The sequence below is a fragment of the Pristiophorus japonicus genome, chromosome 22 (assembly GCF_044704955.1).
Source record: "Pristiophorus japonicus isolate sPriJap1 chromosome 22, sPriJap1.hap1, whole genome shotgun sequence".
Lineage (NCBI taxonomy): Eukaryota > Metazoa > Chordata > Chondrichthyes > Pristiophoridae > Pristiophorus > Pristiophorus japonicus.
The window spans coordinates 47,971,277-48,043,365 of NC_091998.1; the positions used below are offsets into that span (position 1 = coordinate 47,971,277).

The 72,089-nt window shown below is 45.4% G+C and overlaps 1 protein-coding gene across 2 annotated transcripts; it reads left to right on the forward strand.

Moving 5' to 3' along the window:
* The first annotated feature begins 4,544 nt into the window (after positions 1-4,544).
* Positions 4,545-53,062, forward strand: LOC139235016 (receptor expression-enhancing protein 1-like). 2 transcript variants are annotated; one of them, XM_070866094.1, is made up of 9 exons: positions 4,545-5,127; positions 26,465-26,537; positions 28,410-28,544; positions 33,820-33,896; positions 34,727-34,847; positions 39,281-39,394; positions 45,509-45,662; positions 47,316-47,506; positions 49,852-53,062. In XM_070866094.1, exons 1-9 carry the CDS (start codon positions 5,096-5,098, stop codon positions 49,918-49,920), a joined length of 966 nt encoding a protein of 321 aa, XP_070722195.1. In that variant the 5' UTR covers positions 4,545-5,095; the 3' UTR covers positions 49,921-53,062. The 2 variants fall into 2 exon arrangements, with proteins under 2 accessions (XP_070722195.1, XP_070722196.1); XM_070866095.1 differs by lacking the exon at positions 28,410-28,544 and having other exon boundaries at positions 4,551-5,127.
* The last annotated feature ends 19,027 nt before the right edge of the window (positions 53,063-72,089 follow it).

A 72,089-nucleotide genomic window follows, 5' to 3' on the forward strand; every position in this document is an offset into this window, starting at 1 on the left:
GCCTTTCACAACCTCAAAGCGCTTTACAGCCAATGAAGTACTTTTTGAGTGTAGTCACTGTTGTAATGCGGGAAACGCGGCAGCCAATTTGCGCACAAGCAAGCTCCTACAAACAGCAATGTGATAAAGAGCAGATAATCTGTTTTTGTTATGTTGATGGAGGGATAAATATTGGCCCCAGGACACCGGGGATAACTCCCCTGCTCTTCTCTAAAATAGTGCTTTGGGATCTTATACATGCACTTGAGTGGACAGGGCCTCGGTTTAATGTCTCAGCTGAAAGTCGACACCTGTGACAGTGTAGTGCTCCCTCAGCACTGCACTGGAGTGTCAGCCTAGATTTATTTTTGTGGTTAAGTGCCTGCATTGGGACTTGAACCCACAACCTTCTGACTCAAAGGCAAGAGTACTGCCCACTGAGCCACAGCTGGCACTAAAGGACGTTTTGGCGCCTGGGATGTTTTACTATGGTTAAAAGCGCTATATAAATGCAAGTTGTTGTTATTAGTCAATCAGTTGTGTCTTTATGCCAATCGGGTAGATTTCATGGACATTTTCCAGGGCCCCATCCACAATTGACTACATATATTGAGTTCAGTTTCACAATATGCCATGCTGCAAGTTGAATTCATGACCTCCGGTTCAGGAGCTTAAATTCTAGAGAGAGATCAATAGATGTTTTTATATTAAGGGAATCAAGGGATATGGGGACAGTGCAGGAAAGTGGAGTTGAGGTAGAAAATCAGCCATGATCTCATTGAATGGTGGAGCAGACTCGATGGCCTACTCCTGCTCCTATTTCTTCTGTACTTATGTTCTAGGCTAATGGAGTACTGTGCACAGTTTTGGTCTCCTTAACTAAGGAAGGATATACTTGCCTTAGAAGGAGTGCAACGAAGGTTCACCAGACTGATTCCTGGGATGGGGGGATTGTCCTATGAGTAGATTAGGCCTATATTCTCTGGAGTTTAGAAGAATGGGAGGTGATCTCATTGAAACATACACAATTCTTACAGGGCCTGACATGGTAGATGTAGAGAGGATGTTTCCCCTGGCTGGGGAATCTAGAACCGGGGGTCACAGTCTCAGAATAAGGGGTCGGCCATTTAGAACTGAGATGAGGAGAAGCTTCTTCACTCAGAGGGTGGTGAATCTTTGGAATTCTCTACCCCAGAGGGCTGTGGAGGCCGAGTCTTTGAGTGATCGATAACGGTGTGCCGAGCTACAGGACGAGGCGAGGGCCGCCGCCATTGTCGGGCCTACAGAAAAATATGGCGGCTCATGGCGCAAACGGCCTCCCCTTTAAGGGGTGCTCCGGCGGCCGATGTCCGCCAGCTACACGACCGGCGAAGCTGGAAGTATCATCGGCCGGTGCCATCATCGCTGTCCCCCGTGGGGCGGTGAGGGGTCGGCGCGCTAACCACGGCGCTAAAGACACAACGCCCCCCAAATCTCTGGGGAAATTTCCCCGAGGCGCTATCAATCCCTTCTCCCGGGCGATAATAACCTCATTGCGCAAAACGATGCAGAAGGCAAGATCAGAGTGAGATGGCAGAAGCGGGAAAGTCATATCTCGAGTTCTGAGCTGTTCCTTTGCTTCTGTGAAAAGTTCACTGAAACTTTCAACATCTTTTAATAATGAATGTCCCAGGAGACATAAATATGCACAGAAAAGAAATGGGATATTTTATTTTAAGGCCCAATCTTTTTGGTTTACATTCCAGAAATTTCAGAAGAGCACAGTCATAAACGGGACTGTCATGGTCCATAATCGGATGGGTCTTTAGCTGCAGGTCACGTCGGGCCAATGTTTTGACAGCAATCATCTGCAGAGCCAATTTTGCAATGACACCTGGGTTTAGGAATGGCTGATTGCCCACTCCCTATCTCTGCAACCTACTCCAGCCCTACAACACTCAGAGATCTCTGCGCTCCTCCAATTCTGGCCTCTTGTGCAATCCCCCAGTTTTGATCGCCGGGCCTTCAGCTGCCTGGACCCTAAACTCTGGGATTCCCTCGCTAAACCTCTCCGCCTCCCTCTTTCCTCCTTTAAGACGCTCCTTAAAACCTACCTCTTTGACCAAACATTTGGTCACTTGTCCTATGTGGCTCAGTGTCAAATTTTGTTTGATAATCGCTTCTGTGAAGCGCCTTGGATCGTTTTACTACATTAAAGGTGCTATATAAATGCAAGCCATTGTTGCCATCTTAGATTTTGGAGGCTCAGAGACATGGACCATGTACAGTAGGCACCTCAAGTCGCCGGAGAAATATCACCAACGATGTCTCTGCAAGATCCTACAAATCACCAACATCAGCGTCCTCGTCCAGGCTAACATCCCCAGCATTGAAGCACTGACCACACTCGATCAGCTCGGCTGGATAGGCTACATAGTTTGTATGCCAGACACGAGACTCCCAAAGCAAGTGCTCTATGCGGAGCTCCTTCACGGCAAATGATCCAAAGGTGGGCAGCGGAAACGCTACAAGGACACCCTCAAAGCCTCCCTGATAAAGTGCAACATCCCCATTGACACCTGGCAGTCCCTGGCCAAAGACCGCCCTAAGTGGAGAAAGTGCATCCGGGAGGGCGCTGAGCACCTCGAGTCTCAACGTCGAGAGCATACAGAAATCAAGCGCAGGCAGCGGAAAAAAGCGTGCGACAAACCAGTCCCACCCACCCTTTCCCTCAATGACGATCTGCCCCATCTATGACAGAGTCTGTGGCTCTCGTGTTGGACTGTTCAGTCACCAAAGAACTCACTTCAGGAGTGGAAGCAAGTCTTCCTCGACTCCGAGGGACTGCCTCTGATGAGACTTTGGAGGGGTGGCAGATAGATGGTCGTTGGTTATGTTACTTTACTAGTAATACAAAAACATGGAGTGTTAATCCAGAGAACGCGAGTTCAAATTCCACCCTGGCAGTTTGCGAATTTGAATGCAGCTATTATTTGGAATTAAATAGCTGGTATCAGGTGCGACCATGACACTGTTGGATTGTCGTGAAAGCCCAACTGGGTGACTAATATCCTTTAGGGAAGGAAACCTGCTGTCCGTACCCGGTCTGGGCCCACATGTGACTCCTGATCCACACCAATGTCCTCTGCCCGTTGAAGTAGCCCAACGAGTGACTCTGTCACCACCACCTTCTCTCAGGGTGACTAGGGATGGGGCGATAAATGCCAGTCTTGCCAGCGACACCCATATCCCGAGAATCCATTCGAAAAACACATGGGGACAGATAATATAATGGTAGAGGCCAGATTTGGTTCGATGCAACGGGCATCTGCTGCCTATATTAACAGCATTAAAGCACCAAGACACTCAAGTGTGCCCCAATGCAGGCAGTGAGAAAAGACAAGACAGACATGTATTTATATAGTGCCTTTGACGACCACCGGATGTGTCAAAGCGCTTTACAGCAAAATGAAATACTTTTGGAGTGTAGTCACTGTGCATTGTGGGAAACGTGGCAGCCAATTTGCGCACAGCAAGCTCCCACAAACAGCACTGTGATACTGACCAGATAATCTGTCTTAGTGATGTTGATTGAGGGATAAATATTGGCCAGGGCACCCATCAGGGATAACTCTCCTGTTCTTCTTCGAAATAATGTGCATGGGATCTTTTACGCCCACCTGAGGGGGCAGACAGGGCCTCGGTTTAACGTCTCATCTGAATATAAACAGAAAATGCTGAAACACTGAGCAGGTCAGGCAGCATCTGTGGAAAGTGAAACTGAGTCAACATTTCAGGTTGCTGACCTTTTGTCGGAACAGGTTTTAAGCAAGTACAGAGGCAGGCAAAGGGGGAGGGGAGGAAAGAACAAAAGGGACGGTCTGTGATAGGGTGGAAGGCAAGAGATTAAATGACGGAAGGGATGATGGTGCGAGGCGAAAGGAGACAGTAATGGGGCAAGTAAAGAAGCAAAAAAGATGTCTAGATGGGGTGTAAATGGGAATGTCCCTCGGAATCGAGGAAGACTTGCTTATGATGATGAAATGGGAATGGCAGAATCAACAGCTGCTGTCTGAACAAATGGTGGCAGAGGTTATGATCTGAAATTGTTGAACTCGATGTTGAGTCCAGAAGGCTGTAAAGTGTAAACTAATAATAAATGGTTCTATTTGAAGAGCCCATGGGGTAAGTTGTTTTAGGAAAGAGGGCACTTGCTAATTCCACTTTCCAGCTTAAAAACTCAACTCTCACCTCAAATTATTTGGCTAGTGCCAAAATCAGGTGCAGGTTAAAAGAAAAAAAAACTTGATATATATAAATATTTTTAAAAAGTCAACTTCTGCCACACGTCACTGTGGGTCGTCTGTCAGACAGAACAAGGCTCCTGGTTACGTGCTGGCCAGCGCGCAGGCGCAGGACGTCCCCGCGAGAGCGCGCGCGTCACTTACTTGCCCTTCCTTCTTCCCGCCCCAGGGAAAGCGGACCGTTGAGCAACAACCCGGAGGACTCCTCCTCCTTCGCTGAAAGAACGCGGACCGAGTAGCGGCTATCAATTAGGAAAGCCTACTAGGGGCTGCCTTCCGGTTCCTAGAAGGCGGCGCACAAATACATACATAACACACACACACCCCAGCTCCACACAACCGGTTGGTTAGGGAAAGCAGGGACTCGAGAGAGAGAGAAAACGGCCTGAGAAAAGCAGCAACAACAGTAGAGGAGGGAGAAAGGAAAGCTTTGCAGTCAAGCGGACCGAGTAGAGCCAATCTTTCTAGCGAAGCGGACCGAGTAGAACCAACCCCCTCCCCACCCTTCATTGTAAAAGAGGACCGAGTAGAGCCAATCAACTGATTCTTCCACTGTGGTAAAGAGGACCGTGTAGAAAGAATCAACTGCCCTTTCAGTAAAGCGGACCGAGTAGAAGCCAGCCGAGAGGGAGGGCGGGGACTCTCTCTCGATTGGTCCGCCGTTGTGAAGGGGGGTAAAGCGGACGGGGTGGAAGCAGCTCCCCGCCCCCTTCGCGGTGGACGCGGACCGGCGAGAGGCAGCGCCGACAGTGTTGAGTCTGCGCGCCGCGCTCGCATCCTCCAACGGCTGGGGCTGCCTGCAGCGGTTCAAATCCCAACGGCCGCCCGTCGCCATGGTGTCCTGGCTCCTGTCCCGCCTGGTGCTGTGAGTATGGAGCCGCTTCTCTCGTTACTGCCATCGTCTTTCTCGGTCTCGGGCAAACCAATGCAGCCACGCCATTACTATCCATTCATTTTTTTTTTGTAAAAGTTGTTGCATCTTTCTGTAAAACTCTCAGAAGTTCCCCCCCCCCCTCTCCTCACAGAGTTGCAATAGTTCAGAGAAGTTTTTTCTTTTTAAGTTTAATTTTAAAAACAAGCGGTAATTTTATTTGCTGCTTCCTCACCCCTTCAAAAATTGCTTGCCTCTTTTTGTATATTTTTAGAAACTCAAGTTTGAATTATTACCACACCCCCTCCTTTTAAAAAAAAAAAAAATTGTTGAATCCAATTTTGAGGATAAACCTGGTTTCAGTAACATTTTTCCAGCCACTTTTTCTGTCATTTAATTTTTTTGCAGCAGCCATATGTTGGTCTCCAGCTTTTGCAATAAAATGGTTGTTGGTCTTGGAGATTAAAAAAACAAACACATGCACCACATGCAGGAACTTAAATACAACAACTTGTATTTATATAGCACCTTTAATGTGAAACGTGCCAATCTGCAGAGGGTAGGATCAAAATGGGGAGCTGGCACTGGGCTCAGTGCCTTCTGAGGGGCAGAGTCTCTAATGTACACTTGTCTTTCAAGGGTTTCCATCAATGCAGATTCCCCCCACCCCTTGTCAGAACTAATTATGGTTAAATTGCCCCTTTTCACATTCACATTCTCAAATGTGTCTGTGCCCTTTCCAACCTGGTGGTTTCTTTTGAAAAGGGCACATCCAATGTTTTTTAATCCTGCCCAATATCTGTCCCTCAAACTACATCACTTTAAAAATAAAAACCAGATTATCAGGTCATTATCTCATTGCTGCCCGTGGGAACTTGCTGTGCGCAAATTAGCTGCTGCGCTTCCTATTACAATAGTGACTACACTTTGATTTTGAGGGGAGACCTAATTGCGATGCATAAAATTATGAGGGGCCTAGATAGAGTGGATAGGAAGGACCTATTTCCCTTAACAGTGGGGTCAACAATCAGGGGGCATAGATTTAAAGTAATTGGGGGGAGGTATAGAGAAGATATGAGGAGAATTTTGTTCACCCTGGGGGTCTGAAACTCTCTGTCTGAAAGGGTGGTAGAGGCACAAGCCCTCAACACATTTTTTTTTAAAGTACTTGGATGTGCACTTGAAGTGCCATAACCTACCGTGACCCTTTTTGTTTGCAAGGCTGAGGTCTAGCAGGCAACCTTCTGTCATCGGCACGCAGCGTGTCATCAATCGCATCATCATGATTGTTGAAAACATGGCCGGCCCACGTTAATCGCGTCACGGCTATTGACAACACGGTCAGCTAACCTGATCGATCGCCACAGCGATCTGGAGGTCCCTGTAGGCTGCTTGCCAGCTTTATAATTGAAAATCCACACATGTGGGAAATTTGAATGAGCCGTACAGCCCGTTAAAGAGGCCGTGCCCCCCCCCCCTCCCCAAATTAGAGGGCACATTGATCACTACGAAGCCAGACGTGTGTCATCCATCACATCGCAAATACTGTTGAGGGGGTGGGGGGCACTGGGTTAGGATTAGAAACTGCAGGTATGCACTAGACGCAACCCTTTGAAATATAATAAAGGCACCAACGCCCATAGTGCTGGTCACCTTCAATATCCGACAGGACGGGAACAGGAGTAGGCCATTCAACTCCTCGAGCCTATTCCACCATTCAGTGAGATCATGGCTGATCTGTATCTTAATGTTATCCGCCTTCCTTGGTTCCATATCCTTTTATACTCTTGGCTGTCAAAAATCTATGAATCTCAGATTTGAAATTACTGATTGAGCTTGCATGTACTGCCTTTTGTGGGAGAGTGTTCCACACTTCTACCATAAATAATGGGGGTATCTGATTGTAAAAAGGTGATATCGATTTGTGCCAGGTTCATGCTGCTTGCCTAATTCATGAAATTATGTAATTCATGAAATACCAACCAGTAAGTTTTTTTGTGTTTTGTGAAACCTCCATTATCGAAACTCCTGTTATTTGTCATTCTGATGAGATCTAGTTGAATTTTTTGCTGGACAACCCCTTTTTGTGAAACACTGCCTCATTGTACAGCTTTGGTTATATTTGTTTTCATTCCAGTCCTTAGGCTATTGATGTACCATATTTAGGTGCCCTTGATCAACCACCAATTTACATGATCCAACCCTTTTCATGACTTCTGATTGTCCCAGTGCTTTACGGCCAATTAAGTGCTTTAGGGCATAGGGCTCGAGGAGATCAGACATAGGGAGAGGCGAGTTCATAAAGCAGCTTAAACACGAGGATGAGAATTTAAAATATGAGGGACTGGGAGCCAATGTAGTTCCGACAGGGGTGGTAGGTGAGGAGAGGAGGCAGTCAAACAGATGGTTTTTGTCTTGGTGTGCCAAATCCACAAAGTCCTAACACATGTTGGAGGTGAGGGTGGAACCGGCAGCGGAAAGGGTTTTGTGGGGGGAGAAACTGGAGCGATCAAGCCTGTTGTTTTCGCTCTCCAGAATGAAAGAAAGACTTGCATTTCTATAGTGCCTTTCACAACCACCAGATGTCTCAAAGTGCTTTATAGCCAACAAAGTACTTTTGGAGTTAGTCACTGTTGTAATAGAAACATAGAAAATAGGTGCAAGAGCAGGCCATTCGGCCCTTCGAGCTTGCACCATCATTCAATATGATCATGCAACTTCAGTACCCCACTCCTGCCTTCTCTCCATACCCCCCTGATCCCTTTAGCTGTAAGGGCCACATCTAACTCCCTTTTGAATATATCCAACGAACTGGACTCAACAGCTTTGTGATAGAGAATTCCACGGGTTCACAATTCACTGGGTGAAAAAGTTTCTCCTCATCACGGTCCTAGATGGCTTACCCCTTATCCTTAGACTGTGACCCCTGGTTCTGGACTTCCCCAACATCGGGAACATTCTTCCTGCATCTAACCTGTCTAATCCCGTCAGAATTTTATATGCTTCCTTGAGATTCCCCCTCATTCTTCTAATTTCCAGGGAATATGAGCCTAGTCGATCCAGTCTTTCTTTATATGTCAGTCCTGCCATCCCGGGAATCAGTCTGGTGAACCTTTGCTGCACTCCCTCAATAACAAGAATGTCCTTCCTTAGATTAGGAGACCAAAACTGCACACAATACTCAAGGTGTGATCTCACCAAGGCCCTGTACAACTGCAGTAAGACCTCCCTGCGCCTATACTCAAATCCTCTCACTATGAAGGCCAACATGCCATTTGCTTTCTTTACTGCCTGCTGTACCTGCACGCCTACTTTCAATGGCTGATGTACCATGACACCCAGGTCCTGTTGCACCTCCCCTTTTACTAATCTGTCACCATTTGGATAATCTGCCTTCCTGTTTTTTGGCCACCAAAGTGGATAACCTCATTTATCCACATTATACTGCATCCGCCATGCATTTGCCCAATCACCTAACCTGTCCAAGTCACCCTGCAGCCTCTTAGCATCCTCCTCACAGCTCACACTGCCACCCAGCTTAGTGTTATCTGCAAACTTGGGGATATTACATTCAATTCCTTCGTCTAAATCATTAATATATATTGTAAGTAGCTGGGGTCCCAGCACTGAACCTTGCGGTACCCCACTAGTCACTGCCTGCCATTCTGAAAAGGACCACTCTTTGCTTCCTGTCTGCCAACCAGTTCTCTATCCACGTCAATACATTACCCCCAATACCACGTGCCTTAATTTTGCACACTAATCTCTTTTGTGTGGGACCTTGTCAAAAACTTTTGAAAGTCCAAATACACCACATCCATTGGTTCTCCCTTATCCACTCTGCTAGTTTCAGCCTCAAAAAAATTCTAGAAGATTTGTCACGCATGATTTCCTGTTCATAAATCCATGCTGACTTGGACCGATCCTGTCACTGCTTTCCAAATGTGTTACTACTACATCTTTAATAATTGATTCCAGCATCTTCCCCACTACCGATGTCAGGCTAACCGGTCTATAATTCCCTGTTTTCTCTCTACCTCCTTTTTTTAAAAGTGGGGTTATATTAGCTAACCTCCAATCCATAGGAACTGGTCCAGATTCCATGAAATGTTGGAAAATGACCACCAATGCATCTACTATTTCTAGGGCCATTTCCTGAGTCTGCATCCCACAGTACTTATCAGGCCCTGTAATGTCGGAAACACGGCAGCCACCTTAAGCACAGCAAGCTCCTACAAACAGAAATGTGATTATTACCAGATAATCTGTTTTTGTTGTGTTGATTTGAGGGATAAATATTGGCCAAGAGAACTCCCCCTGCTCTTAATCGAAATAGGTGGATGTAAAAGATCCACGGCACTGAGGGGGAAGACGGGGCCTCTGTTTAACGTCTCATCCGAAAGATGGCATCTCCGACTGCAGCACTCCCTCAGCACCGCACTGGGAGAATCAGCCGAGGTTTATGCGCCCAAGTCTCTGGAGTGGGACTTGAATCCATAACCTCTGACTCGATGATTCTAGAATAGTATGTGGTTTTTCAGAGGTCGTGTAGAGTTTGATTTTACCAGATCGAGCAATGGCTGGCTAAGTCAGTAATGCGGCAGATGCATTCAAGTCTGCACCTCTTGGACTTGGAGCAAAATGGAGGCTATACCGTCGGAATCAACAACGATGGGATCCAGTGAGGGTTTTGCTGAGAATGGGTGCATCAAAGGTGGAAGTAAGGGTGGTTGAGGAACAAAATGGCTACAGAGGTGTCGTACTGAATGGAGGGCTGGACAGTTGGGAGTTTGACCGAGCAGTTGTAAATGATTTGGATGGAGAGGTTTTATCCCCCCTAGGTGGTTGCAGAAGGAAGAGGGGTTGGAGGGGCTGAGAGAGAGCGGGATGCTTGGTGAGGGATACAAGGAGGAAAAAAAACACACAACCTTTTTTTTTTTAAAATAGTAAGATAGATACCCCTGTACATGCACCATTTAATTAAATGTTTGCTAGCCAGTTTTCTTGGTTGCAAACAAACAAATTGCAAGTTCAATGCTAATTACTTGCAATAAAATGTGGCTGTGTGTGTGTGTGTGTGTGTGGTGTGTGTGTGTGTGTGTGTGTGGGGCGGGGAGGGAGAGAAAGTCAGCCAGGATTCAAAATGTATAGTTGCTGCATTTATTTTGACAACCTGTAGTGACCAGACTTGGATGTTTGCTTTTGTTGTCAGCTGTGTGGTTGAGATAATGCTGTTTGATGTCATGTGCCTTGAAGGAGTGAGAAAGGTGACCCAGTTTCTGGCTCACATGACAATGCCTTGAAACCAATCCTTGAAATGTTGTGTGGTTTAGGGAAGAGGAACAGTGAATATTGGTGTCATCCACAAACCCCTATTCGTGGATCTCTGTTATATCTGAACTTGAAGGTCATTCAGCCTTTTTAGTTGCCCTACAGTCTTCAGTCCCATTTCTCACCATTAGAAAGGAGAATTTTAAAAACAAAATCTGAGTTTGCAATATAATAAAGTTGTTGGACACGATAAAGAAAGACTTGCATTTATATAGCGCCATTCACGACCACCGGACGTCTCAGAGCGCTTTACAGCCAATTAAGTACTTTGAGTGTAGTCACTGTTGTAATGTAGGAAATGCAGCAGCCAATTAGTGCACAGCAAGCTGCCACAAACAGCAGTGTGATGACCAGATAATCTGTTTTTGTTATGTTGATTGAGTATCCAAAAATGCTGACAGAAATAGTAAAAGGAATGGAGTGGATCTTCCAGGTGAGTTTGCTTCCATTTGAATTTTCTCCAACACTATATTCTAAATTCTAGGACCGAGATGAGGAGAAACTTCTTCACTCAGAGTTGTTAACCTCTGGAATTCTCTACCGCAGAGAGTTGTTGATGCCACTTCGTTAGATATATTCAAGAGGGAGTTAGATATGGCCCTTACGGCTAAAGGAATCAAGGAGTATGGAGAGAAAGCAGGAAAGGGATACTGAAGTGAATGATCAGCCATGATCATATTGAATGGTGGTGCAGGCACGAAGGGCCGCATGGCCTACTCCTCCACCTATTTTCTATGTTTCTAAAACTGCTGACCTTTGCTGGGATTTGGCTCTAAAGGTAGTGTCTATTCTGGCACCTCACCCAGTTGGGAATATTTCATGTTTTGGCCGGCTATTTTGCTGGGAGAGCATCACAACGGAGCCTGATTCTCCGCCTTCTCTTTCCAGCCGAAGCACAGTGATTTTTTTTTCACTATATATGGGAGTTTCAGTTGCACATCTTTGTGGTAAGAGAGTCGTGTGGAAAGACCAGAGTATTCATTGAAGTGTACAGCACAGGATGAGGCCATTTCTGCCCATCGTGTCCATTCCGGCCGATAAAGAGCTATTCAGCCTAATCCCACTTTCCAACTCTTGGTCGTAGCACTTCAACTGCACGTCCAAGTACTTTTTAAATGTGTCGAGGGTTTCTGCCTCTACCACCCTTTCAGGCAGTGAGTTCCAGACCGCCACCACCTTCTGGGTGAAAACATTTTTCTTCAAATCCCCTCTAAACCTAACCCAATTTCTTTAAATCTAAGCCCCCTGGTTGTTGACCCCTCTACTACGGGAAATAGGTCCTTCCTATCCACTTTATTTAAGCCTCATAATTTTATACACAATTAATGGCTGTATTGAATGTAAAGTAAATGTTTTCACCTTGTCATATTTCACTGAACACAAGCCAAGGCCTGTAACATATGCGGTATAGATTACAACGTTATCGGATTGATATGGTTATACATTAACCTTGCCACTGTCTTTAACTAGCCAATGGAAAATCTGTTTAGTTTCAAAGTGTCCAATTGAGCAGCCAGGATTGTTTAGAGGATATCCAAATCTAAACTAAATTGTCCTGTCAGGCCATTAAATTTCACCTCCTGTTTGATTTAATTGTTAACAATTGATCGCTTTCAAAACGCCTGGCAGCGTTGCTTTCAGAGGTAGCCGAGTTGATTGTATTCAAAGCGCTTACTCTGCATTTAAGACACTTGCGCAGTTCAGCCCCCATATTCAGATGACATTTGATTTTTTTTTGTGTATTCTGCACTTGAAATTTAAAACTGTTTTAAATCCAGGAGATTTCTGCAACTGCATTTTGCATTTTCTTTTGGAATAATGCTTTTACAGTTTCTGTCACAAACTCCGTTCCCTAGACACCGACCCCACTCTCCTCCTTGGCCACTGTCTCCGGTTGAACCAGGCTCCTCGCAACCTCGACATCCTATTTGACCCTGAGGCTGGGTCATTGAATATATTTAAGGTGGAGATAGACAGATTTTTGAATGTTCTGGGAAGCGGGCAGGGAAGTGGAGGCCAAGATCAGAACAGCCATGATCTTATTAAATGGCGGAGCAGGCTCGAGGGGCCGAATGGCCTACTTCTGCTCTTATTTCCTATGTTCTTGTATAACATCGCCCATCTCCGCCCCTGCCTCAGCTCACCCGCTGCTGAAACATTCATCCATGCCTTTGTTACCTCTAGACTTAATTATTCCAATGCTCTTTTAGCCAGCCTCTCTCCTTGCACCATCCGTAAGCGTGAGCTCAGACAAAACTCTGCTGCCTGTATCCTGACTCACACCAAAGCCTGTGCTTGCTATGCACACAATCCACGTTTAAGGTATAATTATACCACTGAGTGTTCTTCCACAGTTGAAATGAGCAAAGTATGAAAACTCCACCTCCCACCATTACAAATAATTGAAGACCTCATGGCAGTGCTGTGTAAATGTACCACTTGGCCTAGTATAGCTTCTGGTATAGGCTTCGAGCTGTAGTGTGCAACTTTGTCCAGTCCTGCCGCCATACTTTATGTTTGTCATCTACATGCAGCCAGCCCCTTGGTGACATCAGAAAACACAGCGTCCGTTTCCACATGTGCGCTGACGACACCCAGTTCTACCTCTCCACCACTTCTCTAGATCCCTCCACAGTCTCTAAATTGTCAGACTGCTTATCCGACACCCAGTTCTGGATGAACAGATACGTTCTCCAATTAAATATTGGGAAGACCAAAGCTGTTGTTTTCGGTCCCCGCCACAAACTCAGTTCCCTAGCCACTGACTCCATCCCTCTCCCCAACAACTGCCTGAGGCTGAACCATACTGTTTGTAACCTCGGTTGTCAAATTTGACCCTGAAATGAGCTTCCGACCTCGTATCCGCAGCATAACTAAAACCGCCTATTTCCATCTCCGTAACATCGCCCGTCTCCGCCCCTGCCTCAGCTCATCCATGCCTTTGTTACCTCTAGACTTGACAATTCCAACGCACTCCTGGCTGACCTACGTAAACTTGAGGTGATCCAAAACTCGGCTGCCCGTGTCCTAACTCGCACCAAGTCCCACTCATCCATCACCCCTGTGCTCGCTGACCTACATTGGCTCCCGGTTAAGCAACACCTCGATTTCAAAATTCTCATCCCTGTTTACAAATCACTCCATGGCCTAAATAAAACTGTTGAGGATAGTTCAACAATAGATCATTAGATTAGAATTCTGCAATAGATGGGGAGTTTGAACACTGCACCTATCAGAGCAGGGGACAGGATGGAACAGGATTACAGTAGTGACCAAGTCATCCTCGACTCTGAGGGACTGCCTAAGAAGACAGAAATGACTAATTCAATTGAGCCTTTCTAATCTAATGATCTAAATTACATTTTTCAGTATTTATTTTTTCCTTTTAATAAAATCTTCAACAAAACTGGGCCTCAACGCAATTTTATCTAGGTCAATTAAAGAGACGGCTTACCACAGCATACTTATCGGGCCTATCCCTTGCCTGCAGGGAACATGGGGTTGGCCAGACAGCAAGCAGATGGAAACTTGTAGCTGCTGCACTCGTCAGCCCATCTGCAGTGATATCTCAGTACTGTACAGGCAACCGCAATACCTTAAACAGGAGAATCACTACATTCGCTGTGCTGCAGCCAACAATCAGAGCTCAGCACAGCCAGTCATAAACCACACATTAACAGCATTGCCACAACAACAATAACTTGTAATTATCTAGCAACTTTAACGCAGTGAAACATCCCAAGGTGCTTCTCAGGAGTATGACCGGACAAAAAATTTGATACCAAGGCCCATAAGGAGAAATTAGGGCAGGTCAAAGAGGTAGGTTTTAAGGAGCGTCTTAAAGGAGGGAAGAGAAGTTTAGGGAGGGAATTCCAGAGTTTAGGGCCCAGGCAGCTGAAGGCACGGCCGCCAATGGTTGAGTAATTATAATCAGGGATGCTCAAGAGGGTTGTAATGTGGGAAACGTGGCAGCCAATTTGCGCACAAGCAAACTCCTACAAATAGCAATGTGATAATGACCAGATAATCTGTTTTTGTTATGTTGATTGAGGAATAAATATTGGCCAGGACACCAGGGATAACTTCCCTGCTCCTCTTCGGAATAGTGTCATGGGATCTTTTACGTCCACCTGAGAGGGCAGACGGGGCCTCGGTTTAACGTCTCATCCGAAAGACGACACCTCCGACAATGCAGCACTCCTTCAGCACTGCACTGGACTGTCAGCCTAGAGTTTTGTGCTCAAGTTTCTGGAGTGGGACTTGAACCCGCAATCTTCTGACTCGGAGGCGAGGGTGCTGCCCACCAAACCACAGCTGACAGTAGGAGTTGGAGAGCAGTCAGTATCCATGGAACCGTACCCTCCGTTTGAGTTGATGTCAAAAGAAATAGAAAAATTGGAAGAAATCTGGTTTCAAGGGTAAAACAAGTGGATTGTGTCGTGCACACTGCTCAATCTATAAGCCTATGGGGCGTTATCTCTTTTATGATATAGTTGTTCCACCTAGAGAGCCGCCTTCTGGAAAGGGAAACCCAGAGGAAGAACGCCGCCTCCACAGAGTCGGCTTCGCCATCAAAAACGAGCTGGTCGACCATCTCAAAGACTCTCCCTGCGGGGCTAACGAACGCCTCATGACTCTTCGACTCGCCCTATCCCGGAACTAGTGCGCCACAGTCATCAGTGCCCCAATATTCAATGCAACTGATGAGGCCAAAGAGAGTTTTTGCACCAACCTCAAACTCCCTGTCCTACGTCCCCGCGGGCGATAAACTGATCCTCCTCAGTGACTTCAACGCCAGGGTTGGCAAGGACACAGATCTCTGGGGGGTGGGGGCGTGGGCGTGATTGGCAGTGAGGGGGTAGGGAAAGCCAACTCCAGAGGTACCCTACTGACAAAATGTCTAGAGCACGAACTTGTCATCATCAACACCTTGTGCCGCCAGAGGGACAAATACAAGGCATCGTGGCAACACCCTCGATCCAAGCACTGGCATCTGCTCGACTATGTCATCGTCCAAGCCAGGGATCGCAAGGATGTGCGCATCATCTGCAGCATGACAGGAGACGACGACGACTGCTGGGCGGACCACCACCTAATCCGATCCATCATCGACATCAGCATAGACCCAAAGCGGAGGGGGCAGCAGAAGCAGTGCTGTAAAAAAAAGTCAATGCCGGAGCACTTAAGGACCCAGCTAAGAAAACCCTAATCAACCAGCGCCTCACAGCTAACCTGGAGTGCCTTTACGACCCCGAGACGCAGAATGCCCACAGCGCATGGTCTGCCCTCCAGGCCTCCATAACCAGTGCCTGCAAAGAGATGCTCGATTACTCAACCAGGAAACACCAAGACCTGTTTGATGAGAGTGATCAGGAGATTCAAGAGCTAATAGATTGCAAACGCAGGGCATTTCTGAGCCTTAAACAACAACCCAGCGCGGGAGCAGCAAAGCAGCATTGCAGACGGCTCGAGGCTGAGGTCCAACAAAAAACCCGGGACCTAAAGAACAGGTGGTGAATGGAGAAAGTACAGGAGATACAACAGCTGGCCGACAGCCATGATGTGCGAGGATTCTTCATCGCAGTCAAGACCACCTACGGGCCAAACGCCCAAGGCCCCACCCCACTGCTGGCCAAGAACGGGGAAACCTCAAGGACACTGAGGCAGTCAGGGCCTGCTGGGAGGAGCACTTCGAAGGTCTCCTTAATCGAGTTTGACTCGAGTATTCTCGACTCCATCCCGCATCATGCTACCCGCCACCACCGCAGCGAGTCCCAACACTGCACGAGGTAGAACAAGCCATAAGACAACTTTAAAAACAACAAGGCCACAGGTGCGGATGGAATCCCTGCTGCGGTATTGCAGTATGGTGGAGAGTAACTGCTGGTGCGAATACACAACCTCTCTCATCTGGAGGGAGGATGACATGCCGGGGGATCTCTGAGATGGAGTAATCGTGACCATCTTTCTTTTTAAAAAAAAAAAAGGTAACAAGTCTGGGACAGCAGCAACTAAAGAGGAATCTCCCTGCTATCAGCCACTGGGAAAATCATCGCTAGAGTCCTCCTCAACCGTCTTCTTCCCGTGGCCGAGGAGCTCCTCCCGGAGTCACAGTGGTGATTTCGTCCCCCTACGGGGCACAGCGGACGTGATTTTTGCAGTGCGAAAATGCAGGGAACAGCGCCAGCCCTTTTAGATGGCCGCCTTCGGCCTTACAAAGGTCTTTGACAATGTCAACCGTGAGGGTCTATGGAGCGTCGTCCTCCGTTTCGGGTGCCCCCAAAAGTTCATCACCATCCTCCGCCTGCTCCACAACAACATGCAGTCCGTGATCCTTGCCTACGGATCCATCACAGACCCAATCCACGCCAGACCGGGGTCAAACAGGGCTGCATCATCGCCATAACCCTCTTCTCAGTCTTTCTCGCCGCCACGCTCCATCTCGCAGTCGGCAAGCTCCCCGCTGGAGTGGAACGAAACTACAGAACCAGTGGGAACCTTTTCAACCTGCGCCATCTCCAGGCCAGGTCCAAGACGACCCCAACCTCTGTCATCGAGCTACAGTACGCGGACGACGCCTGCGTCTGCAAACACATAGCGGCTGAACTCCAGGACATAGTCGACGTATTTACTGAGGCGTACGAAAGCATGGGCCTTATGCTAAACATCCGTAAGACAAAGGTCCTCCACCAGCCTGTCCTCACCGCACAGCACTGCTTTCTCCCCTCCCTCCCACCCCCAAGTCATCAAGATCCACAGTGCAGCCCTGAACACAGTGGACCACTTCCCATATCTCGGGAGCTTCCTATCAACAAGAGCAGGCGTTGACGACGAGATCCAACACCGCCGCCAGTGCAGCCTTCGGCCGCCTGAGGGAAAGAGTGTTTGAAGACCAGGCCCTCAAAACTGCCACCAAGCTCATGGTCTACATGCCCTCCTGTATGGCTCAGAGACATGGACCATGTACAGCAGACGCCTCAAGCTGCTGGAGAAATATTACCAACGATGTCTCCGCAAGATCCTACAAATCCCCTGGGAGGACAGGCACATCAGCATCCTCGTCCAATTTAACATCCCCAGCATTGAAGCACTGACCACACTCTATCAGCTCCACACTCGATCAATTCGCATGCTAGACACGGGACTCCCAAAGCAAGTGCTCTACTCTGAGCTCCTTCACGGCAAACGAGCCAAAGGTGGGCAGCAGAAACGCTGCAAAGACACCCTCAAAGCCTTCCCTGATAAAGTGCAACATCCCCACTGACACCTGGGAGTCTCTGGCCCAAGACTGCCCTAAGTGGAGGAAGTGCATCCGGGAGGGCACTGAGCACCTCGAATCTCAACGGCGAGAGCATGCAGAAATCAAGCGCAGGCAGTGGAAAGAGCGTGCGGCAAACCAGTCCCATCCACCTCTTCCCTCAACAACTGTCAGTCCCACCTGTGATGGAGTCTGTGGCTCTCGTGATGTACTGTTCAGCCACCAAAGAACTCCCTTCAGGAGTGGAAGCAAGTCTACCTTGATTCCGAAGGACTGCCTATGATGATGATGATATAGTTGTATGGTTGCCACGGACATTGTTTTGCTCATTTTGTTACAAAATCTTGTGGAAGATGCGTCATTGGTTATTTACTCTTAACAGTTGCGTTGGCTTGGGTTAATTTTTTGTTGGTGACCTCCTTTCAAAGTACAATGTTGAAACAGTTTGCTATTTCTATATGCTTGATGTTTTTTTTCCAGAACCATTGCTAACAAAATCTGATGAATGCATAATACAAGAGTCATAGGGCTCAATTTTCCCTAATGATTTGCGCCGTTTTTTTGGCGCGCGTCACTTTTTTTGGCATAAGTTTTTTAAAAATCTAAGTTTCCCCAAGGAATCTGCGCTAGCGTAACTGAGTTAGTTACGATTTTTTTTAGGTAAGGGTTTTTTTTTGTGTCATAGGGGATGTAACCCGATGTCTGCGCCAGTTTTTGTCAATTATGGAAGTTTGCCCCCCAAAAACTTCTCCAAGGTTGGCGTATATGGCCACTCCCGAAAAACCTTCTGGTGAGTTAAGAAAAAGCAGCGCACATTGAAAAATCGGCACAGAAAGACGCCACTGTTTTTCAGCGACGTTTTGGAGGGAGTTGAGAAGAATTAAATATACATAAAAATTAATTTTGTTTACCGTATAACACAGTAAATGGAAGTTTGATAGAATATGAAAAGTTACAGAATTCCTTCAACTGACACGCCACCACCGAACGTCTGCAAACAAGGCTGGAGGGTCGGAGTGTTGGCCAGCAGTTTCGGTCCTGCGCACGGGCTCGGGGCTCGGGGCTCGGCTGCAAAAGAAGCCCGGGGGGGGTTCCTGATCACTGCAATTGCTCAGACCTGGGTGTGGTCCATACAGACCTGTGAGGAGAGAAAACAAAGAACCTTGTCCTAACTGCCTGCCACTTTGAGCTTCTTGCAAAGATAAAATGTAAGCATGGGGGCAATACTGACAATGCCATACCTTGTGCAAGCCTTTTGCATCATAGTGCTGCGGAGGAGACAATTGATTCGACGTCATTGCACGAGGAACCTTGGAGCCCGTAGGGTGATGGGCAGGAGGCCTTACCCACGTCGGTATATTGAGACAGGCGTTCTTACCTGCACCCGAGTGATGCAGACTGTCAGAAGGCTGCGTTTCTACAAAGAAGTTGTTACTGAGATCTGAGAGTTGGTGAAAGCAGACCCGTAACCTAGAAGCGTCAGGAGGACTGCTTTGTCAGTTGAAGTTAAGGTTGCAGCTGCACTTTCATTCTATGCATCTGGATCATTCCAGGCCACAACTGGGGATGTATGCGCCATTTCTCAACATGCAACACATGTCTTCATTCGTCTGGTGTACTATATGCTCCGAGGAATGACTACATAAAGTTCCCCATGGCAATGCCTGACACGGCTGTGGGCTTCTCCAGGATTGCTGGCTTCCCCAAGGTACAGGGCTGCATTGATTGTACCTACATCGCCTTGCAAGCACCTTTTGGAGGATTCCAAGATGTACAGGAACAGAAAAGGCTTCCACTCCATTAAAGTGCAGCTCGTGTGTGATGACATGCATCGCATCATGTCAGTTGATCCAAGATATCCTGGGAGCACCCATATGATGCGTTCATCCTACGCTAGAGCGTTATAGCTGCCATGTTTCAGCAGCAGCCAGAAGGGCAGAGCTGGCTTCTGGGAGACAAAGGGTATCGTCTCGCCACCTGGCTCATGACGTCCCTACGCGTAACCCGGACGGAAGCTGACTGGGAGTACAACATGTCGCACATTGCGACTTGCAGCATAATAGGGAGGACCATTGGCATCTTGAAACAGCATTTCCGGTGCCTGGACCATTCCGGAGGCTACTTGCTATACTCCCCTGAGATTGTTAATCAGTTCACTGTTGTATGCTGCATAACTTAGCGATCATGAGGCAGCAGCAGATGGTAGTAGAAGACCCACCTGAGGTGAGAGTGACTGATAATGATGAGGAAGATGCAGATGACGAGGAGGAGAACGAGGATGCTTTAGTACCAAATTTTTTTTTTTTTAAAACAACAAAAAAACCTGAACCTGGAGCACGACGGCGGAGGAGGGCGGGCTGTCATGCCCCTTGAACGATTGCTCGAGCCTTGTGCCAGCAGCTCACTCGTGGACACTTTGCTGCCTGAAGGCTCAGTGGCAACGATTCCACGTGGACCATCTTTGCTGTTTGGACCTGTTTCGTAATGTTGTGTTGTGGTAATGGAACAAATAATGGAAACGATTCAGTTATAATTTAACATTTTCAAAAGTTTTAACAAATTTGTTTGTACTTAACTTTAACAAACATATTCGTGTATCAAACATTAAAGTTTTCACTTGATCACTTGCTAACTTTTACATTTGTAAATTTACATAACTTACTGTTGTACACAAATTAAGTTTTTTGTAACAGCAACAATAATAACAGCAGCAAAGAAAGGCTGCACCCATCTCTCCTTCACCTTATTCTAAGGCCGGTGGCAGTTGATTCTGTCAATGGGCGCAGGGTCTGGGCGTGTTCCCTTGCAGCAGCTAACTCCAAAATTCCCTCCCTCGTGCCCTGACAGTGTCTCGCCTACTTGCAACATTCCCTCCCTCATGTTTACTGACGGCGCATCAGCTACCTGTGACATTCCCTCATGTGCACCAACATGGTTTCCATTTCTCGTGAGTGTTGTTACTTCTCCCGATAGTCCCGATATCTCATCACCCACCCCACTGATAGTGTCCAGGAGTGATCGTGTAAGGTCAATGCTCTCCGCACTCATTGCCATCATGTGAACCACATCTGTTAGATCCTGCACCTCAGGAGAGCGCGCTCCTTCTCCTCCTCACCCTGGATGTGCCTCGCTACACCTCACTGGAATCCCCAGCCTCAGATGGTGAGAAACCATGGAATGTCCCACCAACACTCAAACCACTAGTCAGGGAAGGGGCTTACACCTCAATGGGTGGCACCTGCACCTCCTCCAAAGTCAGTAAAATAGTGGGGGCTTCATCCATCCCCTCACCCTCACCCCCATGCTCTTGGTCTGGAAGGTGGAATTGGAAGATGTTCTCCTTCAGGCTCGTCACATCTGAATCTTATGCATTGTCCGGGTTGGCCTCAAGTTCTACAAAATATAACAGAACAGACATGGTTAGCAGCAGAGGAGGGGGCAGGGTGGCATGAGTAGGCTCACACAGCGCAGGCGGCAGGCTGATTGGAAGGACCACGATGAGTCAACCGAAGTGTAGCTGAGGGAGACATCCCCATGAACCGAAGTATGGCTAGCCCGTGCAGTACTTAACATTTAGCAAAGCCAGACTGGAATTTGCAGGACTCCCCCTATCCCTCAAGTGTGAGCCCAGCTTGTGCAATGGTTGCTTTTCTCCAGGCAGGACCCATCAAAGCAGCGACCCTGTCTTCCAAGGGTGTCAGTGGGCGCAGATTTGCCGGGCATCCTCCTGTTCGAGTTCTTTCTCTTTTGTTGTATGCCACTTTCCTCTGAAAAGATGAAAATGTAACTTTTTAGAGAGGTTGTCTTTCTGCTGGGTGGGACATATACAGATGGGCACATTTACAATTGCAATTCCATTTAAAAATGAAAATATTACAATAACTACTTGACCAAGGTCCTATCACTTTTTGCACTGGCTTCCAGACCTCTGGGTGGTCACCATTACACAGTAATCTTCTGCAAGTTGGTTCCAGCGTTTCTTCATTTCTTTTGGTGAAACTTTTATGTGACCTCTGCTGGTGTCCAGCTCCTGCCATCTGTTCTCAATCACAGTAACTAGTGCCTCCACTTCATCCTGTAAGAAATTATTGGTCCTGGCGTCGCGTTACGTCTTGTATTGCAGCTCTGATTTTTCGAATGAGAATTGCAGTTCTCCCTGCACTTCACGTTCTCTCACACACAACTGGCTCTTTAAAAATGGCCGATTGCAGACTGGGAGCTGTACTACGCATGCGCGCCTATGGGAATCTCGTCAAAAACTTCTTTTTTTTTGCCCATTCGCAGCAGGGGTGGCATTGTTTTTTCGGAGCAGACAGACTCCACCCTCCTGAGGCTACTGGGCAGGCTGTGCGCCGCCAATTTTGAAAAATACAGCGGGGAAACTAGGTACATTTATTTTTGGAGTAGTTCGGACCTAGAAAAACGGGCGTAGCTCGGGCAATATGCCAAAAAATGGCTTTGGGCAAGATTGGGCACATTGAGTCATTACGGCACAGAAGGAGACCATTTGGCCCATCGAGTCCACGCCAGCTCTCTAGAGGAATCCAAACAGTCTCATTCCCCTGCTCTATCCTTGTAGCCCTGCAAGTTTATTTCCCTGAAGTGCCTATCCAATTTCCTTTTGAAATCATTGATCGTCTCCTCTTCTACCAAGAGTAAGGTCTCCAATATGTCATCGCTGACCACAATGGTGATCAATATGTCTTGTAAACAGCTAATTAATGTTAAATATAATTGTTTTTTAGTGGTGAACTATTAGCTGTTCTATATGTCTACAACACCCTCCATTTTTTTCTGTACGACAGACTGAATTTTATTCCGATGAATCTTAAATCTCATTGTATGCAGAAGTTGCTGCCATCTGCCTGCACTTACTGACAGTATTCGACCTGTGCCTTGGATTGATGTCTTTAGGTTGTGAGCTGTTAATTCTTGAGTGGTGTATACTTTAAGAAAGGAAGAGGTTTTGCTTCAAATAATTGGTAAGTTGCAGTAAGAGTATTTGGGCAGGTGGAATTGAGTTCATCATTGTAGAAAATGGTTAGAGTGTATAGTAAAGTTCTGGAGGAAAGTTAGATTCTGTGCTGCAAACAAGAGACGTGCGAGCTTGATTGTTGACACGTGATTCAAGCCCATATGTTGAGCTGTGATTCATGATGTAGTAGTAAACATTTAATTTGAAATCTCAGATCGATAGATTTTTGCTAGCCAAGGGTAATGAGGGATATGGAACCAAGGCAGGTGAATGGAGTTGTCATACAGATCAGTCATGATCTCATTGAATGGCAGAACAGACTCGGGACTGAACGGCCTCCTCCTGTACTTAATGCACCGTTCTACTTCCAGTTCTGTTAAAAACAGCATCCAACAACATGGGTAGCTTGTGTATTTCAAATGTTAGGAATTTTAATTGGTGAAGCCAAGGGACGAAACCTGATTGGAGGGGTTCAAACATGGAACTGTGGGAGGGGATGGGCATGGATTTGGGAGGCAACACATTCAAGGACTTTGGAGATGGGGTGTTCGTTTGCAAGAACTGAGGTTCAAAAGTTTTTTTTTAAGGAGTGGGGTAATGACAGATTTGAAAGAGAACTGGGCAGTACTGGAGGAGATGGAAACATTAACAATGCGTGGGACCAGGAAAGGAAGTTGGGTAGTCAGCAGTTTAGTAGGAATAAATTTGAGACAGCAGAAGGCGGGTCTCGTGGACAAGCTACGCTCTGAGGGCATGAAGCGTGATAGGAGAGAAACTGGAGAAAATTGAGAATTCAGGGCTCGGGTAAGAGGTTTGGTTTGTTGGGCTAGGGGAAGGGAGAGATGCAGCAAAATGGGTCGTCTCAATGTGGAGCAACGGTCCATTTTTAAAAGGGCCCTTTTAATATCAAACAGTTGATGAAGGGTCACAGACCTGAAACGCTAACTCTCCACAAATACTGCTTGAACCTGAGATTTCCAGCATTTTCTGTTTTTAATTATAGTTTAATACAATTATTGCTCTTGTAGTTTTTAATTCCCTTCCTGTAGGAAATGTCTGGCCTCCACTTGGCAACAGCTCTCAGTAGCATGTTTGAAATCAGGACGCCAAGTGAGGAAATGGCAGACCTGCATGCTTCACTCCATATTGTAGCATTCCTAAGAATGGGTTTTGATGGGGACTATGGCCAGCGGATATCGGCCACTCTTAACATAAACTGAAGCTAGCTGACTTGATTTTATGCCATTTATACCGATCCCTAAACTCTCCTACCAGCACATTTAGTTGGTGCATCGTTAGTTCACTGGGCCTCCTTTCAACAGCTGTCAAAGTAAAAATGAACATGCCCAACTGTTGCATGCTTGTGGGTTTTGTGAATGCAAAAGGAAACTTGAGAGATTCTGAAAATGAGGAGAATGCTGCTGCTCTGATGTGCAACATGTTGCTTACAGTGTAATAGTGTGGCAGTTGTCAGAATTGCTAAGCTTAATGTAATGTTTGAACTTGTATGAAGTAGAGATTGAGTGTTGGAGCTAACATTCTTGACATTACCATCACCGAAACCCCCACCATCAATATTCTGGGGGTCACCTTTGACCAGAAACTTAACTGAACCAGCCACATAAATACTGTGAATACAAGAGCAGGTCAGAGACTGGGTATTCTGTGACGAGTGTCTCACCACCTCCTGACTCCCCAAAGCCTTTCCGCCATCGACAAGACACAAGTCAGGAGTGTGATGGAACACTGTCCACTTGCCTGGATGAGTGCAGCTTCAACAATACTAAAGAAGCTCGACACCATCCGGGACACAGCAGCCTGCTTGACTGGCACCCCATCCACCACCTTCAACATTCACTCCCTCCACCACCGGCGCACCGTGGCTGCAGTGTATACCATCTACAAGATGCACTGCAGCAACTCGCCAAGGCTTCTTCGACAACACCTCCCAAACCCGCGATCTCTACCACCAAGAAGGACAAAGGCAGCAGGTGCATGGGAGCACCACCACCTCCACGTTCTCATCCAAGTTACACACCATCCTGACTTGAAAATATATCAGCAGTTCTTTAATCGTCAATGGGTCAATATCGTGGAACCCTCCCTAACAGCACTGTGGGAGCACCTTCACCACACGGACTGCAGCAGTTCAAGAAGGCGGCTCACCACACCTTCTCGAGGGCAATTAGTGATTGGCAATAAATGCTGGTCTTGCCAGTAATCCCCACATCCCAGGAATGAATTTTTTTTTTTTAATGAAAGTTGGTCCCACTTGCTGGCCTTGTAAAGTCCTTCCCATGCAAATTATGGGAGAGCTTGTTTGTATGTGATGAGTAAATAATTGTAAATCTTTCCCAAAATGGAACTGCACAACTAACCACTGAGAAAGCAGAGGACAGTAACTGAAAACTGGCAGCAGCTGCTATTCAGCCAGTTGTGGTTTTCAAATGCTGCCTGTTTTGAGCACAGTATCCTATTATTTGCATCCGTGTACTGCAGTAAAGACCTGTTCCCTCACTTCCCATCTCGCCCCTGTTAGAAATTAATTTGGGATTCTTAAGTATGGACTACTAAAGCTTCAACAGAAACTCTTTACTTGAATAGCCTTTAAAGAGTCATACTAGCATAGGGTTCGCCATTTAAGACCGATGAAGATAAATTTCTTCATTAGGTGAGTCTTTGGAATTCTCTGCCCCAGAGCGCTGTGGATGCTCAGTTGTTGAGTATATTTAAGACCAAGATCAATAGATTTTTGGATATTAAGGGATATGGGAACAGGGCAGGAAAGTGGAGTTGAGATAGATCAGCCATGATATTGAATGGCAGAGCAGGCTCAAGGGGCCGAATGGCTTTACTCCTGCTCCTATTATGTTCTTATACCTGTTCAATAATTGCTTATGGTGACACAAGGCAAGAACCTAATTAATGAACCTTGCACTGAACTCCCTCACCAGCAACTATTTTTAACATTGAATAGCCTTTGCCCAGTTGCCTTTCTAGTAGTTATGTTACTGGACTAGTAATCCAGAGACCTGGACTAATAATCCAGAGACAGGGGTTCAAATTCCACCATGGCAACTAGAGAAATTTAAATTCAGTTAATTAAATAATTCTGAATTTTTTTTTTTTTAAAGCTAGTATCCATAATGGTGACCGTGAACTACCGGGTCGTCATCAAAAAACTCATCTGGTTCACGAATGTCTTTCAGGGAAGAAAATCTGCCATTCTTACCTGGCCAGGCCGATATGTGACTCCAGACCCACAGCAATGTGGTTGACTCTTAACTGCCACTCAGTTGTACCAAACCACTACGACAAAGTCAGCACTGTGAGTGCCTTCACCATATGGACTGCAGCGGTTCAAGGTGGCTCACCATCACCTTCTGAGGGCAGTTGGAGATGGGCAATAAATGCTGGCCTTGCCAGCGACGCCCACATCCCGTGAACAAATAAATAAAATTATTTTGAAACCAAACACTTGGTTATTACACTGGAGTGTTCATCGGTGTAAGTGCAAATGACATGAGTCTGTACATGTTCTAGGGCCCAGTACACCACCTGTCTATGTACTGTACACAGCGGGTAAAAGGGAATGATTCACTCCCATCTGCTAATATACAGCTTATGTGCACCTTGAGCAATTGTCTTGCCAAGCTTTGATTTAATTCTAATGTTGTCGGAACTATCCTGTTAATTGCTATGCTGTTAATTTGGTAATTCTTTATGTGCCACTGTTTAAACTTTCCCTCTTTTTTAAAAAAAAACAGACTTGCATTTGGCACTTTGTATCCTGCCTACACATCCTATAAAGCTGTCAAGACAAAGAACGTGAAGGAATATGTGAGTACAGTATGTTACTGTTCTACAACCGTACTGTTTTAATCACTCCAACAAGGTGCAGTTGGCAGAGAGTGGTGTATAGCCACCTTGCATGCCTTGACTAAAGTAATGCCAGCTGAGTCATAAAAGAGCAGGGGTGGGCCTAGGTTCTCTAACTGATCCCGGCTGACTTGGCACGCCTCATTTGATGCACCTTCATGCCCGTAGATCAGGGAAAGGCAAAACATAAGCCAGGTTTCTTGCTCCTAATGGTTATCCAGCAACTGTTGCTGAAGCTGTAGCAATGTGGAAATTAGGTCAGGAATAGTTCGCATTTGCCCACTTGGGTGAGGTGCCCCATCGATTTATCCCAGCAAGGGGCAGCACATTCAGGATAGGAAGGGAGAAAATTTACATAGAATTGCATAGTGTACAGCATAGGAATGGGCTATTCGGCCCAACTGTTTTATGCTCCACACGAGCCTATGAAAGGAAGTGAAGGTGAAGTAAAGGTTCAACATTTTGGCTTCTTTCTATTTTTTACATCATGATTGCAGTCACTTTTGGGGATTGTTTGCTGTTCCCAGTCTAGTGAAAATGCACTATTTGAAACACAAGAATAAATAGCCTTCTTGTGAAAGCAGTCATTTTGCACTGTTGATTTGAAGTAGTATTTGAATAAATGAGACTGAACCAAGACTGGGTAGTTTATAAGATGTGAGCTGCAAAAATGTTTAAAAATGGCAGGAGGCCCTTTGGCCCAATTAATCCATTCTTATTTCTTTACACCCTTCAACTTGTTACCGTAATCCCTAAATGCCCTTTGTCTGGAAAGATACCAGTTCTTTCGTGAAGCCATTTGTATTATCAGCGGCAATAGCCTTCACTGATAGCTTCCCCTTTGGGTAAATAATTTCCAGTTGATTACACTCTTTACGCAAAACATGTCCCCTGCTATTTGAACCCTTCATAAATGACCAGTTGTCTATGCCCTTTTTACCCCAAAGAATAAAAGTAACTTCTTTAACCTTACCTCATAGCTTTGACAATGCCTAGAAAAACAATTGCTGCTATAACACAAAATTGGAACCAAAGGAACAAAATGTTAGAATTTCTGACAGTGTTTCCAACATTGGCACAAAAATTGCGGTCAAGTTAATGGTGAGGCTAATGGAGCTCCTCGTTCTTTATGCGCAACTGGCGCAGCAACTTCAGGCGAGGCAGATGCACGATTAAACACGGAATACGAAAATTTTCAGTCAGTGACGTTCCAATATGCCATTAGCTTTGTAAAAACAGCAGGCCTTAATTTGAGGTCCCTACGGGCGCATACGAGGTGCGCACATGCCTCTCGAGGCCGTGCAAGTTCTGGGTTCAGGCATGCAAAGCGCATGCGCCCAAACCTGAACCTTGTGATGGCACGCATTCCTGGAAAAAGGGCAACTGCGGGTGGCGATTTGGGCTTTTTGTCCAACTTCTGCCCAGTGGATACCCGTGAAATTCTTAAGCCTGGTAAAAGTACTGCTTTTACCAGTATAAGACTTTTAAAGGACGGATAAATACTTTTTTTTTCAATAATTTATACATTTAAAAATCTGTGAAATAAGCTAAGTTTATTTTTAGACCCTTTTTAAAATATGTAAATTTATTTTTCAAAAAATCAGATTGAAGGATTGTGAAATGAACAATGCAAGGTCTGGAACAAGGAAATTCAATGTTAAATCAGGTATAGAGAGAGAAATAAAGGGCCCAATTTTGGCCATGATTTGCATTAATATTTTTGGAGTAAGTTTTTTTCTGGCGTAAGTTTAAAAAAAAAATTCAATTTTTTCTCAAACATTTGCTCCAGAGTAAGTCAGTTAGGTATGATTTTTTGTGGTTTTTTTTCAAAAGGCGGTGTTCCCAGACACTTATGCCAGTTTTGGCCATTTATGCCACTTTGGCCAGCTAAAACTTGCTCAAATCGACTTGGGTCAGCGTATGTGGCCAGCTCTGAAAAACATTGCAGCAGTTAAGAAATCGGTGCAGGTTAGTACATTTAAAGCACCAAGACTTACAAAGCACTAAACAAAGCACAAAAAGTAACAAGCAATCGATCAATAACAAATAAAAAATAGAAGTCATACCTTTATGCCAGAATCAAGTTTTTTTTTAAAGTTCTCCTCTTTTTCCCCCCCCACATCAAAACACTTTCTCCCCCCCCCGCCCCCCCCCCCCCCATCAGAACTCTCAAGCACAACCAATAAATAAAAATAAAACTGAAGTACTACCTCGCCCGGGAACTCAGCCGGCCAGTGCGGGCCGGGAATAGGGTGCGGCAAGCATCAGGTCCTGCTCACAACCCACAGGACATGCTGGGAGGGCAGGAGCATGCGCGCAGGTGTTGGCACTGTTTTCGGCGCTGGCCTGTTGCTCCACCCCCCACTTCACAATGCACGCCACGCTGTGATTCCGGGGACTCAAAAGAGCGGCCAGGATGGGGCGACTTTTTTCCGGCGCCATTTCCAGTGCCACAATCGGCGCACTTAAGATAAAGGCGTTGGGCAAAATTGAGCCACATGAGAGGAAAAGAAAGATGGATTGAGAGAGAAAGACAAGTCCAGGAAAGTGCGTCGATTTTTTTTTTTTACAGGTTGGCGACATCCACTGGCAGGAAACCACCGACCGCAATTTGAGGTCCAGCATCTCGCTGTCTGCTTCCCCATTCAGATGCATTGAGCGACGGGAAGTTCCTGTACTTATCTTTATCAATCCATCTTTCTTTTCCTCCCTCTCTCCCTCTTTCTCTTTCTGTACCTGATTTGACATTGAATTTCCACACTTCCTTGTTCCAGACCTTACATTGTTCATTTCACAATCCTTCAGTCTGTTTGGTTAAGGAGTCACACAGCTGCTTGCCCTATTCACTCCCATCCGAGATGCCCTATAGAAGGCGCCGTGCCATTTTCATCTCGGGTCCAGCAACCTGCAGGGCAGAATATGGAAATTAAATGGGCACAGGCAAGCCTAATGTTGGGTGCCATTTGTTGGCCTGGCACAGTAAATTTTGGGCCATTCTGTTCTGGTTCCTGTTATGAGAATACACTACAGTGTCAAATCTGCTTTAAATTACCAAAGTTTAGGGCAGCTGTGTGGAGGGATCTCTGTAGGTTTGAGCATGTAATTGAGTCTTCAATTGTAGCACCTTGTTTCTGTAATTCATCATGTTCAGTGTGCAATTTTAAAATAGCAGTGTGCATTGCAAACTGTGTATTGCTTGCTTTCCCAGTCATTTACTGCATACTTCATTTGCTGGTGTGACGTTGTCTGTAAGGAACAAGAAGGTAGTTGCCAGTGATATTCAATGCAACAAGACTCCAATTATAAGGTGCAGCAGCGAGCCTGTTGTTGCCCTGCTATCATTAGTCCTAGTATCATTAGCTGAGGAATGTTGTAGTAAATCTGCTGTATCATTAAGCAGCTTAAAGGGACAGCTAGTCGAAAATAACTTTTTGTTTTGCCCCCAAGATGCTTCCCCAGTGTGTATGCGGGTGACGATGTACTTAAAATATTCCTGGAAGTTAAAAAGCATCCAATTTATTTTATACGACAAAGGAAACTACAACACTACAACATAGAATACAAGAACAGGAAGGTTTATGGTTGAACTGTATACAACACTAGTTAGGCCACAGCTAGATTACTGCATGCAGTTCTGGTCACCACATTACAGGAAAGATGTGATTGCATTTGAGAGGGTACAGAGGAGATTTACGAGGATGTTGCCTGCACTGGATAATTTTAGCTATCGGGAAAGACTGGATAGGCTGGGCTTGTTTTCTTTGGAACAGAGGAGGCTGAGGGGAGAACTAATTGAGGTACATAAAATTGAGGGGTCTAGATAGAGTGGATGGGAAGGACCTATTTCCCTCAGCGGAGGAAATAACTAGGGGGCATGGATTTAAAATAATTGGTAGGCAGTTTAGAGGGGCTGTTGAGGGGAAATTCTTTCACCCAGAGGGTGGTGGGGGTTTGGAGCTCAGTGCCTGAAAGAGTGGTAGAGGCAGAAACCCTCATCACATTTTAAAAAGTACTTGAAGTGCCATAACCTACAAGGCTACGGACCAAGAGCTGGAAATTGGGATTAGACTGGATAGCTCTGTCGGCCAGCACGGACACGATGGGACGAAATATCCTCCTTCCGTGCTGTATGATTATCACGCCATGGCTATGTTTTATTTGTGGCCTCCTCAGTCTAACTATGCAGTCCTTAAAGTCTATTTTTAAAGCTATGCAAGATTCTTCATAGTTTAAGGGTTGCAGTTGCTGATGTGCAGACCTTGTGAGCATTCTTTAAGTTCGACTTCAATCGTTCGGCTTTGACTATAAAAGTATGATTGTGCGTTGCTGTGGAAGTTAGCTGCTTGGGAACACAAACTTGCACCGAGGATCTGAGCAGTCAGCTAGTTCGAAGCTTTGAGTTCCACCCTGCTGGCGGCCCTCGCTGAGACCTTCCAGGCAAGCCTGGGTGAGGCACTTCCCGAACAGCCTCCCTGAAATGTTCCTGTTGGACAAAGTTGTTGGGCCAGTGGCAAATGTGTTGTTTTGATGTCTTGTGTACATACACTCAAAAACCATACTGTTTATTTTGAAATGTTGTAGCAGGCACGGGGAAACTCCAGAATTGCGTTCTTTGAATGAAAGGGGAGGGGAAGGAATGAAACATCAAAGGGAAAACTTTTTTTTTTATTGTCTGTCTTCCACTCTCTCCCACCCCCACCTTTTGTGAGATGCCATTGCAACCTGTATTATGGTACGATAGGGTTAACAAAGTGCTCCAGCAAGCCGGATCAGAGCATGTGACAGTCACGCACTTGACTTTAACAGCCGAGCCAATCTGAATCAGAAGTGCAAGGGAGTCATTGAATCGCTGTTAATTATCTCTTTGGCAAGCCCTACTGACAGTATGTGAAAACAAAGGCTGATTCAGAGGCTTTATATGATCCACAAGATTTTTCTTGCCCAAATGCTAGCATGCTCTTCTGTTTTCAGTCTTTAATATACTCTTTACCAACCAGTTTTCCCACTTCAGTGGTTGCTATTTAATATAACTGAGCTGGCTAAGCTGCTTCTAATGGCGCTGTTTCTCCTGCACCAATAGAGGTTTCAGAGCTGGAGCTGGCTGTCAATGATTGCCATTTTGTCCAGCTACTGAGCAATGGAGGAGATGACGAGGAGAAGTGGATAGCAGGAGCTGGGGGTGTGAAGGAGGACATAGCTGGCTCTACCATTAAAATAACATGGTTTTTGCAATACTGACTTATACATGTTCTTCAATTACTGGGCAAGCTTTAGTGATTGGGAAGTGGAAAGCTGCAAACATGAGGTTCAGCAGTTGCTCTATATGCACACACTGGGTTGTGTTGTTTTTAGTGCTGTGAAACCTGCCCCACAACATAAACAGGTTGAACTCTTGGAGCTAAAACAAAACATAACTGCTTCATTTGCACCTGTGTGCCCTGTAAATGCACTATGCAATAATTTCAGTTGCAGACAAATATTCTTTAAATATTTAGCAAGTCTGAATATCATTTGAAGCTTGAATTTTAAACTACTAAGCATGATTTTTAAAATATACATGTTGGGTTGCCATAATTTTTTATTTGGTTTTATACCCATTGGCAATTTTGTAGCATGTTTAAAATGAAGGGAAATATTAATTGGCATTTTTCATTCTGGCAACCTCCATATTGCAGTACAGTGGGTCATTTTTGTCTGGGGGGAAAAAGGCTGAGGGCGACTTCCCTAAAGATGTCACAGTACTGAGCATATGAGTCCCCATGTGGTATAAAATGGTCAACAACATCCACAGCACCCAATCACTTCTCCCTTAGTAAAGGTTTGCCAATATTTTGTCTTAATGGTATTGAACTTTTTCATGTACTCCTTTTTTTTTTGTCTGTATTAAGTGACATTTACAATGTCAACAGAGTTGATTAAACAATGCTTCCTGCCCGATGGCTTTTGTCAGATGTCTTCAGTGCTCCTCACGTGACAGTGAATTTATCGCTTCAATTTAAGAAATCTCCACAAAGCCTGATGCTGTCCTCTCCCCATGTTCATGTGTGTAGGGGTTCCCTGGCTAGCCATGTTCTCTTTCTCACCCACCCTCATTACCAAAGAGTTCAGAGGCCCGTTGCAAAGCCTCAACTGCTGCCCAGGCTGAAATCGGCTAACTCCACACAAGTCCTGGCACTATTCAGGTCTGCCTTCCATAGTCTTTTTGGCTGGTGGAAATAGGCACTTGAGCATGTTGGCAAGTTTGGTACTATGGTTAAGCAATGCCTCGATTTCAAAATTCTCATCCTTGATTTCAAATCCCTCCATGGCTTCACCCTTCCTATCTCTGCAATCTTCTTCAGCCCCCACCCTCCCCCCGCGATGTCTGCGGTCCTCCAATTCTGCCCGCTTGAGCATCCCTGATTATAATCGCTCAACCATTGCTGGTCTTGCCTTCTGTTGCCTAGGCCCTCAGCTCTGGAACTCCCTCCCTAAACCTCTCTGCCTCTCGACCTCTCTTTCCTCCAAGTCACCCCTTAAAACCTACCTCTTGACCAAGTTTTTGGTCATCTGCCCTCATTTCTCCTTGTGCGGCTCAGTATAAAATTTTTTAAATCTCCTAATACTCCTGTGAAGCTTGGGAAGTTTCACCTATGTTAAAGGCACTAAAGTTGTTGCTGAGAGCTGTGGTGTAGCAGTAGATATACATTTAAGGTGTATGATTGCTTGATGAATAATGGAACCTTTTCTGAAAAAAAAATCCTTGTAACTATTGGAAGGAAATGAAATGAAAACTGCAACCCTTGGATACTTTTAAAGTTCAACTTTGTTTCCAATTTCACCCCACCCTGGAAGGTGCTGGCTGTTGCTGGGGTTCAATAATTATTGCCCTCTGATATCTGGTCCAGAGCCATTTTTCATATGAGCTCAACTAATGGCGCTTGCTGCAAAATTTGGCTATTTTGTATATTTTGTTGACCTGCATTTTGGGCGGGGTGGAGAGGGAGTGTGTTGTTCATCTCATTACAGCACTAAATTATAATTTGTACTTCACTTCATTTGGAGGTGGAGCATGATTGACATCTGTGTTCCCCTTCTACGAAAACCTCTTCCTCCAAAGTTGTTTGTTTGTCTCCTGATTTCCAGTTCCCTGTTGTAACCATGCAATTCAGGACAGTAATGAGTTGGACTCTGGGCTGTGTGTTTGAGTCTTGTGTTCTGGTCACACTGCAGCTAAGTCAGTGCGCATCTGATTTCTCCATAGGTCAGATGGATGATGTATTGGATCGTGTTTGCAATCTTCACTACCATAGAAACCTTCACAGACATATTTATTTCTTGGTAAGTTGTAAACCATCTCTGACATATCGAAGGTAGGTGACTTGAGAGATTAATGCACCTTCTTTAATAGCGATTTGCTGAAGAGTGAGGGATTAAGGAAATAATGTGTGGGTAGGAGTGGAGCTGGTGGGGAACAGAGAGAGAGCTTTCATCTCAGTGCTGCGGTTTGTTGTGATTGTAAAGCAAGCTGTCTTGGAGTTTGAAATCAAGCTAATCTTAACATTTATTTTATGCTGTAGGTGGGCAACGTATCAAACTGGCTTCAATAAGATGGTGGGAGGTAAACAGTAAACAGCACATGGATTAATTCCAGAGTAGGTGGGCAGGCACCAAGCATATCAGTGTTGCCTGTCTCAGATGGGATTGATTCCTACCTTTTTTTTTAAAAAAAGAGGCAAAGGCCTGCTGCCACTGAAGGAAAAATGATCAATGTCAGTGCTACTTTATTTGTCTTGCTGCCCAGGCAGGAGGCCAGCAATGTGAATGTTGACATTACTGGATTGTACAGAATCTTCTCTCTCACACCCTTTCTTACCTCCTGTCTGATGTGTAAGCAATTGCACATTGCACAAAAGTTATACAGTTATTGCAGTGTGGCTGTCAGTAAATAAGGTGAATCCTGAACACAGCAATTTGTGTGTGTGTGTGTGTGAATATGTACAAGTTGCAGGAGATTCTAAGTACGGTAATATTCCTCCAGCTAATTAATCCTGATCAGACCCCTCTCCTTATGCAGTTGTAGTGGGAGACTAGAGTGTGTTTGTACAGTTGCAGTACTCCTGTATTTGTTATTTGGTGACTGACTGTGAGAAATTCTCTCTAATCTGCAGGTTCCCATTCTATTATGAAATCAAGGTTGCATTTGTTATCTGGCTTTTGTCTCCATACACTAAGGGTGCCAGCGTGATTTACAGGAAGTTCATTCATCCCACGCTTTCTTCTAAAGAGAAGGTAAAAGAAATTGCATCTCTCCAGGCTGCAGTATTCAATAACCTATTGTGCTTTCATGAAAAGTTTCTGCTGAAGAATTTTTATAAGCTTATCAATCATTTAAACAATAGGTAACACAGCAGCAGTTAAATGGCTTTTAAAGTGTTTGCTAGTTCAGGTACGAGTGAAAAGAACTGTGTTTACAATAGTATTTTTTTAAGAAGTCGTTTTGACATGTGATTGTTTGACTAGGTAGAGTAGAAGGAGCTATCCTCTGCATTTGACCCATGCTGTACTTGACCTGGGATTGCTTGAAATGGACATATGTTCCCCATTGGTTTCTTGCTGCAGGGTAGCAGACACTCCATCAAATGGGTTTGGCTACTGGGCTGCAAACTCCATTTTTAAAAACAAATTCATTCACTGGATGTGGGCATCGCTAGCATTTATTGCCCATCCCTAATTGCCTTTGACAAGGTGGTGAGCCACCGCCTTGAACCGCTGCAGTCCGTTTGGTGAAGGTGCTCCCACAGTGCTGACTTTGTTGTAGCAGTTTGGTACAACTGGGTGGCGTGCTAGACCATTTCAGAGGGGCAGTTAAGAGTCAACCACATTGCTGTGTACATTGGAGTCACATGTGGGCCAGACCGGGTAAGGATGGCAGATTTCCTTCCCTGAAGGACATTAGTGAAGCAGGTGTATTTTTAATGATCCGGTCATTTCATGATCACCATTACTGATGCTAGCTTTGTAATTCTAGATACCTTTAACTGAATTTTAATTCCCTACTGACGTGGTGGGATTTGAATTTGCGTCTCTGGATTATTAGTGCAGGCCTTTTGGATTATTAGTCCAGTAACATAACCACTATAGTACCATACCCCTGAAATTTTGGTACTCCCACACCAGGTGTCCTCTGACATTATTTTCGCATTTAAAATATTACCATTTATCCCCTTCAGCCTTGGGGAACCTGTGAGTTGACGTGCCTTTTTAAGCCTTTCCGAAATATTTTTTAGCTCCCTTTCTGCCGCATCTCTGTTCTAGTCCCTTTTAACTTTGCCTAAGCTGGAATTTTGCAGTCCTGTCACCAGGTCCCTCACTGCAGATGTCCAAAGCTGCATTTGGAGTCATGAAGAATTGTGATAATGGCCACTCAACATTGGGTGCACTCAGCAACCTGTACTTCAGGTGCACTTTGTACTTGTTCCCAGTCATTCATGACTAAACTGTATTGAAATATCTAAGTTTGGGGGCATGTGTAATGGAAAGTGTTCCATTCCATTTAGCAAAGCACCTTGATTACTATAAAATCCATAAAACTAAAGTTTAAAAATCGTAGTATGCCACTCAAAATATTAAACAGAGTGTGAGAATTTTAGCTTTCAAAAGTGGCAAAAACATTTATTTATTCGAGCAGCATAATTCCTATGATTAGATGATCAGAACTGCACCAGTTAACCCAGATGGGGTCTGATCAAAGCTGCAATACAGTTTTAACTTATCATCTATCCCTCAGCTGCCCACTCTCTTGCTTGCCTTGGCTGTTGGAATGATACTACTCTTAGTGTTTACGGGTGCCTTTTACTGAGTGTGGGAAATGTTATTTTCTGTTGTATTTTAGTGCTGAACTTGTTTATCTGAATGTATGGTTAAGGAAAGCAGATTGTGACCAAGTAAATATTTTTTATTTCCGATTGAAGTCGTATCTAAAGATAAATCAGTACACCCAAATCAAACATTTTTGATTGGGCTTAAGACTACGAAGAGCTGACCAATTTTAAAGAGATTGACCTGCAACACGATTAGGTGGAGGCCAGAATTAGTAAGTTGTCTCAAAATGCTAAGTGCTTAAAAGGTCATTAGATTTTTCTGGTAACAGCATCTACCCAACTGCGCCAAAATGTTCAAAATTTCAGTTGGAAGTTAAGTTAACTGTTTCCTTTCTTGTCCTCATTTTTATTTTCTTTAAAAAAAATTTCTCACTCCTGAGACACCAATCATCTTCTTGCTGGAGAATTTTTCCGTGGGCCTGTACTTGCCTCCGGTACTTCACACAAGTGGCCACACTTCAATTGTGATACTAGCAGGGTGTCGGTAGGCTACTAGACTGTAGGCATCACAGCCACGCCCAATCCTGACCCTCCCACTGTTCGTGCATATGCGTTTGCCAACAGAAGTAGCAAGCTAACAACCAGAAATATGAAATCTAGTGTAACCGAAGAAAACTTGAAAACCGAATTGCAATCTTGTGCTAAAATCCTCGATAATATTGCTGTATTGAGTGCCTGGTATTAATGGATAGTTGTCGCAGAGCACGGCTACTTCTATAATCAGTCCCCTGATGCGTTTCCTCTTTTGGGCGTGCCATGGCAACAAAGAAATTAGATATATATTGCACCCTTTTCTGAAGTGTAGTCATATATTGCAGCAGCAAGTCTCATAACTAGTAAATTAATGACCAACTATTAAACTTTGGTGGTATTGGTTTAGGGAGAAATGGTGGACTGGATGCCAGAGGAACTCCTTGTTCTTCAAATGGTTCTATGGTATCTTTTATGTCCACCTGAGAAATCGGGTCAAGGCTCTAGTCTGAAAAACAGAACCTCTGATTCTGCAGTCCTCCCTCTATGCTGCATTGGAGTGTCGGCCTAGATTCAGGCTTCAGACCCTAATGTGGGTTTTGAGCCCACAACCTCTGGAGTGTTACCAACTCAGCCACACAGCAGGTTCGATTGAATTTGCTTTGCTGAGGGGAAAAGGACAAGAAAGTACTCAGCTGAGTCTGACTGTGTCATAACAAGAATTAGGAGTAAGAATAGGTCATATAGCCCTTCGAGCCTGCTCTGCTATTCAGTAAGATCATGGCTGATCTTCGACCTCAACTCCAAGAAGACGTTCTTCCTCATCTCAGTCCGAAATGGCCGACCCCTTATCCTGAGACTATGACCCCTAGTTCTACACTCACCAGCCAGAGGACACAGCCTCTCCACATCTACCCTGTCAATCCGCCTCAGAATCTTGCGTTTCAATAGAAACATAGAAAATAGTGCAGGAGCAGGCCATTCGGCCCTTCGAGCCTGCACTACCATTCAATATGATCATGGCTGATCTTGCAACTTCAGTACCCCACTCCCGCCTTCTCTCCAGACCCCCTGATCCCCTTAGCCGTAAGGGCCACATCTAACTCCCTCTTGAATATATCCAACGAACTGGACTCAACAACTTTCTGTGTTAGAGAATTCCACAGGTTCACCACTCTCTGGGTGAAAAAGTTTCTCCTCATCTCGGTCCTAAATGGCTTACCCCTTATCCTTAGACTGTGACGCCTGGTTCTGGACTTCCCCAACATCGGGAACATTCTTCCTGCATCTAACCTGTCCAGTCCCGTCAGAATTTTATATGTTTCTATGAGATCTCCTCTCACATCCCTCTACAGTCTCTCGCCGTTCCTTTTCCCCGACCTCGCCGCTCCTGCTGTACCTGCTCACTGACCTGGATCTTAGTGACGTCCCTCTTCACTGCTGTTGCTCTCCTGCTCCAGCACGTGCTGCTCCCTAGAGTGGTATGCTGCCACACTGCTCCCTCTGCTCCCCGGCCTGCTCCAGTGGTGCTTGCAGGCCGGGGGCCACTGTTTGTGGGACCTTGCTGTGTGCAAGTTGGCTGCTGCATTTCTGACCGTACAACAGTGATCACCTTTCATCTAAACTCCAGAGAGTTTCGGCCCATTCTACTCAATCTCTCATAGGACAACCCTCTCATCCCAGGGATCAATCTAGTGAATCTTTGTTACACCGCCTTTAAGGCAAGTATGTCCTTCCTCAGATAAGGAGACCAAAACTGTGCACAGTACTCCAGGTTTGGACTCCCCAAAGCCCTGTACAATTGTAGTAAGACTTCCTTGTTAACTCCTTAACCTCTAAACTGGATTCAGTTCTGAAACAAAGAAGTGCAAGGAAAGAAGAATTTTTAAATCAAAGCAGCCAAGTGTCAAGTCAGAATGAGTGTGGCATTTTTAAATGAGTTGGAAACCAGTTTGGTGGATGAGGGCCTGTAAATTGTGTAACTCATCACTTCCAATGCATCTGACTTGGGACTATTGCTGGCTGAAGCAGCAATGCACTTTTTAATTTTTAAACACACGCAGTCCCCTCTCATTTCAACGACAAACACATTAAATTATTGTATTTTAGAAGAGATTGTTGGTCTTCAATTTTTCTGATATTGAGCAGCCTAAATGTATGTGGGGCAAGCTATCTAATCACCATGCAGAAAAAGATGCTTTATATTAAATACACTGCTAGAAGTCTGAACTACTGAAGATACACAAGTCGGTTACCATGGAGAGAGGTGAAGTTGTGTTTCAGTTTAAGGGTCTATACCTCAACAACAACAAAAAATTTGCCTATGAGGCAGCTGCTGCTTTACATTTTATTTTGTATCTTCCCTCATAGGAAATTGATTGCTACATCATTCAGGCCAAAGAGCGTAGCTATGAAACCATGGTGAACTTTGGGCGGAGAGGACTAAACATGGCAGCAACTGCTGCTGTAAGTGCTGCTGCAAAGGCAAGTATTAGTATACTCTGACTGCCCCGTACTCAAAATTACGCCATCTTGTGGTTTTTAAAAATGAAGTCATCGTGTATGGGTCACGCTGGGTTATGAGATTTCATAGAATGATAGAAATTTACAGCATGGAAGGAGGCCATTCGGCCCATCGTGTCCGTGCCGGCTGACGAGCTATCCAGCCCTCCCACTTTCCAGCTCTCGGTCCGTATCCTTGTAGGTGACGGCACTTCAAGCGCATGTCCAAGTATTTTTTAAATGTGGGGAAGGTTTCTTGCATCTACCACCTTTCAAGCAGTAAGTTCCAGACCCTCACCACCCTTTGGCTGAAAACAATTCCCCTTAAATCCTTTGTAAACCTCCTACCAATCACTTTAAATCTATACCCCCTGGTTGTTGACCTCTCTGCTAAGGGAAATAGGTCCTTCCTATTTGAATGCTAACTATTATTATTCTTGTAAACTATACTGAAACTGTCTGTATTTTCTGCTGATAGCAGAGCACATTTGCTGGGAAGATTTCTTCTGTCTCATCCACTGTCCTAGTCGCAGAAAACTGCTTGAAAGCGGCTTCCTGCGACCATTCTGGGTGGGAGCAGACAGCTGCTTTTGAGCAAGCGGTGAAGTGTAGGGGCCCGTGGCCCTCGAGAGGTTATTGCTCCTTGCAGTTTGTGTGCGCTCCTTGTCAACGTTCCCTGTGAGCTGCACGGTCGCACAGCGCTCCCAGGAACTCGCGCAGCCGGCTGTTCAAGACAAAAACAGCGTGTACGCGATATTTTGAAGGGGCCACACCGGTACCAATAAACTTTGAGGGAACATTGCTCCTTATAGAAACAAAGAAACATAGAAAATAGTGCAGGAGTAGGCCATTCGGCCCATTCAATAAGATCATGGCTGATCATTCCTTCAGTACCCCTTTCCTGCTTTCTCTCCATACCCCTTGATCCCCTTAGCCATAAGGGCCATATCTAACTCCCTCTTGAATCTATCCAATGAACTGGCATCAACAACTCTCTGCGGCAGGGAATTCCACAGGTTAACAACTCTGAGTGAAGAAGTTTCTCCTCACCTCAGTCCTAAATGGGCTACCCCTTATCCTAAGGCTATGTCCCCTGGTTCTGGACTTCCCCAACATCAGGAACATTCTTCCCATATCTAACCTATCCAGTCCCGTCAGAATCTTATTCGTTTCTATGAGATCCCCTCTCCTCCTTCTAAACTCCAGTAAATAAAGGCCCAGTTGATCCAGTCTCTCGTCATATGACAGTCCAGCCACCCTGGAATCAGTCTGGTGAACCTTTGCACTCCCTCAATAGCAAGAACGTCCTTCCTCAGACTAGGAGACCAAAACTGAACACAATATTCCAAGTGAGGCCTCACTAAGGCCCTGTATAACTGCAGTAAGACCTCCCTGCTCCTATACTCAAATCCCCTAGCTATGAAGACCAACGTACCATTTACCACCTTTACTGCCTACTGTACCTGCATGCCCACTTTCAGTGACTGATGAACCATGACACCCAGGTCTCGTTGCACCTCCCCTTTTCCTAATCTGCCGCCATTCAGATAATCTGCCTTCGTGTTTTTGCCTCCGAAATGGATACCCTCACATTTATCCACATTATACTGCATCTGCCATGCATTTGCCCACTCACCTAACCTAGCCAAGTCACCCTGCAGCCTCCTCACAGCTCACCACTACCCAGTTTAGTGTCATCTGCAAACTTGGAGATATTACACAATTTTTTCATTCAAATCATTAATGTATATTGTAAAGAGCTGGGGTCCCTGCGGCACTCCACTAGTCACTGCCTGCCATTCTGAAAATAACCCGTTTATCCCGACTCTTTGCTTCCTGTCTGCCAACCAGTTCTCGATCCACGTCAGTATATTACCCCTAATACTATGCGCTTTGATTTTGCACACCAATCTCTTGTGCGGGACCTTGTCAAAAGCCTTTTGAAAGTCCAAATACACCACATCCACTGGTTCTCCCTTGTCCACTCTGCTAGTTACGTCCTCAAAAAAAAAAAAAAAAAAAAAATTCCAGAAGATTCGTCAAGCATGATTTCCCTTTCATAAATCCATGCTGACTTGGTCCGATCCTGTCGCTGCTTTCCAAATGCGCTGCTATTTCATCCTTAATGATTGATTCCAACATTTTCCCCACTACTGATGTAGAAACATAGAAAAATTAGGTGCAGGAGTAGGCCATTCAGCCCTTCTAGCCTGCACCGCCATTCAATGAGTTCATGGCTGAACATGCAACTTCAGTACCCCCTTCCTGCTTTCTCGCCATACCCCTTGATCCCCCTAATAGTAAGGACTTCATCTAACTCCCTTTTGAATATATTTAGTGAATTGGCCTCAACTACTTTCTGTGGTAGAGAATTCCACAGGTTCACCACTCTCTGGGTGAAGAAGTTTCTCCTCATCTCGGTCCTAAATGGCTTACCCCTTATCCTTAGACTGTGACCCCTGGTTCTGGACTTCCCCAACATCGGGAACATTCTTCCTGAATCTAACCTGTCTAAACCCGTCAGAATTTTAAACGTTTCTATGAGGTCCCCTCTCATTCTTCTGAACTCCAGTGAATACAAGCCCAGTTGATCCAGTCTTTCTTGATAGGTCAGTCCCACCATCCCGGGAATCAGTCTGGTGAATCTTCGCTGCACTCCCTCAATAGCAAGAATGTCCTTCCTCAAGTTAGGAGACAAAAACTGTACACAATACTCCAGGTGTGGCCTCACCAAGGCCCTGTACAACTGTAGCAACACCTCCCTGCCCCTGTACTCAAATCCCCTCGCTATGAAGGCCAACATGCCATTTGCTTTCTTAACCCCTGCTGTACCTGCATGCCAGGCTAACCGGTCTATAATTATCCGGTTTCTCTCCCTCCTTTTTTAAAAAGTGGTGGTACATTAGCGACCCTCCAGTCCATAGGAACTGATCCAGAGTTGATAGACTGTTGGAAAATGATCACCAATGCGTCCACTATTTCTTGGGCCACTTCCTTAGGTACTCTGGGATGCAGACTATCAGACCCTGGGGATTTATCGGCTTTCAATCCCATCAATTTCCCTAACACAATTTCCAGCCTAATAAGGATATCCTTCAGTTCCTCCTTCTCTCTAGACCCACTGTCCTGAGTACATTCGCCCTAAAATGGACAAAACCGGAAGTCTGTGCTGGGAATTTCACCACTCAATCCTTAATGCATGTAAACTTGCGGAATTGAATTTGCCTTCTCGATACGTATCTATAATCTAATTTCCTCGATTTAGACTAGTCAATGCTGTTTGAACTTCAGTATTAACAGCAACCTCTTTGTATAAAATTGCTGCTCTGTCCATGTTGTCTGTAGCCTGCACCAAGCAAAGATCCCTTAACATTCTGGATTGGACAGGTTAGATGCAGGAAGAATGTTCCTGATGTTGGGGAAGTCCAGAACCAGGGGTCACAGTCTAAGGATAAGGGATAAGCCATTTAGGACCAAGATGAAGAGAAACTTCTTCACTGAGTTGTGAACCTGTGGAATTCTCTACCACAGAAAGTTGTTGAGGCTAGTTTGTTAGATATATTCAAAAGGGAGTTAGTTATGGGCCTTACGGCTAAAAGGATCAAGGGGTATGGAGAGAAAGCAGGAATGGGGTACTGAAGTTGCATGATCAGCCATGATCATATTGAATGGTGGTGCAGGCTCGAAGGGCCGAATGGCCTACTCCTGCACCTAGTTTCTATGTAAAATCTCTGTGGTTGATTGTCCAAGGGACCGCAAGAAAGACTGTTGTGTAAATTGGTTCCTTACTCTTAAAGAAGCAGACTTGGGAACCCACTTCATGTCTGTTTTCAATGCTTGCAGTAGCCCCAAGCTTTCGTTCTTCAGAATGCTGTGCCAATGGTTGGTCGAGACTGCACTCCATAAATGGATAATCCTGTTTAATAGCAAAACATATCATTGCACAATTTATAAAGTAGGGCGCAATGAACAGGAAACGTTATGCAAACTGGCCAACATGGGGCCACACTTTCCTCTGGCTCTCACCAATCTGCAACTAGAGCACATTCCGCAACCGACCACTGAAGGTAGGAGAGTGACCAACTCATCCATTTATTGAGTGCAGTCTCCACCAACCATTGGCACAGCCACAGATAGGGCGGAACACTGAAGAACGAAACCTTCGGTCTATTGCAAGCATTGAAAACAATGTGACTAACCTCGTGAGTAAATGAATGGACTGCTCAGTTTCTCCGTGATCAAGTGGCCACTTGGGTGATCTGCTGAATACCTGCCAGCAGCCATGAAGCTGCACTGAATGCCTTTAGGAAGGGAGAAAATTGGACAGGTCAAAGAATAACATGGGATGATAAAAGGCTATTCAGTTCATCGAGCGAGTTCTTGCCATGGAATTATGTGCAATTCCAAGTACCCTATCATAGAGTCTACATCACACATCTGATGTGTGAAAGATGTGATATCTCTGCTTTAGTAAACTTCTATTATTCATCCAACCTTGTATCTCCACTCTTTTACACTGGCTTGCTGCTTTCCACTGCCTTATAATAGAAAAAGATGCGATGGCTATAGAGACATCTCCATTGAAAGTATAAACTGCTCATCAGCCCTGATTCGAACCTCTGCATGTTCTCTCTTGAGATTGTCCATCACCTACAATGTGCAAAATGTGATCTGGGAGAAGAGAAAGTTGAGAGGGAAACGACCGATATTTTGCACATAAATCATGGAAGCGCTTGATTGCCCGAGTCTCACTCCCCATTCAGAGCTGATGACTGCTGGAGATTGGATCACTATCATTGGGACGGTCTCAGTAAGAATTACTCAGTAGAATAGGATTTTGTAACAGAGCCTGAAGGAACCCCAGACCAACTTATCTGGAGCACCCTGCAGATTTCTGACGGGCGAGAGCCATTTGTCTATCTTTGGTCTCGTGATGTGTGAGAGACATTGGCAAGCCTGCATTGATTTCCCATTCCCAGTTACCCTGAGAAGTTGGTGATGGGCCGCCTCCTGCAATTGAGCAGCCTGTTGGGCCATTCAAAAGATATCATCGTCATAGTCAGTCCCTTGAATCGAGGATGACTTGCTTCCATGCCAAAAAGTTCACAGGTGTTTCAATGATGGACCTAAAATTCCAGGTCCGAACTAAATCTTGAAGGGTGGAAGATGCCTGTGCTTGGATTTTTTTAACGTGGGGTGGCCATTGCACACCAGCCACCACACGGGCTTGACAGAGCTAGGTCTTGGTCCAGTGGCAAGGGTTAACCAAGACGATTGGAGATCAGCTCTGCTGCACGGACCTAGTGCGCACACATTCTGAAGGCATTCAAGAGTCGACCACTTAGTGTGGGACTTGAGTTGCATGTAGGACAGATGCGATGTCGGGTTCCCTTCCCCGAAGGACATTAATGAACATTTTTTTTTAAGTCCGCTACAAATGTTAAATTCTGTGTCACAACTGTCCATGGTGGAATTTGATTTTGCAATCTCTGGACCATAACCATAATGTTTGCATTCATGTTACATTATGCATGATTGTTGATGGCGTACGCAAATACAGTATATGGTGTCTGTTTATCCAAGTGTATTATTGGCTTGTGAATGTGTTCAACACTGGCGGATTGCCATGGGGAGGCTGCTCCACCCTTTTAGCTGGGATGTATGTCTGAAGGTTAAATGTGTAGGCCAGTATACAGATTTATCACAAACTCGATAGCATTGTAATTTGGTCTGTGGGAAGTTTATCTTTTTCAGCTTGGCAACACTTGTATATGTTGCCTCATTGGCCAAACTTCAAAGCCGAATGCAGTAAAAGAAAAGTATTGCTCAACAATGAGCGTGCTTCCAAGTTAATGTTTACTGTGAATTGGAGATAAAAAAAGAAACGGCAGTGGAGATGCACAACTGGTCTGACAACTTTTCTTCTTGTTGCCGTGCTGACCTATCGGGTTACAGTTTCAGTTCTACTGTCTGGTGACTCTTGAAATGTTGGGAAGTCTTTCTCTTCCAAATGGTGACTGTCCATGGTCTGTTTGTTTCACTGTGACGTACCAGTCTGACTGTTTAGGTGAAGTGTCCTTGCTTTCTGTGCTGCAGAGTCAGGGAGCTATCGCTGGACGCCTGCGCAGTTTCAGCATGCAGGATTTGACGAACATTCAGGGCGATGAGCCAGTGCATTACGTGGACCCCCTTTATCCCGAGGAAGACCTGATGGGGAGGAAACCAGTCTCTGCAGCAAGAGTGGAGTATGGTGAGTCTCTCTTATTTCTGTAGATGTGGTGTTGTGGAAATTTGGGACAATACAGCATAATCAATTTGAAGACAAAGTTAGCTTTATTCCCTGTGTAATGGTTAAAAGAGAAATGGAGCACGTGATCTTGTAACTGAAGGGATCGCTGTACTGTACACTATAAATGCAGTGCTCCGAAGATTCTTCACTTTGGCATAGGTCATTTCCCTGTTGATTTTGGGATTTTGATTCACTTTTTTTCTAAAATTGTTGCTCTTGAGGTAACTAACATCTACATGACTGTCTCATAAGAATTAGGAGCAGGCCATTCAGCTCCTTGAGCCTGCTCCACCATTCAATAACATCAAAAATCGATCTGCCTCGTCTTGAATATACTTGACCACTGAGCATCCACAGCACATTGGTGCAGAGAATTCCAAAGAATCACCAGCCTCTGAGTGAAGAAATTCCTCCTCATCTGTCTTAAAAGGCCAGATCCTTATCCTGAGATCACCGTTCGTTCATCTAAACTAGAGAGAGAGTAGGCCCAGTCTACTCACTGTCTCATGGACTACCCTATATACTTGTATTATGCCACTGTCTGGGAGATTGAAGTAGGAAAGGCTGACTTGTTTGTGGGCATAGAACCTGGGCTTGCAGATTGGGAACTTGATGATGATTTAATATGCTATGGCTATTCCTGGGACTTGGTCTGTGTTTAGCTTTTCCCTCTGTGCTCTGTTGCCACGTTGAGCACTGTGAACTACCAATTATATTTGCAGTGCTGTGGCTGAACACAGCGAATCATCGCCACAGTATTGCAATTACAGATGACCAGTTCATTATCCAACCCACATCTTGCTGCTGAGTGAAAGTCGGACAGTAAAACCCAAGCACAACATCACAAACTCATTTTAATGGCAATCCAAACTGCAAAATTGAAGTGCTAGCAGTTTTATGAACGTCATCTAAATTCCAAGATTGAATTATGTGTATCCTGTCAGCCGTGTTTATGAGACTTGCGTTTGTTATTGAAGTTTCTTTCCATTATCTCTGGTGTTTAGATACTTCGAGTACAGAACATGAAGTCCAAAGATCCTAGATACGCAAAATTTGTTCCCATTTTAGAGATACAGGATACAACATAATAGGAGCAGGAGTCGGCCATTTGGCCCCTCGAGCCTGCTCCGCCATTCAATAAGATCATGGCTGATTTGATCTTGGCCTTAACTCCACTTCCCTGCCCGCTCCCCATAACCCTTGACTATTGTTCAAAAATCTGTCTATCTCCACCTTAACTATATTCAGTAACCCAGCCTCCAAGGCTCTCTGGGGTGGAGAATTCCAAAGATTCACGACCCTCTGCAGTTGTACTCAGTGCCCCTGTGTTAGAGAGAGAAATATGCTGAGGTGCCCACACCTAATGACGCCCACCATAAAGTGCTCGCTTCTGGGTGACTGGCCTGGGCTCCACTGAGGAGTGCGGTAGCTTGCTGATTCGCTATAACCTCACATTGAAGAAATGGCCCCTTGGGCGAGATACTGAAGGGCAGCCTGCACATGTATCCCAACAAGGTTCGCTGTCTTCTTGAGAGGACATGGTAACTATTGTTTGTGGTGAAGTATTATTTGGAAGGTTCCCAGTTCATTTTTAATATTGCATCTTTTCCGCAGTGCAAAGGCCGCCGGTGAGTGCGCTCAACCGTCAGTATGTAGACGAGAGTGATTCACAGGATGAGTACAAGTCCGATGGGGAGGCAGAGTGTCAAAGAAGCTCACCGCGTCGCCTTGAAGGGCAAAGTTCCAAACGGACCAGACGAGTCCAAGGCCACCAAATGCCCAGGAAAAAACTACTGGCCAAAGAGGCAAGAGCTTCCTGTATCTTCCGTAAACCTTAATCTTACTCTGCATCCACTCCAGTGACTGGGAATACAAGTGTGTGTTATTTTCTGGATGGATGAGCTATGATGGGCCAAATGGCTCTCCTCATCTGTGTTTGTCTTGAGGCTTAAGCGATGAAAGTTTTTTTTTAAACATAGTACTTGCCACTCTACTGCAGTGTTGAGAGAGTGCTGCATTGTCCAAGGTGCCATCTTTCAGATGAGATGTTAAACCGAGGCCCCATTTGCTCTCTAGTGGACGTGAAAGATCCCATGGCATTATTTCAAAGAGGAGCCAGGGGAGTTATCCCCGGTGTCCTGGCCAAAATTTATCCCTCAATCAACATAACAAAAACAGCTTATCTGGTCATTATCACATTGCTGTTTATGGGAGCTTGCTGTGCACAAATTGTCTGCAGCGTTTACAAGTGACTGCATGCCAAAAGTACTTAATTGGCTGTAAAGCACTTTGAGACGTCCGGTGGTCGTGAATGGCACTATATAAATGCAAGTCTTTTCTTTAAAGCCATGTCCATCATTGAGGAAAAATGACATGGATTTAGAGGGCATCCTGAGCTGCCGGTACTGCACAGTGGTGAAGGAGATAGTGTCTTGACTGGAGTGCCCTGCCCTGCGCTGTTACTATCCAGAATTACTTGTAGTGGCTTTATAGTTCTCTCTGGCTTAAACACACAACTGCTTATACTCATCCCGTCGCTGTTTATAACTGACAGCTCACTTATCCATGTTATGCTGTAAACTTGTCTTGCTTTTTCTTTTCCCATTTCTCATGTTTTTTCCCTTTTTTTTTTAGTGGAGGTTGGTGTTTGTATTTACTTTCAGTTTTTATGTTTTATTTCTGTTCGTGTCCCAGTCTAGCAGTAAGCTGGAGGGGTGGGGTTTGGGGTTGAGATATTCTGGGTTGGGATCATCTGAATTTTAAGCAGTAAGAATGGTGGTGCTGCATGCTGCATTGTCGTCCTATGTTTAATCGGCAGTTTTATTTTGGCTTCAATGAGGGGGTTTTATTGCCGCTGTTCCCTGCCCCTTTATTAAGGAGTTCATTTCACTGAAGCGCTTGTTTGCACACCTCCCACAATGTGTTGCTGAATTTTGGACTAGTCTAATCGACAGGGCTGCTGTGTTGGCGGGTTGCTCTCTGTGTGATGCTTTGAGGGCCTCTGGTGGCTGAACATGGAAACTGCAGTTCAGTTTGACTTTTGATTGCAGTCTTTGCTGGAGAAAGGGGTGGGGTCTCCTAGAAAGTCTTTCTGGCCACAAGTCTATATTTTGTATTCAAAACAGAAAATGCTGGAAATACTCAGCGGGTCGGGCAGCATCTGTGGAGAGAGAAACCAAGCTGACGTTTCCAATCGAAGACTTTTTCATCAGATCATTTTTATATGTTCAATAGAGAATCACTTGTAGAAAATGGTCCGACTATTTTAAACCCCTTTTTTTTTTAACTCTCCACTTTTGTCCTCCTGGAGGCAGCAGCTCTTATTTGAATGGACTCTGCTATCTTTCCCAGTTAGCAATTCTTTTTGTGTGAGCCTAGATAGTGGCTATTCCACTATGGGGGGTGTGGTATCACAGTCTAATCTTGCTCCACCCACCTCCCCAAATGTCTCCACACAGCTGAGGTGCAAAACTCCTGGCTGAATGCTTAGGTTTTTTCCCTGCCTGCCTCCCCTCCCCAAATCCTGGGTCTCACAGGCCTGTTGTAATTCCCCTTACTGCCCAACTAAAATGACTCTTTGTCTTCAAATCCCAGATGCTTGTTCCACTTCTTCCATCAGTGTGTGCTGTGCAGAGAAGTTCCTCCTGCAAGCACCCTGCATGCCAGTGATAAGTCAAAGCAGGGCATGTAATGGTTTTGATGATCAAATTTAAAAAAAATTCATTCACAGAATGAATTTATTGCCTATCCCGAACTGTCCTCAAAGGTGGCGGTGAGCCGCCGCCATGAATACGTGGCATTTCAGTGGGGCAGTTACCGGAGTCACATATTAGGCCAGACCGGGTAAGGGCGGCAGATTTCCTTAAACGGCATGCGTGAACCAGTTGGTTTTTTTTAAACAACTATCCAGTAGTTTTGTGGTCACCATTACTGATGCTAGCTTTTAAAATTCTAGGTTTATTTAATTAACTGAATTTAAATTCCCCAGCTGCCGTGGTGGGATTTGAACTCACGTCTCCGGATCATTAGTCCAGACCTCTGGTTTACTAGTCCAGTAACAGAACCACTGTGCTACTGTACCCTTGGTTCAATTACAATCTTTTTTTTAAATTCAGTTTTCATTATTGTCTAACATGTTCTTTGTTTCTAGGGTGTGATAAAACCACTAAAACTTCGGTCAAGGAAGAAGGCTTTGCAGTCCAATTTTGACACTTTATGAACTCCAGAAAAGCCCATCTCGCCAGTCACCAGAAGCGCTGAGCTGCACAAACGTCATGGGTAAAAATCACCGCTGCTATTTTTTAATCACTGGCAATTTTTAAATGGCCAGATCTTCTAATCTTTTGTGAAACTAGGGTGAACATTTTGCTTGTTGTCAATTGCCCCTTTTTAACTGTTTTGTAGCCACGGTACCACAGGCTGGACCAACATTAAAGACAAAAGCCCATCTTAAGCCAAAGTGTCGAGGCCCAGTCTGTAGTTGAATTGCCAAATGAGTGTGTGAAGAGGCACCTTGTGTGACTTTTTTTTTTAAAGAAATCTATTATTCCCCCCCCTCCCTTTTAAGATAGGGGACTGATTGTCATGGGTGGTTCTGAGGGAGTCTGGAACTTCCCTTTGTTAGATTCCGAATGTAAACCTGTCACGTTTTGTGAATTGCTCTTCGGTTTTGCTCTGCCCCGCCAAATTAACGAGCTTGCACTGATTGCTGTCAGCGATGTTGTACAGGTACTCCGTCATCTGCCTTTTACTCACACTTTTCATGTAATTGCAGCTGAATCGGCAATACTCCAACATTGAACAGTTAAAGCTCCTCTTAATGCTACATTTCACAAGTGTAATCTTGGTGGATGTATCGCTGCCGGTGGGACAAAGTAAAAGTGTGGGTTTTTTTTAGGCATACGTGTATTTATTTGAAATGTAAACACTGCTCTGTCAAATTGAAGCTCTTCCTGTCATGTTTGTACAAGAGAACTTGCTGTGTTATACACTTTTGTTGAAATGTATTACAATGCCAGCAGTGCGTAATGAGAGTGAAGCTTAAGAAATTCAAGAAAATACTTGTTCTATTTCTCCCCCCACCACCCCCACCCCAACATGGAAATTCAAAATATTCCACAACCTCTATTGCACATTGAAGGGGGAAAAAAACCCTCTAATGTCACCAGCATCTCAAATAGTAACCACTGGCTATTTAGCATTGACATCGTACCCATGAGCTGATCAACAGCGCCATTGAAAGCTGCAAGACTGCAGTTTTGGGCCAGCCGAGCGGCTGAACTGGAGCAGCCACACTCCCAGCTGGGCATGGCCGATAAGCCCAAAGTCAGCCACATCGCATTGGGTGGAGCAGTTCCAGCACATCTTTGTGGCCCTCGATTAGAGGTAAAGTTTTTGGAATTGTTTTAAGCTGCTCAAAAACTTTTATAAGCATTTATATTTTTCTCTACTTTTCAACGTTGGGTGTGACCGAGCAATAATCCAGGCGGAATGCACATGCACTTTGCTTGTCCTTTTTAAGCGCTTCATACAATTCACCAGTGCCCTCGGACTACGCTGCTGCCTCAGACGCCTGCCAAAGACATTCCTTGTGATCTGCAGCTTAATTCACTCATAGTTGGTGTTCTGTTTGAATGCCAACCCATTGGCTCATTCAGTTTATCAACAATTTCCACTCACAATGGCATCTGTTAAAACAAATACCCATAAAACTAGATAGAAATACCACAGCGAATGGAAAATCTGCACATTAGAAACTCGAGCAGATAATGAGACTGCAGTATAATTTCTGCTATCGGGAGACTGCTGAATGCTGTGCTCCTTTCGTTTCAGAAAATTATAGCATTTATAAATGCGTTGAATTAATCAGTTTAAAATTAATTAAAGTGTTGCTGTTAAAAGAATAATCAGAAGCACAGAAACAAATTCAGGAAAGCTGGACCAGCATAACCCTCGACCTTGAAAGCCAACATGATTCTGGGCAGAATGAGGACTGCACACTTGAAACCAATTGTGATGTATTTCAGCACAAAGTCTGTCATTCCTGCAATCTGAAGCAAATCAAAAACATCCATGCTTTAACCCTCCAAATTACCTGAAGCCCTTCACATTGCGTTCGATCAGTTCACTCCCAGGTTTCCGTTGTTCGCTAATACAAAAGCAAAATACTGCGGATGCTGGAATCTGGAATAAAAAAACCTGAAAATGCTGGCAATCTCAGCGGGTCAGGCAGCGTTTTCGATGACCCGAAACGTTATCTCTGCTTCCTCTCCACAGATGCTGCCTGACCCGCTGAGATTTCCAGCATTTTCAGTTTTTATTCCATTGACGTCTAGAAGAAAATCTCCTAATGTATTGTTGCCGTGACTCCTCGAGTCTGTTCCATGACCCAAGGGCCTGTGCATCACTGCTATTTGTTCCAGTCCCATTCCAAACCAAGTGACTTCTGTGCGGATACTTCAGGAGGTCTTAAAACTGGCGCATTTTCCTTCTACCGAATGCCAGATAGCTTTTTAGCTGATTTGCAACTAAATTATTGTTACTACTGAAAACTGAGAACCGGCCATATTCTAACGAAGGAAACTTGTCTTTCCATCATTCTCGCCTAACTTGCACATTGGGAGAACCAGAATGGGCCGATAACAAAAAAAACCTGCTGTACCTGTAGTAATGTTGTGATGCCAGAAGTGGTACTGTTTTTCTGGATAGCAGTTCTGCACGGTAATCTGACAATGAAGAGATGTCAGTGCATTGGTTATCGTAAAGCCTTAACGTTCAAACGGTGGCCACGGACCGTGTGGTAACTGCAGCAGCAGACCCCATCGGGAATCGGAGTGGGCAGCTCACACTGCCAAGTCACACCACGTGGACTGGGTCAATCCAGTAGGTTACCCTTTAAAATGCACCACGTCTGTTTTCATCACAAGTTCCCATGGTTCCTTTTTATATGTTTGCAACATGTGGAAGAGAGAAAAACACTGATCCCATTATAATGCAACTTCTGGCTTAAACTGTATTAGGGTAGATCCCTTAAAACATTCACACTGAATTAGCTGCTTAGGGCTGTCAGCAAAGTCGTTGGAGCTCAAGGGATAGGAGCAGGATTCATTTAAAATGGACATTTTTATGAAATGTGGGGTGAGTTAATCGCAAGCTAAATGTGAATCTCCTCTCGATCGAATCACATACTTGACAAATTTCAGGGGAGTGAAACTGTATGTTACTTGAATCCTCCTCCTGTCAGTACCTCCTAATATCCACATTCTCCTTGCTGTTGCTGTATGGTGTCCATTGTTAATCCTTTATACGTGGGTCTTTTTTTAAAATCATTACGGTTTTCACAATAAAATTGTTGGCTAATAGCTGCTTTTGCCTTATTTTTAATTTGTGCGTCAAGTTTCATTTCAGTCTTTGATCTGTCCAGCAATAGCTAATCGCATTGTGGAGGTCACGTCGCCTTGATCATGGTGCCTTTCATACCTCGAGGTCATGGACCGCCGAGAATGGTGGTCACTCAGACACACGCACCCCTCAACTGGCTGAGCTGTCATGTCTCTGGCGGGCCACCAGATGGCACCATCACAGTACAAATCAAGGTTTTGTGGAATGAGTATCAACTGGGAAGGAAGTTGACCATATTTGCTTGTTCACCTGACAACAACTCAAACTTATACAGCGCCTTTCACACACTGCGCTCGACCTGTTGAGATTGGAATTGCTTGTTCCACCTGCCAGGCTGGGGAATGAAGGACAGCGCAATGGAGTTTACCGTCTTTAATTAGCAATCTCATTGTGCGAGGCCCCTTGGGGAAGAGTGACCATAATATGGTGGAATTCTGCATTAGGATGGAGAATGAAACAGTTAATTCAGAGACCATGGTCCAGAATTTAAAGAAGGGTAACTTTGAAGGTATGAGGTGTGAATTGGCTAGGATAGATTGGCGAATGATACTTAAGAGGTTGACTGTGGATGGGCAATGGCAGACATTTAGAGACCGCATGGATGAACTACAACAATTGTACATTCCTGTCTGGCGTAAAAATAAAAAAGGGAAGGTGGCTATCTAGGGAAATCAGGGATAGTATTAAAGCCAAGGAAGTGGCATACAAATTGGCCAGAAATAGCAGTGAACCTGGGGACTGGGAGAAATTTAGAACTCAGCAGAGGAGGACAAAGGGTTTGATTAGGGCAGGGAAAATGGAGTACGAGAAGAAGCTTGCAGGGAACATTAAAGCGGATTGCAAAAGTTTCCACAGGTAGGTAAAGAGAAAAAGGTTAGTAAAGACAAACGTAGGTCCCCTGCAGTCAGAATCAGGGGAAGTCATAACGGGGAACAAAGAAATGGCAGATCAATTGAACAAGTACTTTGGTTCGGTATTCACTAAGGAGGTCACAAACAACCTTCCGGATATAAAAGGGGTCAGAGGGTCTAGTAAGGAGGAGGAACTGAGGGAAATCTTTATTAGTCGGGAAATTGTGTTGGGGAAATTGATGGGATTGAAGGCCGATAAATCCCCAGGGCCTGATGGACTGCATCCCAGAGTACTTAAGGAGGTGGCCTTGGAAATAGCGGATGCATTGACAGTTATTTTCCAACATTCCATTGACTCTGGATCAATTCCTATCGAGTGGAGGGTAGCCAATGTAACCCCACTTTTTAAAAAAAGGAGGGAGAGAAAACGGAATTATAGACCGGTCAGCCTGACCTCTAGTGGATAAAATGATGGAATCAATTATTAAGGATGTCATAGCAGTGCATTTGGAAAATGGTGACATGATAGGTCCAAGTCAGCATGGATTTGTGAAAGGGAAATCATGCTTGACAAACGTTCTGGAATTTTTTGAGGATGTTTCCAGTAAAGTGGACAAGGGAGAACCAGTTGATGTGGTATATTTGGACTTTCAGAAGGCTTTCGACAAGGTCCCACACAAGAGATTAATGTGCAAAGTTAAAGCACATGGGATTGGGGGTAGTGTGCTGACGTGGATTGAGAACTGGTTGTCAGACAGGAAGCAAAGAGTAGGAGTAAATGAGTACTTTTCAGAATGGCAGGCAGTGACTAGTGGGGTACCGCAAGGTTCTGTGCTGGGGCCCCAGCTGTTTACATTGTACATTAATGATTTGACGAGGGGATTAAATGTAGTATCTCCAAATTTGCGGATGACACTAAGTTGAGTGGCAGTGAGAGCTGCGAGGAGGATGCTATGAGGCTGCAGAGTGACTTGGATTGGTTAGGTGAGTGGGCAAATGCATGGCAGATGAAGTATAATGTGGATAAATGTGAGGTTATCCACTTTGGTGGTAAAAACAGAGAGACAGACTATTATCTGAATGGTGACAGATTAGGAAAAGGGAAGGTGCAACGAGACCTGGGTGTCATGGTACATCAGTCATTGAAGGTTGGCATGCAGGTACAGCAGGTGGTTAAGAAAGCAAATGGCATGTTGGCCTTCATAGCGAGGGGATTTGAGTATAGGGGCAGGGAGGTGTTGCTACAGTTGTACAGGGCCTTGGTGAGGCCACACCTGGAGTATTGTGTACAGTTTTGGTCTCCTAACTTGAGGAAGGACATTCTTGCTATTGAGGGAGTGCAGCGAAGATTCACCAGACTGATTCCCGGGATGGTGGGACTGACCTATCAAGAAAGACTGAATCAACTGGGCTTGTATTCACTGGAGTTCAGAAGAATGAGAGGGGACCTCATAGAAACGTTTAAAATTCTGACGGGTTTCGACAGGTTAGATGCAGGAAGAATGTTCCCGATGTTGGGGAAGTCCAGAACCAGGGGTCACGGTCTAAGGATAAGGGGTAAGTCATTTAGGACCGAGATGAGGAGAAACTTCTTCACCCAGAGAGTGGTGAACCTGTGGAATTCTCTACCACAGAAAGTAGTTGAGGCCAATTCACTAAATATATTCAAAAGGGAGTTAGATGAAGTCCTTACTACTCGGGGGATCAAGGGTTATGGCGAGAAAGCAGGAAGGGTGTACTGAAGTTGCATGTTCAGCCATGAACTCATTGAATGGTGGTGCAGGCTAGAAGGGCTGAATGGCCTACTCCTGCACCTATTTTCTATGTCTTCTGGGAGAGAAGTTGAAATAAAGGTAGTTAGGAGGCAAAAGCGAGCATAAGTTTTTTTTTTCAAAAGTTTATGGATTGTAGTGGGAAGAGAAAGATAAGGAACGCAAGGACTTCCACAATTTTGAGGTTCTGGGAAAGAGTGAGTTGGACTAGGAGATGGAGTAATGGGCCTTGCTTCTGTCCATGTGTCAGCTGTGGCTCAGTGGGCAGCACCCTCGCCTCTGAGTCAGAAGGTTGTGGGTTCAAGTCCCACTCCAGGGACTTGACCATAAATCTAGACTCACACTCCAGTGCCATGCTGAGGGAGTGCTGCACTGTCAGAGGTACCGTCTTCCGGATGAGACGTTAAACCGAGGCCCCGTCTGCTTTCGTGAACGTAAAAGATCCCGTGGTACTATTTCGAAGAAGGCCAGGGGCGTTCTCCCAGGTGTCCTGGCCAATATTTAGCCCTCAATCAAAATAACAACAGATTATCTGGTCACTATCACATTGGTGGTTGTGGGAGCTTGCAATTTGGCTGCTGCGTATCCCACATTACAACAATGACCACACTCAAAAGTATTTAATTGGATGTAAAGAGTTTTGAGATGGTCATGAAAGGTGCTATATAAATCCAAGTCTTTTTTTCTTTATGGTTCCCTTAACTTTCCTGCTGATTGTCCATCTCTGAGATATAATTGTCTACATAGTCACCTCTATCATTGATGGAGAAGATGCACGGTACAGAGCTGCTGAGATTTGCAGTGTCTGATCTATGCTCTAGTGTAGAAGGAAGAGGAGAATTCATGGGCAGTAGAAAGACTGATGCAATCTATCATGTTCTCTCTCTATTGCAACAGAGATTTGAGAAGCCAGAAGTAAAAGGATCTTGGCAACGGAGAGCCATCATTCAGTCATTCTCTGCGTCTTTGTCACACAACTCTTTTTTTTTTTGTTAAATGAAGAAGTTTGGCTCGTAGCTTTAATCTTCCCCCTGGGGAAAGGAGGATATTTGCCATTGATTGGTGCTTAGTTCTGCACAGACGCCAGCCCTAGCAAGCTGCTGCATTCGAGCCTTGCAGACTGGAGCCCGACGGGAGAAACGTTTCTCTCTGATAGGTGCTCGGGGATGGGAGAGGCTGCTGATGTCTGGGGTTTATATGAGGCGCCCCTGTGCTCTGGATTGAAACCCAGGATATTGGGGCTGCCGCGGAGAAGGAAAACAAACCAAAGGCGTCTTTCCTCTTGCGTGACTGGGGGGGATAGGCGAGTCTCAACGAGTCCTGACTTTCACGTGGGTGGCAATGGTAGCTGACTGCGTGCGAGGAACCACGAACTGCTTGTGTCTTGCATGTGTCTTTGCTGTTCAAATACCTTTATAAACCAGTTGCACTTTTCTCCCTCCCGACCCCATCTTCTCTCTCTCGCCTGAAGGGCCTGACTTGTGTTTTGGGTGTCTGCTTGGCACCAGCTACCCTTGTGTATCTGTCAAGTCAAGCTGTGGCTCAGTAGGCCGCACCCTCACCTCGGAGTCAGAAGGTTGTGGGTTCAAGTCCCCACTCCAGGGTCTTGAGCACAAAAATCTAGGCTGATGCTTCAGTGCAGTGCTGAGGGAGTGCTGCACTGTCGGAGGTGCTGTCTTTCGGATGAGTGGATGTAAAGGATCCCACAGCACTATTTTGAAGAAGACAGGGGAGTTATCCCCGGTGTCCTGGGCTAATAATTATCTCTCAATCCGCACCACTAAAAACAGATTATCTGCTCATTATCACATTGCTGTTTGTGGGAGCTTGCTGTGCTGCGTTTCCTACATTGCAACAGTGACTACACCCCAAAAAGTAGTTAGTTGGTGTAAAGCGCTTTGAGATGTCCGGTGGTTGTGAAAGGCGTGAAATTAATCCAAGTCTTTTTACCCCATCTTCTGTCTATCCTGCCTTAAGGGGGTGTCTGCACGCTACCAGCAGTCCTTGAGTCCAAGTCACGTGTGAGCAGAGATGGTCAATGTTGGTCGGCTATTCGGCTGTGTGAAGCATCACAGCTGACTGATCGAGTCCACATCCAACATTCACACACACGCTTCCCAACAGGTGATCTGAAGCAGGGGCTCTTGCTTATTCCGTGCTCTATTCCGGGGCCATTAACGAAAATCACAAACTTGCAGGCACCCAGTCAAGATCAGGTAACTCAGCACAGACCTCAGACCTGGTTTTAGTGGTTGTGGTGCACCGAGTTGTATGCTTCCTCCCTGACCCATTAGTGCAAGTCCTTATACTTTAAACATGAATCTCATACTCCCCTGCTCTCTCTCTTCCTCCTTTAACTACTGAATCACCTTTACAGATTACAAAATATATAGGACTGTGTCAAAAAGGAAGCATTTTTGCCTCTTGAGCTGCTTTCATTCGATTCTACATGAGCTTCATTTGCAGAATAATAGGTACTACCACTTTTTTTAATACCTTTTGTTGCTGATTCAGTAGTTTTTGGGCAGATGCCTGAGAAAAGGGACAAGTCATTCGATTCAAATATAAACACCTTGTCGATTTGTTCAAATATAGATTTAATTGGCAGCTCTTCCGCTGTTTTAAATTCACTGCCCCCCAGTCACTTTTTGAAGCTATTTAACAGACTGTCTTAAGTGTCAGCTGTGGCTCCGTGGGCAGCACCCTCACCTCTGAGTCAGAAGGTTGTGGGTTCAAGTCCCACTCCAGGGACTTGAGCGCAAAAAGCTGGGCTGATTCTCCAGTGCCGTGCTGAGAAAGCCCTGCACGGTCCGAGGTGCCTTCTTTCACATGAAACGTTAAACCTCAGCCCTTTCTGCCCCCTGAAGTGGATGTAAAAGATCCCACAGAGGTATTTCGAAGAAGAGCAGGGGAGCTCTGCCTCATGTCCTGCCCTGGCTTACATGCATTACTTATCCCAAACTATCATAGCAGTTGCAAAGCATTCTTTATTTTCTACGTGAAGGGAGTTGTAATGTATTTGAGAGGTGAGGTGATCTTACCGAAACGTATAAGATTATGAGGGGGCTCAACAAAGTGGATGCAGAGAGGATGTTTCTACTGATGGGGGAGAATAGAACTTGAGGGCATGATCTTAGAATAAGGGGCTGCCCATTTAAAAGAGATGAGGAGAAATTTCTTCTGAGGGTTGTAAATCTGTGGAATTCGCTGCCTCAGAGAGCTGTGGAAGCTGGGACATTGAATAAATTTAAGACAAAAATAGATAGTTTCTTAAACGATAAGGGGATATGGGGAGCGGGCGGGGAAATGGACCCGAGTCCATGATCTTATTTAATGGCGGAGTAGACTCGGGCCGTATGGCCTACTCCTGTTCCTATTTCTTAGGTTCTTATTTGCTTCGTGGGTTCTTTGCTTAAAGATTCATAGCAACATATTACTATTAGGAACTAGTTGGTTTATTAGCAAAGGTTTAACAATCACACTACACGTTACCAGTTCATCCACCAGGCTTACAACCACCTGCCTCATCGTGGATCCCCTGAACCCAACTGGCTGGGGTTTTATTGAGTCTTGTCAACATCACGTGACTGGCTAAGCCATTCCCATCTCTACAAATCTGTGAGCATACTCACAGAAGCATAACATCACAGCAGTGAAGCATATATCAAATTATATATTGTGTATTGCTTTCTTCTCTAACCGTTTCACAAATTTGTGTAGCAGTTAAAACCGGCGTCGCAATCCAGTCTAGTTATATCCTGCTGCCTTCTGAAGATCGGGTGAGGTGGCGGGGGGGAGGAGTGATGCTAAAACAAGTAACTGAAACACGTTGGAGAGGATTCGCTGTTCGTTCTGTGGTCATGCTACTGATACCAAGATATTTGGGTAAGTGAAAGCACTCTGATAGTTTTTGGAGGCACAAGCTAAAAAATATCCAGATGAGAAGAGAGCAAATCAACAACAACAACAACAACTTGTATTTATATAGCGCCATTTACGTAGTGAACCATCCCAAGGCACTTCACGGGAGTATTATGCGATTAAACATTTGACACCGAGAAACAAAGTATAAATAAGCGCAGGTCAAGAAGGTATGTTTTAAGGAGTGTCTTGAAGGAGGAAAGAGAGGTTTAGGCAGGGCGTTCCAGAGCTTTTAGGGCCAAGGCAACAGAAGGCATAGCCACCAATGGTTGAGCGATTACAATCTGATGCTGAGGAGGGTAGAATTAGAGGAGCGCAGACATCTCGGGAATGGAGGGGAGTGGGGGGGTTGTGGGGCTGAAAGAGATTACAGAGATAGGGAGGGGCGAGGGCATGGAGGGATTTGAAAATAAGGATGAGATTTTTGAAATCGAGGCATTGCATAATCGGAAGCCAATGTAGGTCAGCGAGCACAGGAGGTGATGGGTGAGCGGGACTTGGTGCGAGTTAGGACACTGGGCAGCCCAGTTTTGGATCATCTCTAGTCTGCGTAGGGTGGAATGTGGGAGGCCAGCCAGGAGTGCATTGGAATAGTCACATGTAGAGGTAACAAAGGCATGGATGAGGGTTTCAGCAGCAGATGAGCTGAGGCAAAGGCGGAGACAGGCGATGTTACGGAGGTGGAAATAAGCGGTCAAATATGACACCAGGGTTGCGAACAATCTGGTTCAGCCTCAGACAGGATTTGAGAGGGAACAGTTTGTGGCGGGATCCGAAAATAATGGTGCTGGTCAGCGTACAACCGCAAAAATATAACAGCAATTTATGTACATAAGAATTAGGAACAGGAGTAGGCCATCTAGCCCCTCGAGCCTGCTCCGCCATTCAAAAAGATCATGGCTGATCTGGCCGTGGACTCAGCTCCACTTACCCGCCCGCTCCCCATAACCCTTAATTCCCTTATTGGTTAAAAATCTATCTATCTGTGATTTGAATACATTCAATGAGCTAGACTCAACTGCTTCCTTGGGCAGAGAATTCCACAGATTCACAACCTTCTGGGAGAAGAAATTCCTTCTCAACTCGGTTTTAAATTGGCGCCCTCGTATTTTGAGGCTGTGCCCCCTAGTTCTAGTCTCCCCGACCAGTGGAAACAACCTCTCTGCCTCTATCTTGTCTATCCCTTTCATTATTTTAAATGTTTCTATAAGATCACCCTCATCCTTCTGAACTCCAACGAGTAAAGACCCAGTCTACTCAATCTATCATCATAAGGTAACCCCCTCATCTCCGGAATCAGCCTAGTGAATCGTCTCTGTCCCCCTTCCAAAGCTAGTATATCCTTCCTTAAATAAGGTGACCAAAACTGCACGCAGTACTTCAGGTGCGGCCTTACCAATACCCTGTATAGTTGCAGCAGGACCTCCCTGCTTTTGTATTCCATCCCTCTCGCAATGAAGGCCAACATTCCATTCGCCTTCCTGATTACCTGCTGCACCTGCAGACTAACTTTTTGGGATTCATGCACAAGGACCCCCAGGTCCCTCTGCACCGCAGCATGTTGTAATTGCTCCCCATTCAAATAATAATCCCTTTTACTGTTTTTTTTTCCCAAGGTGGATGACCTCACATTTTCCGACATTGTATTCCATCTGCCAAATCTTAGCCCATTCGCTTAACCTATCCAAATCTCTTTGCAGCCTCTCTGTGTCCTCTACACAACCCGCTTTTCCACTAATCTTTGTGTCATCTGCAAATTTTGTTACACTACACTCTGTCCCCTCTTCCAGGTCATCTATGTATATTGTAAACAGTTGTGGTCCCAGCACCGATCCCTGTGGCACACCACTAACCACCGATTTCCAACCTGAAAAGGACCCATTTATCCTGACTCTGCTTTCTGTTAGCCAGCCAATTCTCGATCCATGCCAATACATTTCCTCTGACCCCGCGTACCTTTATCTTCTGCAGTAACCTTTTGTGTGGCACCTTATCGAATGCCTTTTGGAAATCTAAATACACCACATCCATCGGTACACCTCTATCCACCGTGCTCGTTATATCCTCAAAGAATTCCAGTAAATTAGTTAAACATGATTTCCCCTTCATGAATCCATGTTGCGTCTGCTTGATTGCACTATTCCTTTCTAGATGTCCCGCTATTTCTTCCTTAATGATAGCTTTCAAGCATTTTCCCCACTACAGATGTTAAACTAACTGGCCTATAGTTACCTGCCTTTTGTCTGCCCCCTTTTTTAAACAGAGGCGTTACATTAGCTGCTTTCCAATCCACTGGTACCTCCCCAGAGTCCAGAGAATTTTGGTAGATTATAACGAATGCATCTGCTATAACTTCCGCCATCTCTTTTAATACCCTGGGATGCATTTCATCAGGACCAGGGGACTTGTCTACCTTGAGTCCCATTAGCCTGTCCAGCACTACCTCCATAGTGATAGTGATTGTCTCAAGGTCCTCCCTTCCCACATTCCCGCAACCAGCAATTTTTGGCATGGTTTTTGTGTCTTCCACTGTGAAGACTGAAGGAAAATAATTGTTTAAGGTCTCAGCCATTTCCACATTTCCCATTATTAAATCCCCCTTCTCATCTTCCAAGGGACCAACATTTACTTTAGTCACTCTTTTCCATTTTATATATCGGTTAAAGCTTTTACTATCTGTTTTTATGTTTTGCGCAAGTTTACTTTCGTAATCTATCTTTCCTTTCTTTATTGCTTTCTTAGTCATTCTTTGCTGTCGTTTAAAATTTTCCCAATCTTCTAGTTTCCCACTAACCTTGGCCACCTTATACGCATTGGTTTTTAATTTGATACTCTCCTTTATTTCCTTGGTTATCCACGGCTGGTTATCCCTTCTCTTACCGCCCTTCTTTTTCACTGGAATATATTTTTGTTGAGCACTATGAAAGAGCTCCTTAAAAGTCCTCCACTGTTCCTCAATTGTGCCACCGTTTAGTCTGTGTTCCCAGTCTACTTTAGCCAACTCTGCCCTCATCCCACTGTAGTCCCCTTTGTTTAAGCATAGTACGCTCGTTTGAGACACTACTTCCTCACCCTCAATCTATATTACAAATTCAACCATACTGTGATCACTCATTCTGAGAGGATCTTTTACTCGGAGATCGTTTATTATTCCTGTCTCATTACAGAGGACCAGCTCTAAGATAGCTTGCTCCCTTATAGGTTCTGTAACATACTGTTCTAAGAAACAATCTCGTATGCATTCTATGAATTCCTCCTCCAGGCTACCCCGTGCGATTTGATTTGACCAATCGATATGAAGGTTAAAATCCCCCATGATTACTGCTGTTCTTTTTTCACATGCCTCTATTATTCCCTTGATTATTGCCCGCTCCACCGTGAAGTTATTATTTGAACTACGCCCACCAGTGACTTTTTCCCCTTACTATCTCTAATATCCACCCACAATGATTCAACATTTTGTTCATTAGAGCCAATATCGTCTCTCACAACTGCCCTGATATCATCCTTTATTAACAGAGCTACCCCACCTCCTTTCCCTTCTTGTCTATCCTTCCGAATTGTCAGATACCCATTTAATTTGCAGTCTTCGCCACCCTGCAACCACGTTTCTGTAATGGCCACCAAATCATACCCATTTGTAATGATTTGTGCTGTCAACTCATTTACTTTATTTCAAATGCTGCATGTGTTTAGGTAGAGTGTTTTAATACTAGTTTTTAAACCATGATTTTTCGTTTTGACCCCTCCTGCAGCCTCTTTATATTCATACATATTGTCCCTTCCTATCACCTTGTGGTTTACACTTACCCCAGTGCTACTCTGCTCTGTTGCCTCCTGCCTTTTGCATTCTTTCTTGGGGTCCTGTTCATCTGTGCTCTCACCCACTCTAACTAGCTCAGAGCCCTCTCCTGGGTTCCGAATACTCCTCGCCTTGAGGCACCGAGCTTTCAGGCTTGCCTTTTTATTACACTTTGACCCTTTAGAATTTTGCTGTACAGTGGCCCTTTTTGTTTTTTGCCTTGGGTTTCTCTGCCCTCCACTTTTACTCATCTCCTTTCTGTCTTTTGCTTCTGTCTCCATTTTGTTTCGCTCTGTCTCCCTGCATTGGTTCCCATCCTCCTGCCATATTAGTTTAACTCAACAGCACTAGCAAACACTCCCCCTAGGACATTGGTTCCAGGCCTGACTAGGTGCAGACCGTCCGGTTTGTACTGGTCCCACCTCCCCAGAACCGGTTCCAATGCCCCAGGAATTTGAATCCCTCCCTGCTGCCCCACTGCTCAAGCCATGTACAGGTACTAGTCTTTCACACCTAATAATACTTGTGAACTAATAATCTGCTGATCTCCCATTGTTAAATTGATGGTTGGATTTTGAAACGTTATGGGGCTATTAGCCATTTTCAACTTGCACACAGCAATTCCCAGCAACCTGAAAACCAGCTCGGGCTGGCATGCAAAGAGCAGTGGATCCTTATTCCTTGAAGGTTTATGCTAAGAGACGTGTGCCAGCACTGTTAATGCGACCGTTCAGGTTTCAAGTACATAAATAAGAAATAGGATCAGGAGTAGGCCATTCAGCCCTTTGAACCTGCTCCGCCATTGAATAAGATCATGGCTGATCTACCTCAACTCCACCTTCCCGCATTATCCCGCTATCCCTCGAGTTTCTTAATGTCCAAAAATCTATCCATCTCTGTCTTGAATATACTCAACGACTGAGCATCCACAGCCCTCTGGGTTAGAGATTCACAACCCATTGAGTGAAGAAATCTCTTCTCGTCTCAGCCTTAAATGGCCGTCCCCTTCTTCTGAGACTGTGACCCCTGGTTCTACACTCCCCAGCCACGGGGAAGCATCCTCCCTGCATCTACCCTGTCAAGCCCTTTATATGTTTGAATGAGATCACCTCTCGTTCTTCCAAACTCGAGGTAATATCGGCCTAGTCTACTCAATCTCTCCTCATCAAACAGTCCCCTCATCTCAATCGAGTGAACCTTTGTTGCACTCCCTCTGAAGCAAGTATTTCCTTCCTTGGGTAAGGAGACCAAAACTGTACACCGTACTCCAGCTGTGGCCCTATATAATTGCTCAATGCTCCTCCAGATCAGTGAAACCCAATAATTCAACATGTGTGGGTGCAATTGCAGGTCCTACTCTGCAGTGGAGTGATGTTCCCACATGGCAGCTCCCGCTAAGCTGTGGTGCAGTTTGGAAGTCCCACGCAGGCCGCTTATAGGTTTCCTTACGGGAGAAATAGCGCATGCGCGAAAATTTGAATGGGCCACCCACACATCTTTTCTGATATCTAGATTGAGAAATATGTACTTAACCCACCTACAACATTTAGGGTTGGATTGATTGTGCAGGTTTTATTCATTCACTAAATGCCATTGTAGGCGTGCAAGGTAAAGTACCTTATTCTGCTGATTGAAGGGTGAACCATCCTGTTTAACAGCTATGTACCTCGTATTAACTGGTTTTGAAGCAGCGTTGTTGGAATCATGCAAACAAATCATCCGCCAGCATGTGAAATGGGATAATGTGAGATATCAGAGGGAGGAAAGTAAATTAAAGTGGCAGGGTCTTTCTCAATGGATTCACATCTTACCACCATCTATGTCTGTTCAGAGCTGCACGGTTCTAACGAAAGAATGACCTCCCCTGAGCCCAAGTTGGCTGTCGCCTTCCTGTCACCACAGCAGTATCTCTCTATTGGGTGCACTTCCAAATTAAATCCGTACTTAATGAGATCTGCGCTGACCAGTTTCAGGTATGCAAGAGACTGCGATCTAGAAGAGTGATGAATCAGGTGGGGGAAGCAGTGTAAATTCATCTTGCGTCTTCGAACCAGCATGTTAATGTAACCACATATCGTAGTGTGGGCTGACCTGGACTGCGGCTGGGCCCTTGGCTCTACGGGGCCCCGTACCCTCATTTGCCGCACCTCCACCACGATCTCTCGCCGCTCCACCACAAAAAATATCCTACCAGTCTGTTACACGATGCATTGAAGCTCCATCACTGGGTCCGTGCAGTAGAGCAGGTCTCCAGTCATCCTGTTTAACCCTCGCCACTGGATAAAGACCTAGCTCTGTCAAGCCTATTTGGTGGCTGATGTGCAATGGTCACCCCACGTTAAAAAGATCCACGCACAGGCATCTTCCATCCCCTCAATTAGAATTCAGGACTGGAATATCGAGTCCTTCATTGAAACATCTGTGAACTCATGTGGAAGCAAGTCATCCTCGTTCATGGAACTGCCTATGATGATGATATAATTGCCGTAAGACTTCCCTACTCTTGTACTCCAATCCATTTGTACTAAAGACTAACATACCAGCATTGACTACATTTCAAGAAGTACTTTATTGGCTGCAACGTGCTTTGAGACATCTTGAGGTCGTTAAAGATCATTCTTTCCTTCAGATGATAATAAGATGCAAGAGGTCACTATTAGTGTTGTGTAATGTCTCCTCTCCCTCTCGGCAAGTCCCTGCTGTCCCCTTGCCAACTGCCCACAGTGGGGCTGAGTGAAATCAGCAGCTGACGGTGAGGGACGGTGAACAGGTGCAGATCAACACTGCTGCTCCCGAGAGAGGCTTTCGGCAGTCGAAGTCACAGCAAAGTGGGCACAATCGGCCTGGGCATCAACTCAGCCGAAGAGGCTGCTTCGGATTCAGGAAAGCAGAGAGCAACCAAGCAGGCAAATGTTAGGGAATACCGGGTACCTAAACTGAGGTGGTTTTTCGTTTCCTCCAATTAATCATTGGGAAGACCGAAACCATTGTCTTTGGCCCCCACCATGAATTCCATCCCCCTCTCGGGTCCCTAAGAAAGAAAGGCTTGCATTTATATAGCGCCTTTCATGACCACCGGATGTCTCAAACCGGTTTACAGCCAATGAAGTACTGTAGGAAATGCGACAACCAATTTGCGCACAGCAAGCTCCCACAGTGTGATAATAACCAGATAATCTTTTTTGTTATGTTGATTGAGGAAAAATATTGGCCAGGACACCGGTGATAACTCCCCTGCTCTTCGAAATAATGCCGTGGGATCTTTTATGTCCACCTGAGAGGGCAGACGGAGCCTCAGTTTAACATCTCATCCGAAGGATGGCACCTCTGACCATATCTCCATTACAAAGTCTGGCCACTTCCACCGTAACATCGCCCGACCTCGCCTCAGCCCATCTGTTGCTGAAACCCTCATCCATGCCTTTATCTCCAAACTAAACTATTCCAGAACTTTGCTGGCCGGCCTCCTATCTTGCACCTTCCTTAGACTTGACCTCACTCGAAACTCTGCTGTCCTAACCCGCATCAAGTCCCTTTCACCCATCATCCCTGTGCACCCTTACCTACATTGGCTCTCAGTCCAGTAATGCTTCAATTTAAAAATTATTTTCTCGTGTTCAAATCCCTGCATACTCTCATCCCTCCGATCCCTCCATGTCTGTAACCTCCTCCAGCCGTACAACTGAGAACTTTGTGTTCTTCCAACTCTGGCCCACTCCCTTTGCCTTGAGGCCCTAAGCTCTTGAATTCCCTCCCTAAATGTCTCTGCTTCTCCTTTAAGACACTCCTTAATCAGAAGGTTTTAAGTCTTTGGTCACCCACCCTAACATCTCCTCCTTTGGCTCGGTGTCAGTGTTTGTCTGATTGCGTTCCTGTGAAGTGTCTTGGGACATTTGACTGCGTTAAAGGCTCTAAATAAGGAAATAAGGGCAAGTTGTTGGGGGGGTGGCTGGGTGGTGCAGTGGGTGGACACTGGTCTGAGCTCTCTGGTACTTGGCTTCTAATCCGGACCAGACTGTTGAGCGATCGAACTTGCCCCCAGTCTATAATGGGACTGGGCTCACAATGCTGCAGAACGATGCCCGGCATGTTTGGGCTCGCAATTCTCAGTGCCTCCCTTTCTTCACGTCCTGCTGGCTTGCTCAGGAAGAACAGAGCTGTTGCCTCACAGAAACCAAAGCGAGACCCAGTCCTGGGCCTGCTGCCAATCTAACACTGCTGTCAAGCCAACCGCCACCCTGAAAGAGAATGGAAAAGCTATAAATGCTGGACGCTGGCCAGGCAAGCACCTGAAATGAAAAGACGGGGTTAATTGTTCAAGTGAGATCGTCCAATCAGAACTGACACAGCCAGGCAGCAGAATCCCTTCAAAGGAACAAGCAAGGCAGCAGAATGGAGGAGAGTTGAAGTGAATTCGTATAAGTTAGCTAGTCTTTGGGGAGCACAGTTGTGAAGTTCAACTTAGCTGGCCGATCTTTTAAGGGCACTGCTCATGTGCTGACTTGCTCTAAATAGGGCATGAGGTCAATCTGTTTAATTGCGGCTTAGTAGACGCCACTTGCTGATTGTGAATTTAGGTAGGTTTTAGGGAGCGTCTTAAAGGAGGAAAGAGATGTAGAGAGGCGGAGGGTTTTAGGGAGGGAATTCCAGAACTTGGGGCCCAGGCAACAGAAGGCATAGCCACCAATGGTTGAGCGATTACAATCAGGGATGCTCAAGAGCGCAGAATTAGAGGAGCACAGATATCTCGGGCGATGGGCGATGTGGGGCTGGAGGAGATTACAGAGATAGCGAGGGGCGAGGCCATGGAAGGATTTGAAAATAAGGATGAGAATTTTGAAATCGAGGTTTTGCTTAACTGGAAGCCAATGTAGATCAGCGAGCACAGAGGCGATGGGTGAGTGGGATTTAGTGCAAGTTCTTCCAGGTCCTGAACTACATCCTGAAGGGTGGAAGATGCCTGTGTGTGGATTTTTTTAATGTGTGGTGGCCATTGCACACCAACCACCACACGGGCTTGACCGAGCTAGGTCTTGGTCCAGTGGCAAGGGTTATCCAAGACGACTGGAGACCTGCTCTGCTGCAAGTTAGGTGCGAGTTAGGATACGGGCAGCTGAGGCTTGGATGCCTTCAAGCTTAAGTAGGGTAGAATGTGGAAGGCTAGCCAGATGTGCGTTGAAGAGGGGTGGGAGGAGGCTCATGTGGAGCACAAACAGATTTTTGACTGTAGGGGAGCCAAGGGTTATGGGGAGCGGGCAGGGAAGTGGGAGGCCAGGATCAGATCAGCCATGATCATATTGAATGGCAGAGCAGGCTCAAGGGGCCAAATGGCCTACTCCTGCTCCTATTTATGTTCTTATGTACTCCCTGTGGTAGCGAGTTCTACATTCTAACCACTCTCTGGGTAAAGAAGTTTCTCCTGAATTCCCTATTGGTTTATTAGGGACTATTTATATTTATGACCCCTACTTCTGGTCTGAAATGCAAGTGGAAACATCTCTACATTTACCCTGTCAAACCTTTTCATAATCTTAAAAACCTCTATCAGGTCACCCCTCTGTCTTTTTTCTAGAGGCAAGAGCCCCAGGCTGTTCAATCTTTTCTGATAGGTATAGCCTATCTGATAATAAATGATTTCTATTGTCTCTTGCACAGGCAGACACCTAAACAACAGCAACTTATATTTATATAGCACCTTTAATGTAGTAAACAGTCCAAGGCGCTTCACACAAGCATTAGCAAGCAAAATTTGACACCGAGCCACATAAGGAGATATTGGGGCAGATGAGTGGGAGGTTTTAAGGAGGGTCGTAAAGGAGGAATGAGAGGTGAAGAGGTTTAAGGAGGAAATTCCATCGCTCAGGGCACGGCCGACAATGGTGGAGCAATTCAAGGTTAAGCAAGAGGCCAGAATTAGAGCAGCGCAGAGATCTCGGAGGCTTATAGGCCTGGAGGGATCTGACAGAGGGTCTGGAGGGATTTTACAGATGGGGACTGCCTTGACGGATTTGAAAGCGAGGATGAAAATTTTTAGAAGGTCAGTGAGCACAGGAGATGATGGATGAACAGAACTTGGTCCAAGATAGGATATAGGCAGCATCATTTTGGATGAGCTGAAGTTTATGGAGGGCGGAAGATTGGCAGCCGGCAAGGAGAGCTTTGGAATAGTCAAGTCTAGAGGTAACAAAGGCATGGATGAGGGTTTCAGCAAAAGATGGGCGGAGGCGGGCAATATTATGGAGGTAGAAGTAGGTGGTCTTGGTGACAGAGCAGATATGTGGTTGGAAGTTGGGGGTCAACGTTGTAATCAGTCTGGTTCGACCTCAGACCAGTTGTCAGGTTGAGGGATGGGGTTGGTGGCTAGCGAACGGCGTTTGTGGCAGGGACCAAAGACAGTGGCTTCAGTCCTCCCAATATTTAGTTGGAGCAAATTTCTGCTCATCGAGGACTGGATGTCAGACGAGCAGCGTGACAAATCTGAGACGGCAGGGGTTGAGAGAGGTGGAGGTGAGGTAGAGCTGGGTGTCGTCAGCACACGTGTGGAATCTGCCATTGTGTTTTCAGGTGATATCACCGAGGGGCAGTATGTAGATGAGAAATAGGAGGTAAGCCAGCTCCTATTGCTGGTGGTGTGTGGTTGAATCTATAAATGTTGATGTGGAAGGAGATAGATATTGAGGATGCTGAATTTTTACATGCTAGTCTTCAGTCATTTCTGCCCCCCTCCTCCCATTTGAAGATTGCCACCTTCTTCCCTGTGTGTGCAGACTCGACGCCGCAGGTATTGGGAAGAAGCAAGGGCTGGTCTTGCAGTACCAGACTGGAGGAAGAGCACCTGGCCCTTGGCACATGTGGGCAAGTTAACCTCTTGGGAGTCTGGACGTCGGGAATCGAAATCACAAGGCAAGACGACATTGTCACTGGGCTTAGTATTATTACAACTACAACTTTAACGTAGTGAAACGTCGCAAGGCACTTCACAAAGTTATTATGAGACAAACAATTTGACACCGATCCACATAAGGTGAAATTAGTGCAGGTGACCTAAACCTTGGTCAAAGAGGTGCGTTTTGAGGAGCGTCTTGAAGGAGGAAAGAGAGGTGGAGAGGTTTAGGCAGGGAGTTCCAGAGCTTGGGACCTCGGCAACAGAAGGCATAGCCACTAATGGTTGAGCAATTATAATCAGGGATGCTCAAGAGGGCAGAATTAGAGGAGCACAGCCATCTCGGATGGTTGTGGAGGAGATTACAGAGATAGGGAGGGCAAGAGCATGGAGGGATTTGAAAACAAGGATGAGAATTTTGAAATCGAGGCATTGCTGGACCGGGAGCCAATGTAGGTCAGCGAGCACAGGGGTGATGGGTGAGCGGGACTTGGTGCGAGTTACGTCACGGGCAGCCAAGGTTTGGATCACCTCTAGTTTACGTAGGGTAGAATGTGGGAGGCCAGCCAAGAGTGCATTGGAGTATTCAAGTAGCAGTGAAGTACAGAAGAAAATCACACTGAAACCAGCGCTAATATTAGGGCTTTCTCACTGTAATGTATGCAACTGTGAGTAGGTTCACAGGTTTGTAGAGCTGTTGAGTTGTGAGTGGCTTAGCCAGTCACATGATGTTCACAAGACTCAATAAAACCCCAGCCAGCTGGGTTCAGGGGATCCACGATGAGGCAGGTGGTTGTGAGCCTGGTGGATGAACTGGTAATGTGTAGTGTGATTGTTAAACCTTTTGCTAATAAACCAACTAGTTCTTAATACCAATGTGTCGCTATGAATTCTAAGCAAAGAACCCATGAAGCAAATACATTACACCCACCATGATGGCACTCCTGGAATGGAGTCTTACTAGTAAAGTTAATTGAGAGATTGCTGGTCTGATCCAAGATCTATTCCAGAGGGTGGTCATGCAAATTTTTTTGTAGAAATGGTTTCAGGTTGATAGTAAGATGTACCTCGTGGGTATCGGTGTGATAACAGATGTCGATCTGATTCAGGAGAGTGTGTGAGTCAGGCTAGATGAATCGGTAGAGTGTGTAATTGTAAGGGCTGCAAAGTGGATTGCTTGGAATTTTAGAATGTATTTAGTGAGCAGAACTCCACCCTACATTTGGGGAACCCAAATTACCTATAAGGGCGTTCACCGCATACAGATGTGGAAGTAATCTGTAACCATCCCGGAGTTGAAGTGATGTCCTAAACCTAGTGAGGTGCATAATCTGAAACACTTCACAAGCATCACGCAGAACCGAATTTTAACTCGCAGCCTGACTGTAATGTCCTTTGTTATAACCATGCAAAGTATTCATCATCATAGCGGTCCCTCGAACGAGGATGACTTGTTTCTACATGAGTTCACAGATGTTTCAATGAAGGACCCGATATTCCAGTCCTGAACTCCAGTTGAGGGGATGGGTAACTGGGGTAGACACTGTTTATGTCATTAGGTTGAGTGCTTGCACAACACCGAGACAAGGAAAAGTTTGCTGAACATCATTCCATACAGTCAATGCTGCCTCAAATCTGGAGATTACAACCTGTGATTAGCAACATTCTCAAATGTTTTCATAGCTTCCTGTAACCCAACATGACTGTGTCAAGTCTTTGCCCTGTTTTAGTATCTGTCTCCCCGTCTAGCTATTATCG

Bases quoted from the DNA above. Each gene is read 5' to 3' on its own strand.
- LOC139235016 (XM_070866094.1), top strand. From the start codon at position 5,096: ATGGTGTCCTGGCTCCTGTCCCGCCTGGTGCT. The intron at 33,897-34,726 runs GTAAGTTGTAAA...TCTAATCTGCAG, and splicing joins ACAGACATATTTATTTCTTG to GTTCCCATTCTATTATGAAA. The intron at 34,848-39,280 runs GTAAAAGAAATT...CTTCCCTCATAG, and splicing joins CGCTTTCTTCTAAAGAGAAG to GAAATTGATTGCTACATCAT.